Raw genomic sequence first — 62867 nt, forward strand, 5'->3', positions numbered from 1 at the left:
TTATATATATATATATATATTAGTAAACTAAAAGTTGAAAAAAAAAATAATTTCCAAAAAATAGGAAGAAAAAAAATAGAAAACAATTTAAATAATAAAAAATTAAAAGAAATAAATAAGATAAATAAAAATTAGTTCACTTTCTCAACTTAGTTAAAAAAATCAATTCTCCAAAAACCGATATTGTAAGGTGATTTATAAAAAAATAAAAATAAAACAATGTTATAAAATCGGTTTAAAAAAAAAAATAGACAGGTGAGAAATAATTTGGATGTGACCGACTTCTTATGATAAATAATATTTTATATCATTGGTCTAAATTATTTGAATAAATATTTTTTATATTATTTAAGTGAAAAATCTTACCGTATATCATCCAAGATGGATGGACTTGCTGGATATAAACTCTAGAGAACTTCTAAAGTTTTAATTCCCGTTTAGTCAAATTTGCCTTTCCGAAAGAATCTCAATGGTACACCATCCAAGTATAGTGCTTCGATGATAAGACAAATATATTTTTATTCATTTCATTAGTCTTTTAATTGTTTTTTCATTGATTTTGATGTTCATCATTTTTTTTTAAAATTATTGTTATACAAATTACAGTGACTAGTCCTGCATTTTTTTATATAAAATTTCGTGCATTTTTTTTGATAAATAACTGTAATAAATATTGAATTTATTATTTATGACTTCATTTAAATTATCCAAATTCTTTTTCTTTTGGTCCTCATCATCAGGTTATCTTTTATGGAAGATAGTTTTGAAATTTTATAGGATTACTATGCACAATAAATTTCACTTTAAATATTTAATTGTATATCCAAATTTAAACTTGATATTACTAATTAAGAACAAATAACATCAATACCTTTCCATACCGATTGGTCTACACAAATTTAAACTTGATATTACTAATTAAGAATAAGAAACAACAATTGCGCTCCTTACCAATTGATCTACATGTTAAACATAATAATTATTCAAATTCTCTAGCATTAGGGGCATATAGTACATTAGCATTAATTAATTACTTAACCTAGAAATTATTTTTAAAAAATAAAATTTAAAAGTCAATTAAAATTAACAGATTAATAAATAAATAATAATAATATTGACAGCAGTAATAGGGTGTATTATTGATCTGATATGATCAAACCCTTATATCTTTATGCCTTTATCTATCTGTGAGGCAGCATTTCCTTTTGTGGAATTTTCATTTTAACCGTACATATGTTTGTATTCCAGAACCTTCCCCAGATTTACTTGGTCCTCTTCCTCTTCACGGAATTGTGAATTATGTGAAGTCACAAAGTCAAAAGCACAGTTTGACAGTATCATGTCATGGGCAACTGGTGGTGGAGGTTCAAAGGAATAACCTTTTTGTTGCCACCTTTATTTTTATTTAAGCACCTTGGTTTCTCCGTCTTTCTTGGAGACACACACACGCTCTCTCATGACTCTAACCAACTTACCCACCAACTAATAATCTTTTTAATTCCAAAAAACCAAACAATGCCTCTTTTTCTCACTTCACAACTTTTATTTGTGTTTGAGTTCTCCAATGGCAGCTCCTGCACCATTCTCTCTTTCTTCTGATCCCTTCGCTTCCAAATCTGCCACATCAACGGTATTTATTTTCATGTTTTCACAAGTCACATTCTTTATTTATCTCTTACGTGCCCATTTTTTGTTTTTGTATTTGTGAATGAGCTAATTATTATAGTGAAACAGATCTTTGGTCCTGCCGCGCTGAAAAAAGGGAACTTTGAGCAAACCCATTTCGGAATTTTCACGGCTTTAAGGTTGGTGCCTATCTTTCTCTGCTTACCTTGCTTCAATCGTGTTGGATTCGCTTACTGTCTGATCTTACGTTAATTTTCATGTCTGGGGTGTTCGTTCCTAGCTAGTGTAATTATCTGAAAACTTCAAAGTTCCAATCTTTACTTTGTTTCTAAGTTTCGCAGTTAATTTATAAATATTGATGTAACAAAGATAAATGAAAATGGTTATAAACCTTGAATCTCCCCTAATTATTGAGGAAAAGGCGTATTTAAGGGAGGAAACTGAGGGTTCTGAATTCTGATCCCTAGCTGATTTGGGTTGCAGATTTGCAGATTCATAATGCTTAATTGCATATTGATATTGCAATCTTCCCTTGTTTGATAACTCCAAAGTACCTATTCTATAAATAAGTCTGCAGCTGTAATTTTCTTTCTTTGTAATTTGTATGTATGGACCCTGATTTGAATATTTGTCTAGCTAGATTACAGTTTCTGCTGCTAATTCTTAGAATTCAGAACAGTTAATTATTTGAATTATTCTTATTGTGACGAAACCCATTGGAGGCTCCTTTATTTATTTTTTCCCCCTCACGAGGCTTCTATAACTTGCTCTAATGTTTGCAGGAGAAATCAAGGTTTCACTTTAAAGGCTTCAATGGGGCCTCCGGGATTTACAGAGAAACTTAATAACAACAAGCTAAAGACTTTAGCTGATGCTGAAGATGGGTGTGATATATTTAATGACCTGAAAGATAGGTTTTTAAGTTTTAAAAAGAATAAATACCTGTAAGCTTCAGAAAAACCCATGTCATAGATGTTCATTTCTGATGCCTAATTTAGGGAAAAACTTATTTAATGCTGACTTTGTTTTCTGGCAGGAAAAATATTGAACATTTTGAAAATCTTGCAAAGGTTCAAACACCAAAGGTAACTGTTCTCTATCTTTGTCTCTGTTACCTACCCACCCTTTTGGCCAAGCCCTTTGTTGTTTATTAATTTTTCATTTATGGTTTGTTTCTTATTCCCTTCAGTTCATTTCTTCAAGTTGTCTACTGAAGCATTAGCAAATAAGTATTCTTTACTAACAATTCCCAGAACAGTTCATGGTTATTGCTTGTGCAGATTCTAGGGTATGCCCTTCTAATGTTTTGGGATTTCAACCAGGAGAAGCATTCATGATTCGCAATGTTGCTAATTTGGTTCCTACCTTTGAGGTATAAGTCTCACTGCTAGTGATTTGGTTGTTTGTGTTTATGAGATAATTATCATTGTTTAAAGCCTGAAAGAAAGAGATACCTTATTTGCTTCTTCTATTTCCTTTTTCCTGATACAGAGTGGACCCACAGAAACGAATGCGGCTCTTGAATTTGCGGTGAACTCCCTTCTGGTAAGCATTTTTTTACTTAAGAAGTGGAAGACAGGATTTACTTTCTTGATTTGGAAACTTATAATGCTTTAAATATTCATTTATCCATCACTTATTTACTTATTCACAATTTCTTTTGGGTGATTATGTAGTTATTTGAAGTATAAAATGATTTGGTTAAAATCATGACTGATCTTATGATAACTAAACTTCTATGAAAAGTTTGAATTTGAAGATTGGATATTGGAAATGAAGCGGGAGGAATATGAGTTTATTTTATTTTATTTTTTTCATAGCATTTTTGTTAGGTTGATTGCAAAACACTTATTGAGCTTGGGCACTAGTGAGGTCAACTCATAACATATCATTATAAGACATGCTGAAGTAGCTTCTAATACTTAAGACTCCCAAGAAATATCCATGGAATATTTGATTGCATGAGATTCTAATAGCTCTCTATATTATTGGTCCTAAAACTGTAAGATTTGTACTCATTTTTAAGGAGACACAAAATATTTTCATTACAGGTTGAGAACATCTTAGTCATTGGCCACAGCTGCTGTGGTGGTATACGTGCCCTGATGGGTATGCAAGATGATGATGTTGAAAAAAGGTGTTTAATTCTACATGTTGGTTGTCCTTTTGCTTTCTTTGATTAAAATGTGACATACATTTCTAACTTGAAAAAATATATTTTTTCCCTTGTAGTTTTATAAAAAGTTGGGTCATTGCTGGGAAGAATGCAAGAAAAAAAGCCAAGGCTGCTGCTTCTAACCTCAGCTTTGATGAGCAGTGCAAGCATTGTGAGAAGGTGATTTATTTTTGTTCTTAGATTTTAATGTGTGATTTGGCTGTTGAAATTTCAAATAGTTTATACACTGTCCCCAAATAGTGCATAATGGCTTATGATATTTGACACTTGGCAGGGAAAGGGGGTGGGGGTGGGGGTGGGAAGGGTAGGCACTAGTATTTTGACAGAAGTAATCTTGAAGACTTATCTTCAGTTTCTCCTAATGCGATTTTGGTGAATGTTTTTTTATCATTCAGAAAAGTAATAGCAAACTAAAATCTAAGCCTAATTACACCCGTAGCATCAGTTAGAAGAAGAGGATGTTACAGAGGGGGACATATATCCTAAGTAAAGAAAGTGTATTCTGAACCTGCTACAGACTTTGCTAGTCAATCTGCACAAGCAGATTTTGATGAATATATATTTTTTTAATGTTTTCCATTGCTTTTGCATTTTCTTAAACCTTCTCCTCTGTTTTGGATTTTTGTAGCTAAAAATACTTGATTGTTTTGGAAAATTGGGGATTGCCAACTTGGAGGCGTATGTTGACTCCTATATTGGGTTTCAAAGCTTTATAGGAATAAAATCTTAATCGGTCTAGATTACTGCCTTGATGAATCTCATAACTTTGTTGAAACAAACCCTCCCCTATTTTCTGATAGTCCTAAACTCCTTAACCTGAGTTCATCTTGAGAATTCAAACACATCTTATTTTGCCCTTGTGAAAATAGGATCTGCATCCCTTGAAACAAAATGAGTATATCCTTTTGAATTCTGTCTCATGGTTTTCATTGAATTTCTTCATTGCTATCAGTTTCTGCTTCTCATTAATTGATGCAATCCAACTAGTCATGCAAATGTTAATCCATAAAAAGTTTGAATATGTTGAATACTTTCAAGTTCTAATGCTTCAAGTGTTTTCTGTACAGGAATCAATTAACCATTCCTTGTTAAATCTACTTACTTACCCCTGGATAGAAGAAAAGGTGGCAAATGGAGAACTCTCTATTCATGGTGGTTACTACGACTTTACCGATTGTTCATTTGAGAAGTGGACATTGGATTACCGGGGAACCAAATTGGAGGAAAATGGCAAAATTGCTGCCAAAAACAAAATATTTTGGTGTTGAAGTTTGTACTTATATTTTCCTGTGTTCATCGTGTTGTTTTTTTCAAAAATTCGTAGGACTTTAAAAGCATAGGCTGAGTTATGTATTTTTGTAGGATCTATAAGATGTTTAAATCGATCGAGTTGAATAACCCCCTATCATTTCAGGTGTATGTTGTATTATTGCTATGTGAAAAAACGTTAAGGTCATAATGTACTCCGGGCTTTGATGGTTTTTTTTTTTTTTTTCATTCATTTATACACTGCTGATGCAGCAGGTAGGATTTCCCCCCCTCCTTTTTGTTGGAAAGGGAGCTATCTATGTCTTTTTTATGATTTCCACTCAAATGTTGTCCATACTTTTTCACCCCATAATCAACACGACTTTTTCCCAGCAATCCACCATTTCTCATTTGAAGGCAGTGTTTTAAGAATTGGACTGGACCGGCTGGTCCAATTGGAATTCCGTGATCATATTGGTTCGGTTCATGGTAACTTGGTAAGGATTGCAAATACATCAAAATCGGTGTGATCTGGGTTGAATTAGGAATGTCTTTGATTCAATCAGAGTGAGTCTTTATAGTTGAACCGCAATGAGTTTTTGGTTCAACCGTGTGTCTTTTTTATATATAAAAATTATGAATTTTTTCTGAGTTTTTTTTTGTGAACTTATTTTTATTTTTAAGACATTGTATATTTATTTGTGTTTGGAACTTATTTACGAACTTGTATTGACATAAATATTAGTTGTTATTTTGGATATTAGGTAGTTTATAATGATTATCATTTGAAATTTAAAGTAGTGAATGATTAAATTATGTTAATTATATTATTTTTTTGATATATGTTAGGTAAAATCTGTTCGATCAATGAGACTTCAATTTGACCAATGATCCATTAATTCGGTAGCTTGACCGGTTTGATAAGCGGTCCAATACGTAAAACATTATTTGAAGGAATGGTGTGGTTACTAACCGTTCTGAATTACCTGAAAAATTCTTATTTGCGAAATTAGGGTTCTTCCTCTAAAATTTGGATTAAAATTTGGTCATAAGAGCATGTTTTTTCAACATAATCAGAACATCATCATTCATTTGGATTAAAAATTCTTATGCAAAGTAATTAAAGATGAATGTGAAAGTAATTCTTATAGATCATAAGGTAACCGTTCCGAACATCATCATGCAAAGAATTTCTTATACAAATAAGGTAACCAACCTCTCAGAACATCTGAAGTTTCTGCATAATTCATTGCCAAATGAATGTGAAAGCTACAGACAGAAACCAAATAGATAATAAGCCTTGAAGACTTGCCTAGTTTCAGTTTCTTCTTACAAATATCCAAACCTAGTAACAATCACATAACATGAGTACTCTCTCTTCATAACTTTTGGGTACAGACGCTCTTTTTTATTTTAATTTATTTGGGTTGTATGCTTAAGTACAACTTGGGCCTGAAGCTGAACCTACCCCATTGTGTTCATTGCTTATTTGGGAAAGCCTTTTTGGATAGTAGCATATGGTGAATGGATCATCGGCTAGGAGTATATCTTATTCTGTATGACGGAAAAAAGATGTTACATGCAGTCTTGCAATGCTAATATGAAGCTTCTCAATTTAATAATTTATTCTATCTCTTTCTCATTCTTAGCTTTGTGTTTATTCTGACGTGGTGAATTCTATAATTTTGTGCGCACACCTCTTGAACCATAAAAAAATGTCACATCTTAATGATTGAATTTCAGGGTTATAGCTGTTTTATATCCTATTGCATGATTCTTTAATAATTCTGTTATCATTGTAGGCTAATAGAACATGCATCTGTCGACTGCTGCACATCAGCACATGGGCATGTTTGGTATTGGATATAGACATGGATGTCGGACATATTAGTAGTAATACAATCTAATCATCTAAATTTAGTCACTTTTCTGGTTGTAAAATTACATAACAAATTGATTTTCTTGTATTTCCATTTTTGTTATTCTGCTAATTTTATGTGATGGATATGTGATATGTGATGTGTTTCAATGAGATGGTGGATGAAGAATTTGTGCTATTTCGTTGGCATGAAAGAGGATCGTGTTAATAGCAGGAATTTGTCTTCAGGTGCTTCCATTAAGGCTCTTTATCTGATAAAACAGAGTGATGAAAATGCAGTGTTAAGAAAGTTGCCGCTACTGCTTAGTTGATTGCATATATGCTAATTTTCATTTGTCAAAACTACAAACTCTCTTAGAAAAGGTAATCTTGCATGGTATCACTGGTGTTATATGATCTTTCGTATTGGCTTTGTTGAAAATATTAGTAACTGGTAAGTAGTATATATATAAACACTATTTAACAGAGAATAGAAACTTATTTGATTGTGCAACAGAAATAACAGAATGATAAGAGATACGTTGTAACTTTTTCAATTTTATCTGATCTGTATTTATCAGATTTGATAAGAGAGGAGCATAGTTGTTATCTATTTTATTCCAATAAGCTAAGATCAAATATCTTATCTGTATTTATCAGATAGGTAGTTAGAATGAGTTATAAATCTGAGCAGAGATGTAATTCTGAAGCTATCAGTGAAAAGTGAAAACATTTACTTTCTAATGCTATTCTTGACGATTGTTTTAGTGAGACCAAGGCTTAGAATCAATACAAATGTATACTCTCTTGGAATTTAAGATATAACTTGATTCATAAAACTTGTGTAATCTCAAGAAACCTTTATTGAGTTAATGTAATTTACTCTATTATTATTTATTTAATTATGTTAATCAATATCTGGTCATGACAGAATGTTAGATCCTAAAAATATTTATGTGAGTTTTTGCTATATAGTGGCACAAGAAATCATGTAAAGGAGGAAAACAGGTTCCTAATTCAATTGAAAACAGAATTTTCTCCAAGATTAGATTGCTTGATCAATATTTGGTCCATACGTGAACAGGAAAATTTACAAGTTTGAAAGATGGTGTTTTCTGCTTCTAACTTTTTCAACAATGATTGGTCAGACAAGGTTTGCAGAGGCAGGTATCCTACTACAATCAACATCTCCACTGTCACAAGTGCCAAATTTTCCAAACTGGAGTTGCCTCCACTACTTGTAATTCCAAAGTACCCAAGTGAATGTTTGGATTAAAAATTGAACACTTAAACTTAAGGTACAAACCGAGCTTGCGAAAAGCAACTCAAGTCTCGCTTCTATAAAACTGAGTTTCTATGCAAAATTTTAATGTCCAAACATACTTTTGAGAGTAACCAAACATGTCACAAAGCTGATTATAGAGCATTCCAAACGAAAAACCTTACAAAGCCCAAGTTCCTGAAAATCCTAAGTCACAACCAGCAACCATTCCTTAAACTAGTTCTTTGCTATAATACCTTGTACTGTCTAATGCGTTTACTATTTATAATTTGTTGTTGCCATTATAGGATGGCTCTATTGAGATTAATTTGTACTTAGTGTATAATATTAAATTACACAATACTGTCTCAGTTTTAAGGTTGTTCGAGTAAATTTTTTTGCAGTGTATTGATTGTATTCCTACATCAGATTTTCATATCTTCCAGTCCAGTAAAATCTTGAAATTCTGAATACTGTATTTATGAATACAGAAATTCCTTCAATGTAGCCAAATTAATATATGGCAATGGTATACATACGTTTCTTCATCTATTTTCTCTTCAAATAGGAAAATGTGCCCATAACAGCTGCAACCTCTTTCCTTGTTTTTAGGAGTTTAATATGTTGTTGTTTACATTTCAAATATTAGGAGATATGATTCTGTTTTTTAAATAAAATTATCCTGTTATGCCTAGAAACAAGGGATGTATCTGTTATGCTTAGTGCTCTGTATATAGAGCTGTCTCAATAAAATATTTTAAGCTTCTCTGGACATCACTTTTTCCTACTCTCATAAACCCCGAAAACAATAGAAATACTTGTAGGATTCGTTCATTGTCGATGCACCACACAGGAATTATCTAAGCATACATAAGCTTGTATTGCATTTCTCTATATTATTTAAAACTAAAGATCAGTTGAAGTTCCAGATGTAGCACATTGTATTGTATGCATTTTAATCAAGGTTTTGTGATGGCAGACGGTAAACTGCAATGATGTGATTATTAGGAATGATAAGAATCAATTTTACACCTGTTGCACTATAGTTTCATAAAATTTAGTAAACTGTACCAATTATTTTCATGGAAAACATGAAATTTCTTGAAATAATTAACATATTTTTATGACATATATAATTGAAAATAAATAAATATATCTAAGGAATCTAGCTAGCAGTGTATAGTAGAGAATTGAACCTGATGGCTAGGCTGATGTGCATGTGGCTCTATCCGAGTTGAAAATACTATCATGATAAACTTGTACAAAAGCCACAAGTTATCCATAAGGGGACAAACTTACCTCGTCTATAAAAGCCCACATACAACATATCAAGGCCACTACACTACCTCAAAGCATATCTTGCATAGAATATTGATTAATTAAGAAAGCTCTTAGTCATTCATTTGCTAGCTCCAATAATGGGTTCTAGCAGATTGTCATTCATTTTAGCACTTGTGCTTGTAACATTTTCATTCATCATGATCATTGACTCAAGGGTTGCAGAGGCACGTACCCTGCCAAAATCAGCCTTATTGCCTTCCAAAGTTTATATACCTACTGTTCCTCTTCCTACTCTGCCATTACTGCCAAAGGAAGAGTTGCCTGTTTCAGTCCCTCCCGTTACTGTGCCTGACCTACCAATTCCTGAAGTACCTAAAGTACCAATTCCTGAACTCCCTAAAGTACCAGTGCCAATTCCCAACCTAATAGTTAATAACGCCATAATCCCTTGAGTACCTATGATCTATCCAGTCACTACTACTTATTTTGCTCTAGTCACTTGCTAAAATGTATTTTTTATAATTTGCTGTTGCTATTTCAGGGTGGTTCTGTTGGGGTTTAATTTGTACCTGATGTGTCATTCAGTTAAATGTTATGTTCAGTTTATATGTTGTTTCAGTCAGTTGGACTTCAGCATATTATTTATTTTGATCTGTAATGTATCAACTTTTCATCTTCTAGTTCAATAACTTTTTGAATTTCTGAATACTGTGATCATGGAGGCAGAAGTTTCTTTCAATATGACCTAATTAAGCTATGGCATATATTTCTTTTTTTATCTCCATGTCTTTTCTCTTTAGTAGGATTCATTCATCATCTACAGACCATGCAGGAATTATCAAATATCAATTGTCCTCATGGCCTGTAGCTGTCATTGTTCTTTCCAAATTCCAACTAAAAATTAAATGTCTCTATCAATCCTCCAAAGATATACTACACATCAAATTGGTCCTCCATTTATTGGGTATATCAAATTGGTCCTTAACTAATGCCATCACTTTTATCTTTCAAGGGCTAATTAATTTGATATTACTTCAAAAGTAGCATTTACACTTCAAAGTTCCAGCCAAAGAGCAATTCAGGCTCCATATGTAGGATAACACATGCGTTGTAATCAAAGCGTTCTAGCAATTTCAGCCTCCCCAGCATAGGACCATAGGTCGCTTCTCTGAAAAGCAAGATGGTGAATGATTTTAATTCCTGAATTTTAAGAATCTGCCATACATAAGACAAGTTGTTTCTGATGTCAATGTTTTTCCTAGAAAAAGCACAAATTTTTACATATTAACATAACCTTTTTTTTTTTCTGGGCCCAACCAAAACCTTTAAAGGTTACATCTCAGGTTCAAAAAGCATGACTTTTCAGGACAGATGTTTATTTCTTCCAATGAATAGTAAGTATATTGAGAAGATTGCATTTGATCTTAAGATATTTAAACCGTTGGTAATGGAATTTAAACAATAATGCTTATCTCAAATAAGATAAGATTATATTGATGCTGAATAAACTGCTACAGTATAATTCATAGGAATGTTATTTGTATAAAGATTTAAATATATTGTTTGTTTCTTATGAATAGTATTTTTTAAATTTCAATTGTTATTTTTATTTTATTTTTAGTCCTTTTATATATATATATATATATATATATATATATGACATATTTTACCAGAGGAAATATTTATACGAGAATGAAGGATTAAATCTAGACTATATAACTATAAATGATGAATTAAGATTTAAGGTAAAAAAAATACATGACTCTAAATCAAAATAAAATGGATGTTTTAAACACACATAAAAAATAATTAAGAGATAATTTCTTGTTCTCTTTTTCATGACTCTAGATCCAAGAGTTTTTTTTCCTTCAGATGACTAGCATTAGTCACCTAGTTTGTTTTGTTTCCTTTATAGAAGTCGGGTTCATTGTCATGATTTTTTTTTAAGGGAAGTTGATTGTCACGACTTATGTTAGTTTTTATGTATTTATTAAGTGAAGTCATAAAATAAAACACGACTATAATTTATTTTCTTAAAAAAATTATTAAGTGAAGTCGTGAATTTAAATACTTGGAGACTCATAAATTAATTAATATAATATAATAACATTATGAAAATTTTAAGAACAAAAAAGTATTTAGACATTAATAATATCAACTCATAACTCAATAAACAAATTCCACTATTCCTTCTTTTCTTTTCCTTGTTCTATACTCACCGTTGGAATACCAAACACATTGTAAACCCACAAGCAAAAATCTACTTTTCCTCTCTTATTATAAATTATTCTAAAGAAAATAAAGTTGGATGTCCTACCTTTGAATCCCCAAGATTAAACTATCCAACCACTACCAACAAGGTAGTCCAACAACGTATTGAACAGTCTAAGGAAGGTTAGCAACCATAAAGAAAACTCAAAGGGACTTAGCCACAAAGGGTAGCAGTCATTTTGTATAAAAGGCCTGCCACTAGCATCTGGAATTTGCACACAATTAAGCTCAAATCAAAAGTCCCTTTGCATACTATCTATCACTTATCAGTTATCACAAAGCAAATTCATTAAGTCTTTTGCCATGGCCTCCAACAGCTGCTTCATCTTGGCTTTTTTCATTGCTATTTCCTTCTCATGCATGGATTTTGGCCTAGCAGCTCGCCATCTTATGCAAACAAGTACTGCACCAAATTTGCCTTTGCCAAAACCAACATTGCCACCTTTGCCTTCACTTCCAACACTGCCTCAGGGCAATGTTCCACCTTTGCCTACAATCCCATCTCTTCCAACCATTCCAACTGTTCCACAGGTCACTCTTCCACCACTTGCTGCCACTTTACTTCCAAACTTCCCCACAGTCCCAACCACTATTCCTTCCTTCCCCTTCTTCTCCCCACCACCTTCAGCCACCACTCCCTAAATGAAGCTACTCTGCTTATTGGATACATAGGCACTCGTATCCTTGGAGTTTGGTTCTGGCTTTCAGTGATCGTTGGCTGCATTTCGTGTTGTTTTTATGTTATACATGTGATGGTGATATATATTGTACGTTGTCCATTTATTGCCGGGGAATATTTATAGTAATCTTTCATTTTCCTTTGTTCTTCCATCTTGTATTGTATGGATAGGATTATTGTTTTTTCTTCCTCCTCCTTACTTCATGTACTTGGGGATCATCTATTGTTATAGGATATACGCTATATATAATAAATAATCCATGTTCCTTAATTATATAAATTTATACACTTTGCTTTCCTAAGTTGCTAAGCCTCCTATCGAGTTATTTCTATTCAAAGGGTAACATAATTTGACAAAATATAAATGATATGGATACTTAGAACACATTCGGATAAATGCCTTAATTAAAAGTATTAATATAATAAACTTTTATTAAGAGGAAATTTATTCATGTAAAATTTGTTTGAATAATGGTATTCAAGTTATCTTCTATTTAAAGTCTTAAATTGCTTACTTCAAGTTGACTTTCAGGTTTTATTTACTGATCTTTTACTTCATTAATAAAAAGGAATATTGAAAAACTCAAGTGAATGGAGCTAAACTAGCTACTTTCCAATAATAAAATCAAAGGCACCCACTAGAGTGAGAGAGTCAAAGTCAAAAAAAGGATCCATAGTCTCTGAGAACGTGCATGAAACTTTCATTTCAAATGACTCTCAATTGATAAAAGAAAGAAAATAAGCTCTCTCTATTTTTTTTCATTCTTGATTACTACCTTGCATGTGTATAAGACTTAATTATTTCAATTTTGAAATTTTTAAAAGATTGCGTACTAATCCTTAACTTTTTTAGGAATCCTTTATCAATGGTTATGAATGATCGCTTTGAAGTAAATTAGAAGGTCGATGACTGTAAAAGGGTTGAATACTGATCTGCACAAAGTAAAGAATATCTTTTGGCTTTTAATGCTCAAGTTGTTTCTTGACAATCTAAACTATAAAGTTAATTAGTTAGGAGTAAGGAAATGCTTTCTCTCATTTTAAGAGAAGAAAGTATAATAATCAGAATGTATTTTAATGTTGAGAAGCTTGTTTTAAAAAATACAACTTTTGTAGCACTAGTCTATTTTTTAGCACTATTTCTGAACTGAGAAATCACTTTTAAATTTATTTGAAACCTTCTATATTAAACTATAAATCAAATTGAGTTTAAATTCAAGTTTCTTTAAAATAGAAAACTTATTTTTATGCATTATCAAACTTAAATGTAAACAAATGACAAGAAAGAAAGAATGTTACTCACAAACATTTTTATATTAATTCATTCTTTAATTTTGGTCTACATCCAATCCTTATCTTTATCTTTAGTAGAATTTTTACTAGATGACACACACTAACCAACACACACAAATATATATATATATATATATATATATATATATATATATATATATATATATATATTAATACACTGCAACTTTTTAAGCATATTTTTGTTTTACATTAACTAATTAAGTAATACTTTAAGTATGTTTATTAAAATAATTATTATAAAAAATAATATTTTTTAACAATAATATAGATATTTATAATTAGTTTAACATATAAAACATCTTATATGGTATATGGTATCAACATATTCCAATTAACTTCTTAAATAATTAATAACTATATTGTTAAACTTAAGTTGATTTAACTATCTGTATAAATAAATATAAATATAGAGATAAAGAAATATATAAATTGGCAGATAAATAAGTTGGGAGGCTCAAACCATTTTGGATACATGGGGATTCCTCATTCTCAGGCTCTCAAATAGTAGTGGTAAGTAGTAACAATACCAAATGTGAAATATCCGTTCAAAACATTAAAAATAGTAACGAATAAACTTTACATCATTTTAATTCTTCCACTGGGTTGATAGACTACTACTGTCTTTAAGACTATCTCATATGCATGCAGTTTTTATTTTTTCATGCGAGGGAATGTACGTACCGTGTATTTGAAGCTCTGTAAGGAAAAAGGAGCATATTCTGTGTACTAAAGAATATTAATAAAATAATCACCTATTATATGGTGGTCAAATGGACTTTTTGGGTGATTGGTCAAAGCCTGAAATGGTAGTAATACTCGTTGGCCTAATGTGTGAGTGTAACTATGAAACGCCATTGGCTGCAAATGGTGACGTCTGGTAGCTGAGAATCAGATGAACTGAGTTAGATAAACCAACTCTTGGTATTTTAATTTCTGTTTTCCAATCCCAATTCTCCCCAATAATTAACAAAAACAAGTAAAAATATTTTTTTAAAAAAAGGAATAACTATCGTTGTTACCACAAAGTAAGCCTCACATTTGAATATTGGAGGCTATAACTCAACAATAGCCAACTACCTTATTAGTCCAAAATATATAATAAAATGATTTATTCAAATACAGGAGATAGGTGAACTAACAAAAATATGGTATTTGGTTCTCCAAACAAAGTTGAACTGAAACCAACCAATGACTCTCTAGTCTCTAGCTCTATATAAGACGAAGCACTATCCTTCAGCATCTCATCCAATTCTCAAAGCAAATACATACCATTTTCATATTTGGAAATTCTTATTCTTCTTCATTCTTGCAATGGCCTCAAGCAAAGCATTCATCACAGCTTTCTTCCTTCTTGCTCTGACCATGTCAAGCATGAGCATGAGCCTAGCAGCTCGTCATCTTATGCAAACAAGTACTGGACCAAATTTGCCTAAACCAACATTGCCACCTTTGCCTTCACTTCCAACTCTGCCTCAGGCCAATGTTCCCCCATTGCCTACAATACCATCTTTGCCTACCACTTTGCCTCCACTTCCCAGCAGCATCCCAACCATTCCAACAGTTCCACAGCTCAACCTCCCTCTATTGCCCTCAATCCCAACCACTATGCCCTCCATCCCATTTCTTTCCCCGCCACCTTCAGCCTCAAGCCCTTAAAATACCCTTCCCTTCATTTCTTCATTCTATGACTTGGTGGTGTCTCTGCAAAATTGCATGCATGCAACAGATATGGCTTGATTCCTTCCCGCATTTGTGAGAGCATTGTATGGTGTTATATATCATACAATCTTTGTTGTTTGGTGTGATGAAAAACAGTGTATTTTGTTTGTTTTCAGTTTATGAGTTTCTTGCTATTGCTTGTACTTTTTCTTATATTATATAGATTGTGTACTGATTACACAATTATATATACAATTATGATTAATTTGTCTTCTCCTTTTAAGCTCTTCAACATCCTAATTATTTATATTTAATTACATCACTTAAAAGTATTTCACTTGACACCTTGAATTCTCAACGTTTGGCTTATATAACTCATGTAGTCTATTTACCAGGTAACGAGTAGAAGTAAATATAGCAAAACGTGGCATTGTGAACCGCTAACCGCGAGAAATTAAATCTGGTGTTTCATTTCATAAAACTGATTGAGTTGTACATAACAATAGTGATAGTTTCACACTAACTGAAATTCGTTATATAAATATTAGCAAATAATAACTTTTAGCGCTTCTCTTTTTGGTAATTATTATTGCATAAAAAATAAGCCATTATGACGAGTTAGATAAATTTTTTAAACAGTAAAAAAGATTATAAGGCAATAATGACAAATTATTAGCAACTTAAGTCTAATTAAGCTTAACTGCTGTCTATTGCACTTAATAATAAGGTATTAACATGAAGTTCAGATCAAGCAATATACTACGTATAAGTTACAAACTTTACAATAATTTGTCGTTATATTAATTTAAAAAATAATTTTCCGGTGTTGTTCTTAAAACTAATCATTGAGAAAATAAAAACAAAACATACTACTTTATGTCATAACATATCCAAATATATGGTATATATAATAATAAAAAAACAAAAATTTAAATAATGTTCAATAAATGTTGTTTTTCTTCAATCAACATTGATTTTTTACTTCAGAAATATATCTATGTTGATCTTTAATAAGAAAAATAAAAAAATATACAGATCATCAAAGTGAAAATTCAACTCTGATTAAAAAACAGCACTAAAAGTAATTAAAAAATTACTTCTAAATATTATCTATATATAACTTCAATTATGCAATTAACAAATTAAATTGTCCCCTAGGCTGAAAAAAGTTTGAAGGGAAAATTAATACACTGTGACCACAGGAAGCACAATTCATTCATATTTGCATGTCATAGAGCTTTTGCTAGTTTGAATATTTTTTTTATGTTGTACGAAAATAAGAGTCCAAAACACACTGATTATATATAAAAACACACTGATTATATATAATTTAAATTTTGATGAACTGAGTAATAAGCCACAGTACTAAAACCCTCACGCTTCACACTTAAACCAGTTAGACATTTTAGCAAATAATCCTTCTTGGAAATATCGTCTGCGCGCATGCATATTAATTAAACATGAAGAAAAAAGATCGTTAACAGCAAAGATAGAATTGAACAGCATTAAAATGAACTGATGGTACAGTTTTGCATCAATATATGACAAATCAAGTACTCAAAGTCTAAGTCGTCTGAGAGTAATGCAGTACTCCCAACATTTGATGCCATTTAAAACCGACACATGCATGAAACACCGTTCTTTAGGTGAGTTCCTCTTCTTCTAATTAAGGTGCACTAATATAAAAACTCAAGGGAAGGCTCTTGTCTTCATCACCACGAATCCTCTTACTATTCAAATGGCCTCCATCCGTGTGCTGCTCTTATCTTTCTTTTTCATTGCTTTGTCACTTTTTTCCTTTGGCAATGTCGAAGCCAGTAGAAAACTTCTGGCACCAACATTACCCGATTTGGGGAATTCTCTTCCTCGCCTGATATTTCCTCCATTTCCACCAGTAACGGACTGGCCAGAGTATAGGTTGCCTCCCCCATTGATTCGCACGCTTCCACCCTTCTCACCTCCTTCAGCCACAACAACCAATCCTTGAGTTGAATAGTATATATGATCAGCAGATCATACATGTACTGTATATCGATGATGTTGCATAACTTGCATTGCATGTGGTGATGTAGTGCAGTAAAATAAAGGTTCACGTCACGCTCAAGCTTTCCTAATATCTTACGTGTTTATTTATTGACTTCATCGTTGTTTGCTATCCTTTGATTGGGTGAGATATATATGCTTTGTAGTAGCACCTTGTAATGGAGCATCTTATAATTTTTTTCTTGTACTGGTGGATTCATATAGACTATTAGACTACGCCTTTAAGAGGATGTAATATGTAATTTTTTTTTTTAATGTGAGAGGATATAAGTTTGAAGCTTTGTATCAGTATTCTAGAGTAAAAAAATAAAAAAAATATAATAGTGGAAAACAAGATTAAAAAAATTACGAAAATAAATTCCTCCTAATTGTGGTCATCAAAGTCAAATAGATGCATTTCGGTGATTGGCGGTCAAAGACTAAAATGGTAGCTGAGGTGAACTCAGTTAGATGAACCAACTCTTGGGTATTCCCCCTTTTCCAACAACAACTCTTTCTTTCTTTAATGCATACAAAATCTGATGAGTTGGTCATCCTACATTTGAATATTGGGGACTATAACTTCATATAATAGCCAAAACCTTATTAGTCCAACGTAATAAAAATACAGGAGATAGGTGAACTAACAAAAAGATTGGCTACTCTCTATTTGGTTCTCCAAATTAACAAAGTTGAAGTGAAACCATGATATATCCCAACTCTCTAGCCCTATATAAGACCAAGCACTATCCTTCAGCCTCTCATACAATCTCAGAGCACATACACACCATATTCATATTTGGCAATTCCTCTTCTTCATTCTTACCATTTCCATTGAGCTATGGCCTCAAGCAAATTATTCATCACAGCTTTCCTTCTTGCTCTGACCTTCTCAAGCATGAGCATGAGCCTAGCAGCTCGCCATCTTATGCAAACAAGTACTGCACCAAATTTGCCGGGTATTCCAAGTTTGCCTTCACCAACATTGCCACCTTTGCCTTCACTTCCAACACTGCCTCAGGCCAATGTTCCACCTTTGCCTACTATCCCAACACTTCCACAACCTAACCTACCATCTTTGCCAACCACTTTGCCTCCACTTCCCAGCAGCATCCCTACCATTCCAACACTCCCACAGCTCAACATTCCTCCATTGCCCTCAATTCCAACCACTATGCCCTCCATCCCATTCCTCTCCCCACCACCTTCCACTCCTTAAAATACCTTTCATAATTTCATCCTGGGCTACCTACGCCCTCTGACTTGGTATATCTCTGCCAAGTTGCATGCATGCAATAGATCGATATAGTTTGATTTCTTTCGCGTTTGTGAGAGCATTATTGTATGGTGTTATCATAGTAATATTTTTGTTGTTTGTTGTGAAAAACAGTGTATTTTCTTTTCAATTTATGAGTTGTTTCTTGTTACTGTTTGTAATTTTTTATTATTATATTATAGATTGTGACTGATTACACAGATATACAATAACGATGTCTTCCTGTTTTTTTAGCTCTTATATCCCAATTAATAAGCTCGATCTCTAATTATTTATATTCACATCACTGGGAGTATTTCATTTTAGCTATTCGATTTCTCTACGTTTGGCTTATATAGCTCATGTACAGTCCGTACAAGGTGATCGAGTTGTACGTAACAACTATAATAATCCGAATTTCAATAATGTTTTATAGGTATTGTTTAATGCAAATTTTTATTATCAGACTTTAAATAAAAGTAAAACTTCTGATTAAAAAACAACACCAATAAAATATTTAAGAAACTGCATACTAATATATATATAGCATCATACTATATGTTTGGTGCATAGAAATCTTCAACAATGCAACCATCCATAACTTTGCTATAACAAATTGTCACGAGGCTGGAAGGCAAAAATACGTCGTAGCCACAGCTAGGAAGCAGAATTTATTCGTGTTGTCATGAGCTAATAACAGAGTTAATAATTTTCTCCGACACAAACAGTAGACAAACGGATTAGTAGCTAAATAACAGAGTTAATAATTTTCTCCGACACAAACAATTAATAATTTACGCGCTTCAATTCAGGCTATATTTTTTTCTCCTAATTTATTTTTCCTTGTGCTTATTGTATGTTATAATGCATTATTCATGTTTAAATTTATTTTACTACTGTTATTATTTTGTTATTTAATTCAAGACTGTGCATCTTCTTTGTATTTATTTTTCTTCATTTTTTTATTTTATTTTTCCAACACTTACGTCTTACTAGGAATAAAATGTTATGTATATTACCTGTTTTACTTCAGTGTGAAAAGCCATTTGCAGCCGTACGTGATGTATAGACCCTCTTAATCGATGTTAGTGTTGGAGTGTCCAATAGCTGTTATCTCGCAGCCTGTCTCTAGAGATATATACCTCAGTAGTCAGTACAGAAAGGAATATCCTCTCCTTTTGTAAATCTCAGAACAACCTAATTAGCCATCTAATTATGTGCACATTAATCCCCACAACAATACTCTTACCTTTTATTACACGGCAACCTTGTGCATGAAACTTTCATCACTATTAATGTTTACTAGGAAATGGTGGATAATTGTGTGTTGGTTTGGTGCCAAAATTTTAACCAAAAAAACTAGTCAAAATTATAAAAAAAAAAACCCTCCACACCCTTCACACTCAAACCAGCTAGACAATTTTTGCAAATCATCCTTCTTGGAAATATCGTCTGCACTCATACCAATTAAACATGGAGAAAAAGATCGTTAACTGCCAAGATAGAATCAAAGCATTAAAATGAACAGGTTCAATTTTGCACTCCCAACATTTGATGCCATTAAAAACCGATGTGGATGAAGTGTAACGATCCACACATGAAACACCGTTCTTTAGGTGAATTCCAATTCTAAGGTTCACTATATAAGCTCAAGTATGGCAGGTCCATATCTCATCACCACGAATCCTCTTACACTTTTCCTAGTTACTGATTTCGACCATATACTACTAAAATGGCCTCCTTCCGTGTGTTTCTCTTATCATTCTTCTTCATTGCTTTGTCACTTTTGTCCATTAGCAATGTCCAAGCAAGTAGGAAACTTATGGCACCCACAATGCCCAATATGGGCAATTCTCCTCCTCGAGTGATATTTCCTCCATTTCCACCAGTAACGGACTGGCCAGAGTATAGGTTACCTTCACCATTTATTCGCACACTTCCACCCTTCTCACCAAATCCCACAACTACCAATCCTTGACTTGACTTGAGTCTTGAGTAGTACGTAGGATCATTTGCTACAACGTACCAGAGTATATTGATGTTGCATTGCATGTATGTGAAGTAAAATAAAAGTTTCAATCACAGGCTTTCCTATCTTTTTTTGTACTTCTTGTTTTCTATCCTTTGATTGGGTGAAATATGCCATGTAGCTCCTTGTAATGGAGAATCATATATGATATATAAATGTCTCCCTTTAGCCTTTGTGCAACGTGAAAAGGATAATTTTTTCTTGTACTAAATTGATACTTGATATACTATAGCCTTTATAAGAGGATTTAATATGTACTTGTTTTATGCGGGAGGATATAAGTTTGAAGCTCTGTATCAGTATTCTGTGACTATATAGTAAAAATGAAAAATAATTAATGGATAAGATTATTAAAAAAAACTAAAATATATTTTTTATCCCTAATAAATACTCAAATATTATATTTATTTTTTCATAAATTTTTTCTTTGCATTGAGTTCTTAATAAAAGAATAATTTTATTTTTTATCTTTAATATTTTTTTAATCTAATAAATTAATGAATTTTATATTTATTTTTTAATATTTTTTTCATTTATTACTAATCTTTTTCAAAAAAAACTAATAACGAATAAATTTTTTTATCAAATAGAAAAAAATTCTAATTTATAAGAAATGAAAAAGTTCCAATGAACAAAAATAAAATTATTATTTTATCAGCTAACAAAAACAAAGAAAAAATTATTAAAAAATAAACATACAGTTTAAATATTTATTAAAAATTACAAACATATTTTAACCTTAAAAAAATTACTAAAATAAAGTTCTACTATGGTCAAAGTCAAATAGATTTTATGGGTAATTCAATCAAAGCCTCAAATGGTAGTAATACTTGTATGCCTAAAGGGTGACGTCTGGCAGCTGAGGTGAACTCAGTTAGATGAACCAACTCTTGTATTTCCACGTTTTCCAACCCCAATATTCTGCCCAGAAACAATTATAAACAAATATGCACTTTATTGTTGAATAATTGCACCCCCACTTCATATTTGTTACTATAAAGTATGAGCTGGCCATCCTACATTTGAATATTGGAGGCTATAACTTAACAATAGCCAACCACCTTATTAGTCCAAAATATATAATAAAATGATTTATTCAAATACAGGAGCTAACGACCGTTTTATATGAAACTCGTCTTAGAAAGGTAGTTAACGATCGCTTTAGAATGTTATTTTGAAGAAAAAAAATAATTTAAAATAATAAAAGCATTATTATGAAATGATAAAAACAATATTATTATGAAATGACAAAAAGAACATTAAAATAATAAAAATAATTTTGTTAGTTAGCCAAAGTTTTATCTATAAATATATAAATGTACTTTTAAAGTCAGAGCCTAATAATATCATTCATTCTCTATTAAGTTACTTTTCTATTTCATTACCTAAAACAAAGTAAAAAATGTAGAAATCCAAAAGCAATGCCTGATCAATACCCAACAATCAAAAAACAATCTTCCCTCGTCAGCTTCCTAACCAACTGATACATGTTTTCTCGTTGAAAGTAATAACAAGTCAAAAGTAATAAGAGAATTCTATTATTTGTGATATATTTCATGGGTAACTATTGATTATCTGTGATATATTTCAATGGAAAATTCTATTACTTTAATTGGAACCTATGATGTTTATTCAAAGATGGTGCAACACCCTTTCACTAGCTGAAGGAGAAGATAAATTATTAAGCACCAAGAATATAATGAGAAGGGAATACATACTTTATTGAATTGAATGGAAACAGAAAATAGGAGAGAGGTCTCTCCTCCATGGGTTTCACCTTCACAAATTATTTGTCTTTTTATAAAGAGCAAAAGCTCAATCTACAAATGATACAAGGTTGAAAGCTTCTTGCTTACATATATCCTCCTCGTATTTATATACCTCTCAAATCCCCTCTATCTGCCTAACCCTTCTACTAACCAACTACAGTAACTTTCCTAGCTAACTTCCTAATTCCTAACATAATTTGATTTGTAGAAATAGAAAAAAGTGATGCATTTTCTCTCTTTTTATTTTTATGCCTCTGGAATGGTATATTTAAGCCTTTGAATTTGAACATGATAACAATCTTATTTGTTTTCTCCCTGCTTTCATGTCATATATACAGTTTCGCCCATTTATATTAGAAAGAATTCAGCCAAAGCACATAATTCTTTTGTTTGATAACAGTGAGTTTAACCATAGAATGAAAGAAACGTCCCATTCAAGAAGGAATCCTACACTTTTTCCTTCCCCCACATATATTCACTAGTTTGAATACTGGTGCTACACGTGGTTAAAAATAGAATAAATTACATGGATCCCTCCCTGATGTGTTCCTTTATTACACCCAAAACCATTCGGTGATTTTGAGATATGTTGAGTTGTGTTTCCAAAATTGAAAAACATTAAAGGGAAAAGCAGAAAAACAGATAAGAGACAAAAATCTAGAAGAAATAACATAAAAATACAACGGTAACCATAAGATTTGTGAGTATAAAAAGTTAGTTGCACGGCAGACCAACATTATCATAAAATATATATACCGAGGAAAGCATACCAGTTGAAGATAAGTAGGATCAGATGATCTTGGTTTGGGGGTTGGGTTCATGGAATAGAACCATCCTGGGAAACTGTCCAAATCCCACTCTGAAATAAATCAACAGTAACCCGTCATCTTCAATTCTTGTATACCATTTTCAACAAAATATCAACAACAACAGAGATGGCATTAAATAAACTGTATAAAAGAGGAAATAACATAAAAATAGATAATATTTTTCTAAATAAAAATATAAATTATTAAAATATAGAGATACAAGCATGTGAAACTTTGTTGTTTCCCCTAACCAAGTCAAATTACCAATAAGTATTTAGCCAGAGTTGTCTTAATTAATTAAGGATTTCAAATTTAAATCTCTAAGAATTCATTATATTAGTAATTCAGAAGGCAAGTTTTCTTTTTCCACCTATAGTAATCTCATTCAGCTCAACACTGCCACAACCCACCCTGCCATCTTTGCCTACCACTTTGCCTCCACTTCCCAGCAGCATTCCAACCATTCCTTCATTGCCCAACACTCCCTCAATCCCCACATTCACTATTCCAACCACTATGCCCTCCATTCCTTTCCTATCTCCACCACCTTCCACCTCAAGCCCTTAAAATACCTTTCATTCCTCTGACTTGGTGGTATCCCTGCCATGTTGCATGCATGCAATAGATATGGCTTGATTCCTTTCGCGTATGTGAAAGCATAGTATGGTGTTTTCCGTGTATCTTTGTTGTTTGGTTTGAAAAACATTGTATTTTCTTTTCAAATTATGAGTACTTCTAGTTATTGTTTGTACTTTTTATTATATTGTAGTCTGTAGATTGTGCCTATGATTACACTGTTATATACATTTATGATATGTCTTCTCCTTTTAAGCTCTTCCAACATCTCTGATTAATTATATTTACATCACTGATATTATTTCACTTTAACCCTTAGGTTTTCACTTCTCAACGTTTAGCTTACATAGCTCAAGCAGTTTATACCACGTAATGATAAGAGTAAAGGAAGAAGTAGTAAAATATATATAGCGAAACGATGCACTGTGAACTAAATCATGAAATCTGGTGTTTCATCTCATAGAAGTAAGTTGTAACAACAATAGCTATTATACTTCCACACTACTTGAACTTCCCTAAATTAGCTAATAGTAGTAACCTTATGCTTCTCTTGTTTGAAGTTATAATTGCATCAATAACTTTGTCATGTGTTAGATAACTGTTTTAAACTGTAGAAAAAGGTTATCAACCAAAAATAACGTATCCTTAGCAACTTAAGCATAAGTTGCTTTCTATTGAACTTTAGTACTATTAACACAAGGTTCAGATCAAGCAATATACTTTTTTTTTAATTAATATCAAGCAATATATTACATAAGTATAAGTTATAAAACTTCACAATAATTTTTGGTGCTATTCTTTTTGTTTTTAAAACTCTCATCAATGATTCATACTAATTTTTTGTAATAACGGATCCAAATATCCCGAATAATCAGAAAATCTTGAACTATACAGCAAGCTATAACTTTGTTATAACAAATTTTCATGAGGCAGAAGAAATGCTGAAGGCAAAATACTTTGTGGCCACTGGAAACAAATTTCATTCAATTCATATTGTCATGAGCATCAATATATAACATCAGAAACTTAATATTTTTTTTTCTTAAATAAACAGTAGACAAACGAACAAGTAGCTAAATCTAAGTTGGGTGTTGCTATTTGTTCCTACTCCAATTGTTCTTGGCCCCTACCTAGAAGGAAAAAGTCTATTCTGCCTCCCATTTGAATTTCCTCACCCCACTCCCTCTGCTCTCTTCCTCTTCCTTCTTCCGCCTCCCCCCTACTCCCAACATCTTCTCTCTTCCTCTAAGTTGGATGTTTTTAAGAATTTTTTAATCTTTTCTCTTTTTCAATCTATCATTTTTACCTTTATTTTTAAAGAAATTATCAATAAAAAAAAATCTTGTATCATAATATAAAATATTTATTATAAATATAAATATATTTTATATATTTAAAACTTATGAAGAATAAATTAAATTATTAATAATACTTTTAAAATGAAAAAAAATCACTTTTAATTTCTTAATGGAGTATAACATCTAAGAATACATAAGGAGAAAGGTTTACTGTCTATAAATCTAACAGTTAATGCATAAGAATTAAGAAGCACATGGCAGGTACATCAACCACATATTTCTCTTGAATTGAAATGCATTTTCCTGCTCTAAATCGAGGCACTATATCTTTAGCTAGTCTATTTTAATAGTAAACTCAATGCCTCCTACCCAACAGCTCTGGGACCAAGTGATGACCGATTGAGCGGTGAACTGTAGTCTGTAGACACGACCTGTGAAGAAAGAAGGTGAAAGGTAAATAAACTCCAAAGGGCAAGTAAATTTAGTTGGGGAATTTAAATAATAATATTTCGTTAAGCTTTCAAAATCCTCCTTTAACTACTTTTATGAGTTCTCTTAAATTGAAGAGTGTTGGGAGAAAAAGTATATTTATAAGTTGGGAGAAAAAGCATCTATAAAAGAGAACATTTGAAGAACATTTAAAACCGACGTGGATGAGGTGCAACGATCCACACATAAAACACCGTTCTTTAGGCGAATTCCCCACTATAAAAGCTCAAATAGGGCAGGTCCTTGTCTCATCACCACGAATCCTCTTACACTTTTTTCCTACTTACTGATTCCAACCATATACTACTAAAATGGCTTCCTTCCGTGTGCATCTCTTATCATTCTTCTTCATTGCTTTGTCACTTTTATCCATTAGCAATGTCCAAGCCAGTAGAAAACTTCTGGCACCCACAATGCCCAATATGGGAAATTATCCTCCTCGCGTGATATATCCTCCATTCCCCCCAGTAACAGACTGGCCAGAGTATAGGTTGCCATCACCCTTAATTCGCACACTTCCACCCTTCTCACCACCTCCCAACCCTACCAATCCTTGAGTAGTAGCATTATTTGCTACACTCCACAGTAGATTAATGTAGCGTAATCAATGTTGCTATATATGTGCAGTCAAATAAAGGTTCATCACGAACAAGCTTTCAATTCCCATCATGTTTATTTACTTTGTTTGCTATGCTTTGATTGAGTGGATATGCCATGCAATGGAGCATCATATATATGTTTCACTTTTGTCTTTGAGCAAATATGCATGTATGTTGCATTGAAGCATAATGTATTTTTCCTCTAAATTACTAGCAATTGTGAGTATTTTAGCTTTCCAAAAACAGAAAAAGACTATATTCGGTAGTTTGTGCTTGCTATTATAAAATTTTGGCCAATGGCAACCAAGGGAAATGAATACGAATCTATCAATAATCCATATTCTTGGTTAATCTGAACAATTTCAAGGGCATTGTACAATTAGTACTTTGCAATTTGCATCAATACCAAAACACCAACATGGTTAATTAACATACGTACGCCTCTAAAATATTGAAGATTTAGCCTGCATAATCCTCAATCGAATTGTGGTGGTTTCATCAATATTAAGTCATACATAGAAAGAAACTGACCTAACAGATCAATCAACAAAATTGAATCCATCCAATTTTTGTCTTGAATACATGAGAAATTAAATTCAAAATATATATCTTAGCTGGCTTCATATTTGGGGTCCGCAGTGACCAGGTGATAAGCTATAACCAAAGCAAAAATGAAGATGCCAAGAAAGTTGGCAATGGCTCCCAAGGTTTCATCATCAATCATATCTCTTACAAGAAAAAATAAAACCAAATAATGTATCAAATGAATTGAGTTCCGTCATATGATACGAACAGATGCAAAAATAAATAAATAAGAAATTGACCTTATTATGAGTCGCCGAACGAAGTTGTGTGTTGGATCGGGAAGACGCAGGAAGCATTAAGCCTAGCCTCAACTCTTAAAAAATAAAGGGTGCTTTGACCTGGACTTAAGGCGACATTCTAAACCCGTTTCCGTTCCAAGTTTTAACCCGCAAAATATAAAAGGTATTGTGTGGCTGCTGGGATTCGAGCCCAGGTCTCCACGGCCACAACGTGGAATTCTTACCACTAAACTACAGCCACCTTTTGTTTAAAAGGTAAAACTTATATATTATGATAATTAAAAAAGAGTAGGGGAAATGGGGCCTGTGATCCTTTTCCAGGAAAGGGAAATATAATTTTCTGTCAATGGTATAACTATAAAATCACGGTTTAACTGTCACTATAGACCATATTCAAATTTTATAATTAACCATATCACCATATGAAAAGGGTGGTTTCTGAAGGATAGTTTTATCTACAAGAATGAAAGAGTTGTTTATAATAATTCATAGTATTCAGGTTCAAGGTTCATGTTCACACATCTCTTGGAAAAACCGCTCAATCATTAATCCAAAATAGAGAGAAGTTTCAAAACTTGAGTAGATACCAATACCATATCATTTTGGAAGAGGATTCTCTGCAATAAGAGATAAAGGGATATTTTAATTTTATTTTTTAATCTTTAAAAAATTAATGTATAATGATAAAAAAAAAATAGTCCTTGGACCATGACTGCAAGATTAAATGTGTGAAATGTAACTCAGGGATCCAGATCCATTTTTATTCTCCATGGCAAAGATATCTTACTAGACCAATATTGATTCGTTTTCTATCCTGCAAAGTTTCACCAATGAAGGAAGCAACAGATGTCCTGAAAAAGATGGACATGATTGACTTGATTCTCTTATTAAATAATGAAACATTGCTCCAAACTAAGATTCTTTTATTAATTATAATCTCATTACACACTTGATCACATAACGCAATGATTGAAAAGAGGCAAAGAAGAACTAAAGATAACAAGCCTTTTATTTATAGCACTATCAGATCATAAGCAATAGCACCATGTAAATAGGAGCACAAAGCATAACAGAAACAAACCAAACACCGGAAACGAAACACACAAGATAGAAGCGAACCAAGTAGTCGTAACAAACAGTGCAGAGCACATCACAGAAACACCAAGCTAATAAAAAGCTTCAATGTTCAATTAATTAACCCCACGCCTTGGCCTGTCTTTGTTTTTATCGCCAAAAGCTTCCTCTTTGGGGAAGAATATTCAGAATCTACCAACAACCTAATGGCTGGCCCAGTTTTCTTCAATGCAACAATAACAAACCCATATCGCTTAAGGGAAACAACCTTATAATTAGATTGTTCTTTGAAAGCAGAGTTTGACGATTTAGTCCCCAACGGGAGAGCCACAATGCCATCATTTTTCAGAATGCGATCAATAAACTCAGCATCAATGGCACCAGAGGTGAACACAAAATCATAAGACTCATCAGCGAACAAGCTCTTACTCTCCCAATCAGAATTCATGACAGCATCAATCTTTTCTCTGAAGATATCGGGAACGGGAGAGTTCACAATGAGTGCCTTATCGTTCTCTCTGAGGAGACCCTCTTCAGCGAAATCATGGAGAATCGAATTCAATAGTCCCACGTCGAGAGACCCAGTGTCGAGATTGGGAACAAAACTGGACGAGAAATAGAATCCTTCGAGAACAGTTCCCAAGAAAGGCAAGGCTGCGAGAACCATGGCCACGATCAACGAGCGAGACACAATGCGCAAAACAAGCGCATCGGGAATCCTGATAACGAGGAAAGTTTCAGTTTCGGGGTTGAGAGCAATTGTTCTTCCATCGTGCAAATGCTTCTTCTTCTTCTTCTTCATCGTGCTAAATTCCATCGATAAGATGAGATCCTTTTGAGAAACACCGAGATCGAGGATTAATGGTAATTGAGTAAAGTTGGAAGAGAGAAAAGAAAACAAACAAAGCCAGCGATCTAGGGAGGGGAGAATTTCAGCGACTGCAAAACCTGGCTGCGGTATGGTTTCCACCCACAAGAGCGACACGGTTGCTTCGTATTCTGCACCACATGAGCATCAACTGTCTCACCCTTTCAACCTCCATTGTAAGGTTTTTTTGGCAAACCCCGATCGGTGGTGGCGTTCACGTTTCACCCAGTTGTTGTCATCTGAAAATGAAAAGCGCCACCAGAACAAGGAAGAGAAGATAATGAGACAGTGATGTATGAAGATGAAGAAAGTGTGTGTGACTCTGAGAATGAATCGCTGAGCAGAAAGCGGAAGAAAGAAAAGTTAGTACTTTTTTATACAGGGTAGACAGAAACGGGAAACGGGAAACGGAGGAGGGGGGTGTGAGTGTGAGGAGGTGCAGATGAGTTGTGCATTTTTACAAGTCAGTTACTATGTTTAGCACTTCGATAGTATTGATGCCGTGTTACATTAAAACTTCCAACACTGTCGTCGTCAACGTGCTTTGAGTTAAATTTAGGATTCTTTTTCTTGAGCTAACAGCGTTGTTTTTTTTGTTTTGTTTTAAGTTTCGGTTTTAAGATTTTAACCTCTTCTTTCTTGTTTATTTATTTTAAGAATTCATTAATTAACTATAGAACTTTGGCAAGGTACAAGTGGTTTAGCGGTAAATATAATTATTTAGAGGCTGGATACTTTTAGTTATCTTTGATGATGCTCGTAATATCATTCGACATTTTGGGGATTAATATCTGCAAGTCTGGCGAAAGAAACGGATACTTTTAGCTATAGATTGATCGAAACCTCTCGAAATCATGAGACAGGTGTGTGGCATCGCTGCTTTGTTGTGGGCCGTGTCATTCATTTTGAAGATAGAATGTCTCTGTCCTTCTAATGTGTTTCCCCGATAGAATGTAAATAATCATACCCCGTAACAAAAGAGACAAGGGAGGCACAAATTAAAAAATTGTTCAATTGTTTTTTTATAATAAAAAAGTGTTTATTTGATGAAAATATTAGTTTAGAACGAGAACAGTGTATTTTATAGTTTCTATATTTTTACTCAAAAGTGATCAACATCTCCACACTTTTATATCAATGAATTTAATTTTAAATTTAAAAAAAAAACATGTTGATTTAGTCTTTTATCCTGAAAAATTTATCATATTTTTTAAAAAGTTAGATAAGATTAATATCACATTTTTTTAATTAAAAAATTGTTAGTACAAGTAATTTGATACTTAAATCTCTTAAATAAGATTTAAGTTCAATTTCCAACTTCAACATAGAATCACAATCATAGACATCATTTTACTTCAAAATGGGATAGGAATTAGTTAGGTGACAAAAGAAACTCCGAATATCTCTTAGTTGAAAAAAAACATTTCATCTTTTAAAAACTAGATCAAACTTGTTGTTTCCACCACAAATTGGTTTGCTTTAAGGGATAATTATGATTTTTGATCTGTGGACTTTTTTGGATTTTTAATTTTAGTCTTTAAACAAAAAATTAGCTAGTTGTAATTGTTAAAGTTATCATCCGTTAACATTTTTGGTCCCTTCCATTAAGTGTTGTCATTAACAGATGATGTGACGATAGCTGTGAGTGTCATGTGGTACTTATTTGTGGCAATTTATTTTGTTACGATTTTGGCTGTCAGAAAATGCTTACTGAGTTGCTTTGAAAGGTATTAAACATTTTTCTACGGTTTAAAACCTCTAGAAATTGCTACTCATGCATACATCATCAACAAATTTTGTATAAAGACGATTCTCCCACAAAGTTTCATCTTTTTTTTTAATAACACAAATTCATATAGACTTAATTCACTCAATCACCTATGAGTAAAGATTGCGTCTGAGAAGAATTTACCACACATTTATAGCTTTATCATCATATATATTTTTCAAAATTTGAGGTGAACATACCATCAATTCATCATCACACTAACTTAATGGTAAACACCATCATCTATACTTTTCCAAATTACACCATCATCTATACTTTTCCAAATTACAACATCAGGCTTTCCATCCAAATGGAAAGTCATAATAGAGTTATTGTTTGGGCATGAAAAATGGTTCTCAATCTTGTAAGGAAAAACTTAAGTTTAATCCCGACATACACTTTTAAATCTGGATTGATGATTAATCTTATAATTAGTCAAAAAGATTCTAATTAAGGTGGTATAAAAAAATGATCAACTAATGTGATGAAACTGAAGAAACAATTTGAGCTAATTGATATTAAAAAAAAAAACTCTGTAAAGTTAAAGGAATAATTTGAAACCAAAAATAAAAACAATTGTATTTTAACCTAATAGTATTTAAATTAAAAATAATAATATACTCCGAGAAGAAGGGAATATATAAGAAGAGCGGCGGAGCTAAAGAAGAGAGTGGGCATAGTAGACGAGAAAGGAGAAGAAGAGAATCATAAGAAAGCAAGAAAGAAAATGGGAGTGGAGAAGCAGTTGTTGAGGCCTGGCACCGGTCCCAAGCCAATTCCCGGTCAGAACGTCACCGTTCACTGCACTGGTTTCGGTCAGTCATTCTCTTTTTCCCTTTTTCTTTCTAAACCCTAAATCTCTCTCTGAGCGTTCATGAGATCTACCTGTTGTTTGATGTGCTTACTATACTATTGGTCGATTTTGTGAGCAGGGAAGAACGGTGACCTTTCTCAGAAATTCTGGAGGTTACCTACCAATACCATTTCTCTTCCTTTCCTTCCATTCATTCATTATTAATTAACTCTCCTTATCTTACGCTTACAGCACCAAGGATCCTGGCCAGGACCCTTTCACTTTCAAAATCGGCCAAGGTTCTGTTATCAAAGGTATCTATCTATCTATCTATCTATACCAATCCACTAATAATACTTTTGATTTTGTAAACTCACATTTTTAGACACCTATTAAATATCTTTTTTCCACTTTGATTTATTTTCCAACTATCTGTGTCTGTCTGTAGGATGGGATGAAGGTGTGCTTGGCATGCAAATTGGTGAAGTTGCTCGTCTCCGGGTACTATTATCAATTCTTTGCTCTTACTTCTTCTTGTTCCCACTTGAAAAATATTACATACAATATGTGAATTGTTGACATTATCTCCTATAAATCTTACTTTTCTCTCATTACGAAACTTTTACTACTCTTTGATTTTTATGTTACTTATTCCCACTTTAATTATTGTGATTGTCATACGATCAATCGTGTTTTTCCCTTGGTACAAAAACTTGTCGCTATGCTATATAAGAAGATGGCTAAAATATCCAAGAGTCTTAGAATCTTTGTTATGACTCAGATTGTCACTTGTTGGAATATCCCTGATGACTATTTTCTCCGCAACATATATATGCTGCTTTCATCTGCATAATTCAATTTTTTTTCCTAACATTACTTCCAACTGAGTGTTCTTTTTAAGTGGAGGGTTATTAAATTGAATAGACCCTGTCGTTCACATGTTGATAATCTTGCAGTGCTCTCCGGATTATGCTTATGGTGCTGGTGGCTTTCCTTCTTGGGGGATACAGCCCAACTCTGTCTTGGAATTTGAAATCGAAGTCTTGAGTGCACAATGAAAACCTTGGTAGTCTGTCTCTGTCCTAAGAATAAAATCATCATCCATTTCCATGGACTTGTATTATGGTATCCCCACTTTGTGACTCGTGAGTGATATCTACAGTGGTTGAGTTGTTCAACTGAAATACTAAATAACTTTTGGAATGATCTCAAACTCTCTAAATATTATATTTGGTAGCCTTTACTTTCTTCCTCATTTCTTTGCAAATTAATATCATCTTAGCAATACATCACCTTAGTTTCTTCTTCCTAGTGAAGGGCTGTAGATGTTTTTGTTTTATCATAAAGAATCTAGTCCTTGACCATTCACCCCAAGTCTATAATGTGACCTCACATTTCTTATATATTGATACCAGACTTTGCTACTGCTAATAATAATAGCGTTATTGCTACAATGCTACCACGATTTACTTCTGTTGATAGAGATGTTGCTACGAGCCAACCTTTGTGCTAGTTGCAACTTGCAAGGTAATAGCGCACTATTTCCTTGCTGCTTGTGTCATTTTCTATGTCATCTCTGAGCCCACGGACGACAGCCTCGAACCTGGGTCTGTGCTTTTCTCTTCGGAGGATACTTCTTACTTGAGTTATTCCCCTCGTCTGCTTCAAACAAAGCTTCAATTTCTCAGCCCATGTTTTAGGATGGACTAGCAATGTTTCTCAACTTGAAAATATGTAGCTTGTAATGGACCATCCCAAATGAATCGGACTGACTCGAATTGTAAGCTCTGCATATGGTAAACGCTTGTGTTAATCCTAAGGACCAAACCTTGAATGAATTCATTAACAATATTTGTTTTACTTTAACATTGATTTTAAAGGCAATTGTTATTTGAACCTCGTTTTTACTAGTATTTTTTTTGCTGTATTCCTTTTCACTAGTATACCCTAACATTACTTTTTCCCTTCCTTTTATTTTTTCTAATATACCCTCATTTTTTTTCTTCCTCCTATATAGTTAGTTCTCTTTACCCATTTTTCTTCTAGAAATAATACATCCCCCTCTCTGCCTATTATTGCCCTACAGCCACTTAGGCTCTAGGGGAACGTTACACAAATTCAACTTCACTTGGATACTGACAGTATGTTTAGGTTGACGGTGGGCAATTCATTCAATGTCTAAAATTGATTTTGAATATATTTTTTTATGTTTAGTTTTACGTTAGAGAATAATTTAGAATTGATTCTAGATTGAAGCAAATTTTGAGTAGTTTATGTGTTGGATTTAAAATATTATATTGATGTTATAATAAAATTGCATTATTTCAAAATCAATTTTATTCAAAAAAATTTTATCAATGTTCATTTAAACACACTCATTAAGTTTTGAAACGCAATTCTAGCCAAAATGGCATCAATTTCTCACCATCACAATTTCACAAATTAAAATTATTAATTTATTGCATTAATCCCTTTTTATCCGAATTGAATTTCTTAATTATGTTGTTGGTTTCACTGAACTAAGGAAAACTTGAACCTACAATCTTCTGTTGTCCACACCAAAGCGACAATCACCGTGACACAAACACATGAAGAAAACGCTACCATGCACCACCGCCCATGAGGTTCATCGCCTCTCCACCTAAAATTCCTAGACCCTTCGGACAAGGATATTTTTGCAGCTCTCTAGAATGATCGAAGACTTAAACAACGTCTCCTAATACAAATAAAGGTAGTGTCTTGAGAAAGGGGTGTTTATGTTGAAAAACCAAAGGTTTCTCTAGAATGCCCGAAGATTCTAAACAACGTCTCCTAATTCAAATTAAGGTAATGTCTAGAGAAGGGGGTGTTTATGCTAGGAAAAAATAACAAGTAAAGGTTGTATTGGAGAAAGAATAAGACTCTAAGCAACGTCTCCTAATCCAAATAGAGGTAGCGTTTAGTGAAGGGAGTGTTTATCTTGAAGAAAAACAGGAAAAGGTTATGTTAGAGCAAGAAAAAGACAAGGGCAATTTAGGGAAAATAATTAAAGAAGAAAAGTGAACTATACTAGTAAATAAGAAGGTGCAAATAATAACTTCCTTTTCAAAATGTAATTATTTCATATAATGTCCTTAAATGGGCCTATATTAAAGTAACAATAATTCCAAGCAGTTTTGCCCACTAGAAAATGGGCAGTTGCTTCGTGCACCCTACAAATTGCTTCCTACACGTATAAATTACATTTTGAACTGATGACATCTTTTACATTTTGAAAGACTAATCCTAAATGTAAAATTACATTATGGATTAGCTTTTCCAGAATGTAAAAAAGGTCATGAAAGAACTGCCTAGTGAATCTGGCTATTAGGCTGTGCCAATGTCAGTCCCATGCAATGTTGTTAATGGCGGATGGCGGTTCATGGCGGAAAGTCAAAAATCCGCCATAAAAATATGGCGGATGGCGTAGCGGAAAATGGCGGATGTCATGGCGGACACAAAAAAAAAAAAAAAACATATATATAAACTCATTGAAATTGAAAAAAAACAAAGGATTGCATTCAAATAAACTAAAAAAGTTTCATGAGTTCATACAATAATCAAGTACCAACACCAAATAAACTCATTAAAGAGTTCAAAATAAGAAAATGATAAAAACATAATGCAAAGTGCAAAGTGAAGGTTGAGGCTCTAATCATCTTCTCCAATCCCAACATAATCATCTTCGTTGTTATCATATGGTAATGGAGCATCTCCCTCTCCCTCTTCCCCATCAGACGCCTCAAAATTGACCATGATTTCTTCTTCTTCAGATTCAACATCAATATTCTCCTCAACATCTAGATCCTCATCATTTTCTTGGACTGCTTTTTGCTTCCTTGATGAAGATCCAACAACCATTGCCTATTTTTTAGAAGTTTGGGCAGCAGCAACACTTGTTTTTTGCTTTTTCCGCCTAGTATACATCCTACACTCTCCAACCCCCGAAGCCTGATACACAGTTGCCCAATTTAGAGCATCATCATCTTCAAATACCAAATCATTTCCAGCATCATTATCATCATCTTGATCCATCTCTCCCACGAGCCATTCATTGCATACATCAATATCATTAAGAGAAATTGGATCAATTTCATCTCTTGCATTATATCTTTGCTTCAATTGTTGGTTGTATTTGACAAACACCAAATCATGCAACCTCTTGTGCTCAAGCCTATTTCTTTTTTTGGAATGAATCTACAACATAACAAATAAATGTTGATTTCAATCTCAAATATACTCCAAATATAACTTGATCATCAAAATTAAATAAAATTAAAAAGTATAGTTAGAGTTTTATCACAATTACTTGCTCAAACACACTCTAATTTCTTTCACATCTTGAAGCACTGCAAGTCAAACTCAAAATCTTAATAGTCAGCTTCTGCAAATTTGGAGTTTGTGACCCAAACATTCGCCACCAATATGCTGCAATACCAATTACCAACCAAGAGCATAACTTAGAATTCTGAATTCTAACACTAATACATAAAAAAAATAGTATGATAAAAGTTTCTTACTAGGAGAATGAGTTTTCCTTTGAGCCATTGCAAAGTCGGAACCAAAGTGGTCAGCACCAATCTTGTAAAGATGCAACTCGGTTAGAATTTTCTGTTGCACATCAAATTGTGGAATCAACTTCTTAATGCACTCAAACAAACCATTGGTGACCTCAAAATCAAACTCTAAGTCAGTGTTGTCATAAAAGAACTCTGGATTTAAGAAGTGGGCAGCTGCATGCAATGGCCTATGAAGCTGACAATTCCATCTTTTATCAATGATTTCAAACACATCTTTGTACTTGCTTTCATTGTTGTTGAAAGACTTCATAATTGTTTCTTTTGCCTTGTCCATTGCTTCATAAATATAGCCCATGGCTGGTTTCCTTTCACCATCCACAAGACGAAGCACTTTCACAAGTGGAGCCATGACTTTAAGAGTGTAAACCACACTATTCCAAAAAGAAGGCATGAGCACTACCTTTGCAGCTTCTTTTCCCTTAGGCTCCTTAGATAGCTTGTTCAAGGTCCATTCATCAGAAGTAAACATTTTTCTAATATTGGCTTTCTCTTTGTGAAGCCTTTCCAAGGTTAGATAAGAAGTGGCAAATCTAGTAATAGCATGTCTCACCAATTCCCTCTTGTTTGTAAAATTTCTCAACAAACTTAAGGTACTAGAATGGGCATAGATCTTCTAATGGTCTTCCTTATCAAGGGAAGCTTCCCAATATCTTCAAGCATCAAATCAATACAATGAGCTGCACAAGGAGTCCAATAAATATGTTTCCTTTTCTCCTCCAACAACTTACCCGCTAAAACATAGTTGCTCCCATTATCGGTTACAACTTGAACAACATTCTCTTCTCCAACTTCCTCCACAATGGCATCAAGCAACTCAAAAAGCTTTTCACCTGTCTTCACAAAATCAGAGCCATCAACAGACTTCAAAAACATGGTACCAGCTTGAGAGTTAATCAAAAAATTAATGATGCATCTTTGTTTCCGATCAGTCCATGCATCGGACATAATAGTACAACCATACTTGACCCATTGCTCCCTATGGCCTTTCATCAAATTTTCAGTATATTCAACTTCCTTCTTCAAGAGTGGAACTCTGATGTCATGATAGCTAGGAATGGGCAAATGTGGCCCATATTGACCAATGGCTGCAACCATGTTCTCAAAGCTTTTCAATTTAATGAGGTTGAATGACAAACCTGCTTGGTACCAAAAGCGAGCAATATGTTGATGCACCTTCAATACTTCATTCTTATCCATTGACTCTCTTATGTTCATTTGCCTCAGCATCTCCATTTTTCTCCGATTGATTGCATTTTCTGGATTCTTACAGAATTTGTCCATTGGTCCTTTTTTAGTCCCACATTTTGTCTTTGCACTTGCAGCAGCATTACAAGAGTCCGCAAACTCATCTTCTTCACTTCCATCACATCCAATCGGTTCACCAAATTCAAAATCTCTTATATTTGCCATATTACCACTGCCAGAAGTACTGTAAGTGGTCCCACTTTTTTTTGTAGCCATATATTCCTTCAACTCTTCGATTACATTTGGGGGAGTTTTCTTGCAAGCTGCAACGTTGCCCGACTTCCCAATCAGGTGTTGTTTGGCTCGGGTTATTCCTCCCTTAGTGATTTTTCCACAAAAATTACAAACAATGGTGTTTGTATCTCCTTCCACTAGTGAATGGCAATATTTCCAGCCTGGGTCTGCCTTATTTTTCCTCGTTGCACTTGCAGTAGCAGCAGCGGATGATGGTTCAGCCATTTAAAAGAGGTCTGAACAGAAAAAAAAAATTGTGGTGTCAAATACGAAAAAAAAAGGGACTGTTAACAGTAAAAAGGGGTGTCAAATAGCAAAAGGAAAAAAAAAGCTGTAGACAGTAAAACGGGGGGTGTCAAATAGCAAAAGGAAAAAAAAGTTGTAGACAGAAAAATGGGGGGTGTCAACAGCAAAAAGCCCAAAAAAAAAAAAAAGAAACAGATCAGCTGACCCGCGTCTTCTTCCTTCCTCTTCTTCGTCGTCTTCTTTCGCGAGACAGAGAAATGGGGGGTGTCGCGCGTTGCCGGGGCTCGTCGTCGGAGGTCGTCGGCGCCGTTCGTGCGTTGCGGGCCTCGTCGCGGCGGCGGCTGGGTGCGGCGGGGAGGGGGTGGTGTCGCGGCGGCGGCTGGGAGCGGCGGGGTTCGGGAGGGACGCAGGCAGGTTCGGGAGGGAATGGAAGCTGTTGGAGGGACGGTTAGGTGTTCTGAACGCAAGCTGTGGAAGGTTTTTAATTTAATGACTAACCGGGTAGGGTTGGGTCGGGTCGGCCCAACTCCTACCGCGGACAAAAGCCGAAGATTTCCGCCATTTCCGCCATCCCGCCATGGCGCCGCCATCCCAAACCCGCCACGCCACCGCTATTCGGTGGCGTTTTTTCGCAAACCCGCCATGGAAAACCGCCATGGCCGCCATTTAACAACACTGGTCCCATGATATTGCAGTAGTGGCATTTGTTTCTTACACACTAATTATTGAATCCAGCAACTCCCATTGTATTCTAGAAAATCCATTCCGAAATGCAATAGGAGGTGCAAAATTCGACTAAGGAAGTGCAGAATTCAAATGCCTGTAGTAGCAGCAATAACAGGCCCATGAATCAAATACCCCAAGTATGCAATTGCTTCTTAATAAGCATACTGACTCTCCTGTGGAGCTCGAGGAAAAAGAGGCCAATGTTACTTGGGTAGAAAAACTCTTGAATCTGCATGTTGAACTTTAATTCTTGTGCTTAGACTCAAAACATCATATAAATTCGAGTTGTATAATACTAAAGCAAGAAATAAATAAAAAATCCATCAGGATTTTTTTAATTTTTTTTTTACAAATAAACAATGTAAAAACAGTGAAGAGAATTTTAGGTGTAAGTATCATCACCTAAACCAATTTTAAGTGTAAGAATGCCTTGTGATGCGCTATTTTTGTGGTAGTGGCAGAAAGAAGGTTAAACAAGCAGACACTTGGTCCTTGACCAATTATGACACTAATCTTTAAGAGTGATATCGGGTAAAGTTCTCAAAATGGTGACTCCAATATTGAAACCTTGACATTATATATAAAGTTTACTAGAAATCACAATTTACTTTCAACGTGGTTAACTATTTGATAAAACTTGCATACATATACACATTCAGAAATACAAGAAAAATTCAAAATACAACAGTTAAAAAAATGAGATAAAAGTTTACATGTTTTGAATGAAGAAGTGAGTTATTTCTAGTTTTGGAACCACAGATTAGACTATTAACTACTATAATATTCGAATGAGGGAAAATATTTCAAATTGTCAACGCTGCATTCCCATCACTAGACCTTCCAAATTTTAACGGTGAAAAGATGTTATATCTATCAATGCACTGATGATTAAACTATCATGAATGCTTTTCAACAGTCTAATTTTACATTGTAAATCATTTCCAATATTCCAACCACTAATACTGCTAAAGTTGCGTTCAAGCAGTGCATTCCACAATTCCAGAACAAATATCTTGTAACCGCGTTTTAGTTTTTTCAGTTAATAATTTGACATTTTGCTTACAAAATCTATTTACTCGGGCAACTACTATTAGTGCCTCTTACAAAGCTCACTGAAATAACATTTGCAGGGGAAAATGTTGCGGAGCCTAAAGGTTAAATTTTTTTTTCCTTTGCCTTTAAAAAGAGATAAAATCACAAAGCAATCAATTTCATGTATATTTTCTTTAATGATAAAGTTTAAATGAATCCCTTAATTCTAGCTAGCATCCAGTCTCTGAAATCCAACCGCACTTTGGTGTAGCTGTAACCGAAAGGGAGGACCTCATGATAGATTTTTGGTATTTGGTGCTTGTGCCTTCCACTCCAAGCAAAATGGTATAGCACCATGCATATAATTTACAATATTATACATGAATTATTGGATGGTAATGCCCCCTTTTTTTTAATAAATTTCGAGTATTTTCTTCTCCTTCTTTTGGCTTTTCATCAAATGCACGGGTGTAATATATTAGATTGGATGATTGTAGTTAGTGGGCTAAAAATGCATGTTGCACTTGATGGATCTACCATTTGCATAACTCTCTTGTTTTTATGGTCATGCTATTGTATCATTCATTCCATGTACCTCGTGCCAATGTGCTCACTTTTGTGGGGGCAATTGGGCCCTCGGGTTTGGTTTCATTTCAATGACTAGCTAACAACAAATTACGATGTTAATGAGTGTATTACATTATTCATGAGTGAATGACACATGTTTATGTCTCGGCTCTACTGAACTGTGACTTTCGTTTCGACAATATGCTATTGTCATCAATCATCATAATTGTTTTAATTATAACCATTCAACCATATGACAAGTATGCTAATGCTTTCAATAATCGCCAGTTAATTAGGGTCACCTGCCATCAATTCATTTCTTAAGCAACTTTCACATTTTGCTTATTAGATTGGGAAGGACCGAGGACTTTGGTCGAAGTTATATGTCACCAAAAGAAAATTATGGTTAAATTTTCAATCATTACTTATCAACTAGTAAGATCGTATATTTTAGAAATTTCACTTCGTTGGAAAGGATAATTTAAAGTTTTAAGGAACAATTTAAAAAGTAATATATAAGACGAATAATTGATAAAAAGCAAACATTATTTAAAAAAAAACTTAAATATGTTTTATATCTTACAAATATAGTGATTTTTGTTTTTACCATATAATTTTTTATTCCAATTTATAAACAACTTGATATTGGGATTAGAAATAAAAGTGATAAATAAATTTTTATCCACAAAATCCTTAACAAACTAGCGTAAGGACTAATATGACTAATGCTATAATCTTATTGATTGTTCTTACTACTATAATAGTCCTTAACAAAAGTAACGCTAACGACTAAGATAACTAACAAATTTTGGTTTCAAAGATTTATTTTATATATTTTTAATTTTAGGGACTATTATGACTACTTTACAATCTTAGGGATTAAAATAGTAGTTTACTCGGAAAGGAAACTAATAATGTCGAGGTTGTTGGTTTAAGTATTATATTGCTCTGTTTGTTTTCTTTTAATCCTCATTCATGTACCTACTGGTACTGCGTACGGGGTACATGCACCTTCCTTAAGTGTAGAACTGTGACAAAACAAATCTGAAATTTTAGGCGAAATTTATATTTAATATAATTTATGAAATCTTGTGTTATGTTTTTATCAATTACGATATTATCAAACTCTTATAATTAAGTATTTCTAACATTTCACTATTCTTTGAGATAGTTAATATCAAATAACATTAGAATAATTTTAATTTACAAAAATTACGTTTAGCAGTAACAATAACGAAAGAAAAAAAATATCACATTTATAATTAGTTGGAATGATACCATTTTTGTGTATCTGCAATATATTTCTGCTGTTAGGTCTAGTTCAATTTAAATTAAGCATGATTGATGGTATTGCTTCAGCCATGAACGTTGTTTCAATGTTATTATTCAATTATCGTGTACTCACGTATTGCATTGTTCATAATGGCAGGCCCTCCTGTTTGAAATTGATAATGGTGCTAAATGCTACTACACCCTATGCATCCAAACCATAGTTGCTGGTATTGCTTGCTCTTGTCACTATTTGTGCACCTCTAGAAATGAAAATCTTCAGCAACTTAAAATTTGGATTCAAACAGAATGCCTAATATTCCTACATATATACAGAGGAGCAAATTTTCAACCATTGTGTTGTTTTTTTTCAGGGTAAATTGAAATATTGGATTAGATTAACCCACCCTTTTGCCAAATACTAAAGTCCTTGTCTTCTTGTTGGCTAGCAAAACATGCAATTATGAAGCATTTGACATTGAGATTGGCCATCATGCGGTGCAATGACAACTTCTGGAATCTCATGACTAATATGAAGGCCTACAAATCATTTATGGTCACTGTTGATCAGAAATGGTTCTAGGCACCGACCTTTTAAACTGGATGCTCTAATAATTATGAGTTGGTTGGAAAATTAGTGATTATATTAGCGCTGTCTTTCTCATGCCAAATAAAAAGTGCTTCCAAATGAGCACAAAGAAGAAGACTAGCACTGAAAGATAATAATTAACAGATTAATTATTTTTCCTCTATCCTGGTTTGGTATATGTTCTAAGCAATTTGTCAATTGCCATGATAGTCCTTTGTGATTGGCGGTAAACTGTAGCTGATGATGATGAAAGCATCAATGAAAATTCTTCACGTTGATCTAATCTTATTGAAAGATTTACTTGTTGCCAATTTGGACTCGTGGAACCCTTTTGTCTTGTCACATTACAACTCTATCACTATTTTTATGCAGGATAACATGATTTATGTTGGAATATCTAATCATGTTTCGTTTTTCTTTCTAGTTCACTGCTTCTGGACAAGTTCTTTTCTATAAACTGTATCTATAAACATTTTGTTATTATTTTCTCTTTTTAGTGCTTGAATTGAATCTTTTCGTTAAACCTAAGAAATGCGAAAAAAAATAGAGATAATAAATTAAAATAAAATAATAAGCGTAATGAAAAATATAAAAAAATATAATAAAAATCTCCTTACTGGTTCAAATTGATATTCCCATGCATTATGTATCCCCTATTAAGCATCTATAAGTGAAAACCAAAATGGTCTTCAACTTTATGTATTTTCATTTTATTGTAATGTTTCACCTTCTTTTCTATCTTTCTCAATTAGCGTATATATCTTAATGTCATGTGAAACCAGACTGAACTGAAACAATATTGGCATTAGCTATTTTTCTGGCTGCCAACTGTTAATTCTCTTATGAAATCATGCATCATATGATTATTGTTAGATAGTCCTGTTTACTTTAATTTGTCTAATATCAGTTGATTATTGTTTAGTATAATCTTTCTGTTAATCTTCGATCTGTCAGTAATAATTTAGTGCATCAGAAACAAAAGGAAACTTTGTGTACAAATGGAAATCCAAGTGTCTGTTTTGTCCAGCGTAACTTAACTATAGATTTTTAAATATGCACACATAACACATTTTTTTATCTGAAAAAACAGCATAAAAAAGGAGGATTCAGTCGTGATTGGAGTACCAGTAGAATTCACACTTGGAAAAATATGACTAGCTTTGTTTACAATTTAGCTAGAAGCAACTGCTATAAGATATGAAGAGGGAAGAAGAATCAATTTCAAAGAAATAGAGAATTCTCATATTTCAGGTATCAGGATATTGAGTTTCTCCACCTTCTAGTAGTCTTTCTGTTTTGTTCAAGTGAATCTGGAATCTTAGGAGAATCATCCTGATTTTCCACTAAATGTGTTGTCCTTCCAAGTTTGCTGAGTTTCTTCCACCCACTGCTCCACGCAGAAGTATGCTTCTGCTTTAGCATCTTATCAAATTGTTTCTGCAAACTAGCCAGATCATTTTGAAGCTCCATGTACTTGGCTTTCACACTCTCAAGCTCAAACTTTAGTGTGTTGATGTCTTTTTTAGCAGCTGTCCATCCTTCTTGGAATGATTGTGGTGTCCCTTCAAGAAGTGTTTTCCGGTTTGTAACCATTGCATGACTCTCAGATTCAACATCTTTCACAGAACTGCTGGCTAGTGCATTGCTTATCTTTACCTGTTCAGCGAATAGAACTTGCACAACAACCCTTAATGGAAGCCTTTCATTTTGGGCAGCATGAAGGCAAGCATCAATGGAGAGTTTTTGACAATCCATTACACGGCATAGTCGCTTCCTTTCATGCTCAGAAAGTGTAGGGTGTGCCTGTTAATTTGTTGCACATGTAAGAAATTCAGAAGCTAAGCTACTACACATTCCTACTCATCCTTCTACAATGAGCGATTGATCAAGAACTCATCAAGATATTTTCTCAGAAGTTCTTATTTGTTTGTTTTTTATCATCCTTGCCAAACCAATAGATATAAAACCAACCTTATGTGTTTGTGTGTGTACAAAAAGAAGAATCATTTTACCATGGAGTTGTTTGATTTTATATCTGGTGATAACTCTGTGATATGGTAAATCAAATGTATTGCCACTGAAAGAAAGATCCACCAATCAATTTTTCCCTTTATTGTGATGAGAACAAGCAGCATGCTAAATTTCCAAGGTGGCATGAAATCCAATTTTTTATTTCAAATTTCACCATGCCTGTTTTACCAAAATTCCTAGTATAATCAATAATGAGATGCAACTCTAGGTAATTCAAAATCTTTAGAAAACAAATTATAACATTAAAAATATAAAACTAACCTTCTGTGTATAAATAAAACATAAAAAATTATTTTGCTAGGGAATTGATTGGTCTTATGTTTAATGATCTTCTATCTGTGATATATTTTTTTCTTAACCACATATATCTTAACTTCTACCGCAAACAATCTTGTTCGAGTCGGGTAAGGCCACTCTTATATCTGTGACATAGGCACACATATCCTAAATCTGGTTAGTTCATGGGAGAATCAGGAAACAGTATTCTCTAGATCAAATATATCGCCAATAACAAACAGAGCCACTAATCAACTTTTCCCTTCTTTGTGATGAGAACAAGAAGCCTGCTATGGTAGCATGAATGAAATCCATTTTTTAATTTCAAATTTGACCACAATGTTTTATCAAAATTTCAAGTAATAATGAGGTGCAACACTAGGTAATTCAAAATTATTAAAAAAGAGGAGGTTAAATAACAGTTTTTGTTTTAATTTTCCCAAGAAATTACCTTAAGATAGGAATCAATTGCTCTGTAAAGTCCATCATCACAGGTCCTAGCTGACTCAGGCAAAGCCTCTGCAAGTACCTGAAACTTGGTAAGGGAAAGGTTCCTATCTCTGGACACCTCTGTAAGATAACTGTCAACAAGCCTTGCCACTCTTGCCTTGGCATTTAGGATGCATCCCATTCCCATTCCCATTCCCATATGCTGTTTATCAGAAAAGGAATTTCTGCTTGGACTTGAACTTTCAGTCTGTTCCTGAACAATAAAATGCTCTAACAGCCTCTGAACAAGATCCACATCATACATAGTCTCTCCTTTATTATAAGAAGGAATCAAAAGATCAGCCAGTGTAGCCTGCTCAAACTGCATTCCCACCCTTTTCTCTAACTCAGTGACCAGTGCAGGTGCAACCTTTAACATGATTGCCATTCTCAGCAGCCTAAGAAGGAAGCTGCATGAGACACTGTCCTTCTGAGGTGGAATAATGCTGACAAGGCTCTCTATGATCATCCTTTGCTCTTTAGCTTGAAGACTTGAAGTGTTGTCATCTTTTGTTCTAGTCACAACCATATGAAGTCCACTTTTCCAGCTACCGCCGCCACTACTACTACTGTTACTCAAGCTGCAGTTGCTTGCTTCATCACCAGGGGTTGCTGTGTCACTAATCAATCCCGGTAGCCACTTAGTTGCATAATGCATTATTGAAGCACCAACCAATTCAAATCTCATGCCCTTTACCTTGATGGCAGTGATGACTCTAACAAAGTGATCAATCCTAAGGATTGAGGCATCTTCAAACCACCAATCTGGAGGAACCTGCTGGTTCCTACTTGGGCTTGAGTCCTTCATATCATTCCATTTTGGGCTAGAAATTTTTGCAGTTCTTCCAGTGTAGGACCACCTTATCCCTTTGGGATTGGCGCAAGCTTTCCAAGCGATGGACTCGCTGCATCTGCGAACAATTTGAAGGTTTTCCGCCCAAGGTGACAGCTTCTCGCAGCTTTTCAACACTACTATGGAGTCTCTCCATGAAGACAAAACAACATAGCTAAGGAATGCTTCTGCCTTGAATATAAGATTCCCTTCCTCAAGGTCCTCAGTCATTTCAAGGTACTCTGCCGCACATCTTAGACCTGAGATGTTGCCTGCTGTTAAATCAACAGCAATTCCATAGCAGAACTTGGCCGCAAGCTCAAAAGCCTCTTCCCCACCAGGGATATCATCCATAACTATCTTATTCAAATCTGGGTCGTGGGATTCGTATATGACTCTACTCAGCTTTCCACTTCGAGATACCAAGGGATACTTTCACACCAAAAGGGGGAAGAAGAAAAGTAAACAACAAAACTCAACAGCACAAATGAATAGTTTCTGATCTCTTAATATATAAAAAGCAATGGAAATCACGAAATTTCGAACCTTGGGCAAGAAAAATAGATAGCTACCTTGTGCAAGTGAAAGTTAGCTTCTCCAATTTGAACAAGAAAGTCACTTGGAATATCAGTAGCAACATACCTGCATGAAAATTAGAGACTAGAATTTTAAGCAGCTCACATGCTCTATAACTATAAATAAAGCTAGTTTTTCAAGACATAAAGTGGATAAATAATTTACTAGTACAAACAATATTAGCAGAACTTCCAATCTTATTTTCTACCTGTGTACTAAAATTTGGATTCATAGTCAATTAGTGGTTGTGACAGCTTCAAAGGGTACTACTAATTATGAATTTAACTAACATACCAAGAGTGGCCTCTTTGCACAAATCCTTCTGTCTTGACACCATCGTTAGTTGAAGTGAGAAGTCCACCCCCATATTTGTGTGTTGCAGCCGACTCACTCTCAGATTCCCACATACTGAAAACCAGATTCACAGAATGCAGTACTCTAGAATTTTTCTTGGGACAGTGCCTTTAACTAACAAGAAAAAAAAAAAAAAAAAAAAAAAGAGGGGGCAGAGAAAAAAGAATAGCAGAGTGACTAGGCAAGCACAGAATTCAGTGAAAGGAGTAGGGAGCCACATGGGATGGTTGGAAACTTGGAATTATTAGTCATGTTAAAATTGTCGGTTTCTTCTCTCAAAAAAATTTCAAGGACCTCTTACAGGCTGTGCTGAAATGGGCATTAATCAGTTTTATTGTGATTTGTGAATGATCATCAAAGTTTCTGTTTGTTCCAGCTTTGGATTTTTGGTACTCTTCTGAGTCAATGCTCAAAGACAGCCAGTTTCAGTTTCTTTATGCCTCACCAGTGTGACCACTGACCATACATATCCATCTTTTTCAGCTCAGTATCTTTATTATTTTAAGATACTGAATTTGATACATCCATACACACATAATTCCTTTGACGATGAAAATTGCTCTTCAGTAACAGAATTTGGGGGTTTACGATATAGCCAATTGATTACCAACATGGACAATTGATTACTGATGATCCCACCATTTGGCTTTTCTACGTTTAATCAGAGTCAAAGTAAAAAAAAAAAAAAAGAAAAAAAAAGAGAGAGAGAAAGCCTTACTTAGCATAAACAAATCTTTTCTTTTTTTCCCTATAAGGGATTAAGCAGTTGTCTTTAAGGGACCATTCTGTAAGTCGGAAATAAATAGAAAGAAAGTGAAATGAGATAAAATTTTAAATTAAGGTAAAGCGTAAAAATGTGAATTCCACATTATTTTACTGTTATTTTTTTTTTCTCTCTCTGTCCAAACAAATGGAACCTAAACGAGAATAGATTTTGAAAAAATAAAAGTGAAAGGAAAAACAAGTGGCGGTGAATGGAAGGCAAAATGACTAGTATTATTTGTGGCATATGTTTTGTCCTAGTGATACCAACATGTACAATTGGTGTTTTCACGACCCTTCAACTTTGTAATAACTGTCTATTTGGTATATTTGGGAATTGCAAATGAATGTAGAAGTTACAGCTTTTGTAAATTAACGTTTTTTGTTGCAACATTCTTCTATCCTCTGTATCCTGTCTTAAAGCAGTTGTTACGTACACTTGTACGTGTATGAGAAGAAGCAAAAGTTGCCGTTACTGGGAAACAGTTATGTTAGGTGAAATTTTTTACGATTTTTTTCATCTCTCTATTTCATCTCATTATATCTTAGTAACATTTTAACTTCAGCAAATGTCTAGGGAGATATTTATATATATACTAATCTTATTTTATTATATAAATGAAAACCACTTTATTATGTTTTTTTCAAGAAATCAAATTAATATATAAATATAAAAACAGCATTAATTTGATTTGAAATTGAAGAAAATAGTATAATTATAACAATAATAAAATAAGTTTTTATTTGAATTTGAAGATAATGACATATTAATAATAACAGTAATAAATAATATAATTTAACTCAATTTTTTAAAAATAATTGTTACAATTTAAAACAAAAATATATTTTAATGAAAATTAGGAAAATATTAAAACATCAATCACACTCATATATTATTGTGTGTTAATATCACTGCATAACAATGGAAAAGAGAGAATAAAAAAGTGAACCAATTGAGAGAAGGAAAAGAATCCAAAGTAAATATTCAAATTTATATTAGGAGTATTTATCGTTTCTATCTTTCTTTTTTTGTTTCTTTCTTAATTGTAATTTTTTTAATAAAAATATATTATGGGAGCAGATTTTCTCAACGCTGAATGTAACAAACCTTAAGTTTGTGTCATGTCAACAGAAAAAGCACACACAAAAACGTATTTTTTTTCATATCACTAGATTCGAATATTGTCTTTCCGAAAAAGAAGCATATGAAATCATTAGAGACTGCATTGTTTATGCTTTGTTATATGAAAGCAAACTTTTGGTTGTGTTTCATACTAAATTTTGTGTTTCAACATGGACAGATACGCATAGTAGTGTCATGTTTGTCTCTTTAGGACGTACTTTACCCAATTGTCGCCACAGAATAGTATCCCCCAAAATGCATGGTTTCACTTTTGGATAATATTATTCATAGAGTATAGCAAAAATTTAAAATAAAAGAAAGAAATGGAGAAAGAGAGATAAAATGAATGATATGGTTAAAGAAATTTGAAAACTTTGAATAAAAAGAACATTATTTTGTATTTTCCTATGCAGAAATTAGATCCACTATAATTATTAGAGGGTACTTATAACTTATAAGTTATAACATGCCTGGTATTTTAAGTTTTTCACTTTTTTGCAGAATGTTTTTAATTAGTTTCATGCACAGGATTCTCTATCATATATGCTTGGTTAAGTAATATGCACCGATAAAATTCTTATTGAATTTAATCGATTAAAAATGAATAGAAATGGAAGATAGTATTTTATTGAAAGGACATGGATGATGGATGGATGTAAAACTTGTTTCAAAATTGTTAACTTTTGAACTCAAGAGTCAAGGCTATAGATGAGTATTCTCATAATAATTTTAATTAATTATTATGTACTGATTTCATTTCTATTTTTGTTTAACATTTTTGGTCACAAAACTGAAGGACAATTGAAAATAAATGAGGCAAAAAACAAATGCGACCAATTCAGATATAGATGTCATTCTTGAAGTCACATCTGATTTTGTTGGGGCAACCCATGCATATTGAAAACTTCCCCCACATAAGTAGATATGCTTTGCCATTATATGTACAAGCTGAATCATGGATGCTGTAGATTCGTGATAATTTTCTTTTCGGTTGGTGTTCCTGATTTATAAGCCTAGCTAGCCAGTGAAAATACTTGAAAGAGAAAGTGTTTGTGGATTGCATGGTGGGTGTTGTGCCGCGTAGGCTCAAACTCTTTCGCCCACATGCTTTTGACCAAGCTTCGTACGTGTGAATTTTAACCCTAACTGGCAGCTGCAAATTGGATGTGCTTCTCACACCTGTTTGTCCTAGATGTTTTATTCATATTTTATACTTTTTTATTTGTACACAAATACAATTATATAAATGCAAATGTTATTATAATTAATATTAAACGTTGCGGGGAGGATCTGTTTAGGAAAAAATCTTGAATTCGATCATGTCCTGTGTAAAAATATTTCAAACTAACGTCAGTTATGAAATTACCAAGGAGATTAGACATTGATTCACTTAGCTAAAAGATACTTGTGCCAAGAACAGAAAAAATAAAAATAAAAAAAATCTCGCATCATGTTCATAATATTTAGCCAATCTGAATTTTTATTTTTTTATCAAGAGCAATCTGAGTATTTATGAATTGCTAGTACCGTATTGCAGCAATCATTCAATTACCAGTGTAATGCACGAATTGTTTCGGTTCACCCATTATTGTTTCGTGTTATATATGATTTTTTAAAGTAATAATTGGAAAAGCTAATAATTTTATCACATCATAATTATGATTGGATGATCACTAATATATTTTAATTAAATTAATATTTTTTCATATAATCGCTTTTCAATTTGAGATAGAAGTACATAATATGCGTATTAAATGTAGATCCATATACACCATAGACCAAAATAAACAAACAAATGTTTATTTTATCCATACCCCAATGAACAACAACAATCTTAACGCAAATCAACCTACTTCTATAAAATCTCCAATTTCCTCTGCCGAACTTTCTCCAAGATCGAAGAAATTGGCTTCTGAACCAGAGGAGCGGGTTTTACTTCAAGGAAATGATTAGTTAGGGTGGTTGATTAATTACTGTATGATTTATTCTCTTGTAACTAATTACTCGTATTAATTGTATGCACTCGAGTACATGAACCAAGCTTTCACAGTCCCTACTTACTCAAGTGTAAGCATCATTCTTGGAGCCACGTCAATACATCCCAAATAGCACAATAATAACCTGTATGGTCGTGACGAGAGGCCATTTGACTTTTTTGCCCAAGCTGTTCCAATCAGTACATTTTCTTGTACTTAGAGTAGAAACCATTTTGATGCGGTCAGGGACAACGAGGAGAAAGATCAAGGAAAAAAAAAACCCACGTTGATAAAGGATTGAACAAAACTTAGATGCAGTTGTGATTAAAAGCTCGTATTAAAAGTCAACATTGATTATCAAAATAAATTCCTATTTTGATTAGAAAACAAAATCAAAAGTAACTCTATAAATACCTCTAAGTTCTGTCCTAAATGATTACCAATTCAATTAGTAAAATATTTAATATTATGAGTGGCAGTAGAGACGACATGAATGTGAAGACCAGTTGTGAATTGGAATCTAAAAACTGTTACACTATCAGAACTAGCTAGAAGTAGGTAGTGGTTCATGGTGACTGTTTCAATCAACAGAAAGAATAAACAGTAGAATTTATTGACCTATTGAACAGGAAAGCTCATTTGGAGTTCTCTTCCTTTACTGGAAACACAAGGAAGGTGTCTGCATGACAATCGATAAGGGATTAGTAGCCAACATAATTTAGTACAACTACTACTATACTTACTAAAGCTAGATGAAGGTAGATCTAAGCTTAGATTAATATTTAATGGGCAGTTTGGGAATTACAAAAACATTCAATGTTGGAGTTGGGGTCCTCATAATTCTGTTTCCGATTCATTCATTAGCCTCCTTTTCCCAACACAAAAATTCATGTCCAAGGAAATATCAATGTTACGATTTGGTAGAGACAAAAAGATATCTTTGTGGATATCTTTGTGACAGGAATGAGGAAGAAGTGCAGCGGGAATTGCCACTCTCCAAGGAATTTCAAAATTTGAATGTTAATCCAAAGGTTTGGTAGAGACAAAAAGATATCTTTTTAAATTTATAACTTTTATAAATGTAATAGATCTCAAACTAATTAATATTAGCTAGAGTTCCATCTTAGCAACACTTGATGACCTTTAAAATGCAAATTAAATTGCTTACGAAGGCAAACTCCGATATCAATTAAAATAAAAATATCACAAGCATATAAATATAATTATATATAAGATATTACACCTAAATCTGATATTTCTAATGATTTTAAAAGCTTAAAACTAACAACCACTCCCAACAAATCTTAAACTTGCAAAATTATAAGAATTAAAATTCATTTTTTTTCAAATATAAAAACCAAATTCAGAATTGAAATAAATTATAAACACAAAAATGTATTTAAATCCTTTAAATTTCACATCACAACAAAAAAATTAATAAAAGACCAGAACCTTAATTTGAGAATCCTGTGTGTCCCTACAGAATTGCTATTGGCATTAGGTTACGTGCACGCCACATGGCATTGTTGGATATTCATTGTTGACTATCCACAAAATATTCATCATAATATAGCAGTTCAATAATTCACCAAAAAAATATATAGCAGTTCAAACTTCCATGTTTCAAAAGCTCAATTTCAATTACAGAGAGAATTCATCAAGCATTATTGTTTACCTCGATAAAAGATACCCTAATCAAAAACTCTGAGGATTCCTTCATAGTCTGAACCCTCTTGAATATTGTCTCCATCACCTTGGGTATAATTCCACCGGCATTTTCCTTTTCTCAACATGCTTCATAGTCTGAGGATTCCTTCATAGTCTGGAACTTCCTATGACAAAAATGCTTGAGGGAACAATCTGGGGAGAATCGTATTTTGGCTCGCACTATCAGATAATACACGCCATAGCAAGGGGCATGAATTACTGCCAGGCACAAATACCTGCATTGTATGTAGTTTAATCAGTAAAAGGCAATTCAAATAAGGCAAGACTTGAGCAATTTTATATTGTGTGTCACCCACCATATAGGAGCCCACTTGTTATTAAGCTCCAGAAAGGGATATGGCCACCTGTTTGGGAACAACAACATATGCTTACAACTAATGTTGTAGAACAAAGCTTAGGATGGCAGCCCCTGCACAAGTCTGTTAAGGAATTTGTAAGAATGGGACTATAACACCCCAAACCCAAAATACAATGTCTGTTAGGATGGCAGCCCCTGCACAAGTCTGTTAAATGCAGTAATCAATTCAACCTGAATATTGTCAACAAATTAGAAAAAGAAATAAAACAATAAGAAAAGGAAATAAAAAACTTTTCAGACTAGGTTCTGTGAATGGTTTTGAACTGCAAAACGAACAGAGCATAGATTCAAACAGAAAACACACCTGAGGTTCACCGGGAACCACAGAGATAGAAAAGGAGGGAACTTAAGGAGGGAACTTAAGAGGGGTGTATAAACACACCTTAAGTGTACACCAAATTATCCAAGGGGGGTGTAGAAAACCACTAGCAGCCAATAACAGGTGCCTGCAAAAGAAAGGAGGGAACTTAAGAGTACAGTTTGGTATTTATAGACAGTGCTGTTATTAGGACAGCTGTCATGGGGAACTAACTACCTTAGTGAACTAACTAACTAGCTTAAGTCTACCCGAGACTGCAGTTGAATAACTGCAGCTCTCTTACAGTACTCTAATACACATGAATCCGTGGAAAAACAGCCTAAAAGAGTGTCTCATATTCCCCCAAGTTCCAACAAAGCAAATATGTTTAGGTGCTGCGGGCTTCAAGTGGTACATGGAGAGGCTGCCAACAACGAAACCTTCGAGTTTGGACAGTTGAAACTTGGCACTTAGAGGTGTTTGTGGCACACAAACATAGACATGGACACAGACACATAGACATGGCTAATGTACATAATACAAGACATTGGGACATAGCACCATGTGTGTTTGGGTGTCTGTGTATTAAAGTTAAATAAAAATAACATACACAAATATCTAAATCCAGAATCAGGATTTATATATTTAACTTAAAATAACTTGCCAAGCATTACATTTCCCTTGGATAATGAGCCCTACAAAAAAATACTAAGGCATCATTTTATAGTGTAAGCATCATTTTACATTTCCTCTACAGAAGTTTATTTAGCATTTTATATCTTTAAAATGCATACTTCAACCAAATGTCCAAATGTACCCAGTCAGCAACCAAGTTCCTTTTATCTGTACAACTAAAATACTAAATGCTATAATCTTGACTTTAGACACAAATCTAGACATTGTTCTCATGATGGGAAGCAGATTAACAGGGGTAATGCTCAAATCCATGAAACACAATCCCTTTGTTTAATAATAGATGTCTGGTAAGGATAGTATATTAAAAAAAAAACATAAAGACATAGGGCCAATCTGGATAAACTTATTGAAAAGTATTTATAGGAGAAAAGAGGAGGTAAAATAAACCAAAAAGCTGAGGTGGATAAACCAATTTTAACTTATACGAGAAATTTTATTCTTCTTATCTCTTAATTTTCTTCTCCTATAAGTGCTTTTTGAGAAATTTATCCAAACTAGCCCATAGAAATCTCTAAATGACATGCCAAGAAAATTTTGATGATTGATATCCTCAAATCTCAATCCAATGTATCATCAGCCTATCTTTACCTGCGAAAAGTTAACGCCATAAGTTATTCGAACCACTTCGGAAGGAAATGCAGCAACAAAAGAATCATTTCTCCAAGCATACACTGGTTCATTCACATGTGGTGCCATTTTCTCAACACTTTTGCCATCAAGATCAGTGGCCACCGTCAAACCAACTTCTTCCACATTCGAATTCGGAACCCGCCTTTGTACAGAGTGGTGCAGAGGGGCGAGACCTGAGCGAATTCAACAGAGGCGGGAACGAAATTGGAACGAAAATCGAAGTACCTGCCTCGGGAAGCGCGTTCGGGACACAGTCTCACCGTCGAAACCTTTCCCGAATGCAACGCCTTGCCTTGCCGCTCCACGCAATCCGCTAGGGTTTGCTGCAGCCTCCCAGTCTGCATAAATGCGTCAAAAGAGCTTAAGAACGTGTTTTTGGAAAACTCCTTGTACATATAAAAAGCGTGAATCCAAATGCACTATAAGAGTAAATGATAGTCTGAAAATAGAGTATGTGCATGGTTGAATTATTTTTGGGAACTAAACAGTCGATAGTGCATAGAGCAGCCGCAGGTGGCAAAAATCTTGCATCTTGTACCATATATCTGATGCACCTAAAAGCAGTGTTATCATATAATAAGGTAATTTTTGTTTGGATAACATATTGAAAATTGATTTTGGACTAAAATGTTGTTTGGAAACTTAGTATCAAAATTGATTTTCGACGTGTAATTTTCAAAATAAGTTTTTTTTTCTTTTTCTATATATGTATTTTGTTTTATAATTTATTATATCATAATTGTCTTAAAAATACATTTCAGTGTATAAAGGTATTTAAGATTTATTAAATCTAATATTTTATTAGATTCACACTTTTATTTAGTTTTTATTCATTGTTTATCACAATGAATCTTTGTTAACACAATAATCAAATTCTAACTTATATCCTTCAAAGTATTTCATAATCCTTAAACACACTAATCATTTTCAAAGTTGTCATACAAGCATATATTAATTTCTCAAACCTCAATCCAACAATGATATTTCAAGAATAACACTTAAGATACAAGGAATTCATACTCAAATTAGTTCAATTCTTAACTTATCAATGCTTAGTAAAAGTAAATTATCCTAACATAACATTAAAACTCACTTAAAAATAAAAGATGAAATTATGGATTTAAGATTATAAGAGATCAAATTACAATTTAATTAAATAAAATATGCATTTTACTAATTTTATGATGAAAACCAAAAAATGAAGATACCATTGCCCCCCCCCATAAGGACATTTCTGTGATTTCCTCTTCCATTCAATTCAATATAACCAAATCCTAAGCTCTTTAGTCACTGATAGCTTAATTATGTAATTATTTACTTATTAGTAGTATCTTAAAAAAACTCCCAATTTTATTTCATTTTCACAAATAACGGAAACTCTTCAAGAAAATATTGTCACAAATCAAGCTTGAACTAGAAAATCACCATGCACAAATTTGCACATTAGGTGCAGTAGCTATCGAGATAAAGAAAAGCAGAAGCTATTGCTCGAGAAGAAAAGAGGAAAAGCTTATGAACAAGAAAGCAAAAAAATTGAGCAAGATGATCAAAACAAGCTTCTGTCTTATTCATTGAGCAAAAGGAACTTATATACAGATTGAGAATAGATTCAGAAACTAACACAAAAGCGGTTACAAAGTTTGTTACAAATCTGTTAGAGTTCAAAATGAATTTGGCGGGAAATGACAGCTTGATTAAGAGCCCCCCTCAAGCTGGGAATAGATGTTCATCATTCCCAGCTTGGAAATCATGAATTTGAATGAAGTTGGTTGCAAGGCTTTGGTAAATGCATCGGCTAGCTGCATAGAGGACCGGACTGGTAACAATTTCAGAAGACCACTCAAACATTTATCCCTAACAACGTGACAATCCAATTCAATGTGCTTAGTTCTCTCCTGGAATACTTGGTTGGAAGCAATTTGGATTGCTGAATTATTATCACAAAAGAGGTTTGCTGGTTGATTAAATAAAATGTGAAACTCCAGGAGGAGATAAGTGAGCCATTGGATCTCACAAGTAGTTGCTGCTACACCAGATCTTTGATGCCTTATGCTCATCTCTTAGATCGACTTGTTAAGGTATAATATAGTAATAATTTTATATCAGATGTTTTCCAAATAGGTATTGATCTAATAATGATTTAAATTATTGTTCCATTATGATTAACAAATAATGATTAAATGTTACTTTATTCAAACATCTATGCTCACCTGAGGTTCATTTGCCTATGGTCACGTGTCCCGACGAATGTCAATGAAAATTTTGAATAATTATTAACTAAAAATTAATTTAAATTGAATGATTATTTTTTGAGATTGAGTATTTTCTAAAAAAAACAAGAGACTAGTATTCAAATTCAAATAGTCTTAAAGAGTTTTACCTACACCAACAATCGTAGGTATAAGACTTTTGAGGTTATACCTACACCAATCAATTATAGGCACATATTTTGTGAAGTTTTATCTACATCACGTAGTTGTAGGTATAAGTTTTTTAAAATTTTGCCTACACTATGCTTCTGTAGGTAGTAATTCTTTTGAGTTTTACCTACACTAATCAATCATAGGCACAAGTTTTTTGGAGTTTTACCTAGACAACATAGTTGTAGGTAGAAGTATTTTTTTAGTTTTAATGAATTTGCCTACACCAAATAATGATTGGTACAAGTGGTTGAGTTTTACCTACATTAGTCGGTTGTAGGTAAAAGTATTTTTGAGATTTACCTGCACTAATTTATGTCTGTAGCAAAAAAGCGTTTGTAGACATAGGTTATTTTTCTTGTAGTGAAAGAGAAAAGTTGAAAATTTAATTCAATGTCAATGTGGTGCCTATATATTGATGATGAGGATTTAGGTAGATTAACGTAAGAATTGATAATTATATTGGTTATTACTAACCAGTGCCCTAATGAAATTAAAAGATAAAACTGCAATATTATGCATTTAAGTCATTTGCATTTTTTACTTAAAAAAAGTTCATTTGCATTTTACCTAAATCTCCATTCAATTTCCTAAATTCCAAACAATGAAATTACAAAACTGTGGACGATGATTCTAGTCTCTAACTCAATAGTTACCTCATTTGATTGGATCATCATTTGCCACTCCATGTAACCAAATATACTAACATAATTTCGAAAAAACATTCGTGGAAAACAAAACTCATTCCAGAATTACTTTTCCAGAATTGTGGTACATAATTCCCAAGTGAGGTGCATATCTGGTTATGTTTTCGTGGTGTTGGGTGGTTGCGGCAGTGGTGTTGGGTTTTTTGCGGCATTGGGTGGTGGTGGGGCTTACTTGGGAGAGACGAGGGTATTTGTGTCTGTTCAAGTCTTTTAGAGGACGCAGGAAGCAAAAAAGAAGGTGCAGGAAGTAATTATCTACATGCACATGCAAAAGAAGAAAAAAAATAAAAGAGGTTCACGAAGGGCATTGCTACCTACACCAGCGACTTTGCTGGTACCTTAAGTGGGCAAATAGGGTCTGTTTTAAAAACAATTGTTTTAAAAACAATTTCCCAAATAGGGTCTGTTTTAAAACAAATTGCAAGGGGGTCTGTTATTTACGTGGGTGTCACCATTGTTATTGGCGGGACAATGCTGACTAGGAGAGAAGAAGGCATACCATCATTGGTGCTGGCGGAACAGGGAAGGAGGAGAGAGACCCGCCATTGGCACTGGCGGGACATGCCAACTTGGACAGTCTCGCCATTGGATCCTGCGGCACTCCTCCAAAGTGTGCTAACTTTTAGCACCTTCCAAATGAAACTTTTTATCACTTTCTTAAGACCAAGAGCATATATATATTTATTAACGTAGCTTATTTCTTTTTTTTATTTTATCAAACGTAGCTAATTATTTCTATTAAATTGTATTACATTAGTTTTTTTATTGTAATTTAAGATTCAGATATAAAAATAAATAATATAAATACTTTTTATTAAAATTGTCGTGTCCTAACTTTTTTTTACTATGCATTTTCTTTATAATATAAATACAGTATAAAAATTATACTATCAATAGATTAAAATTATTTTAAATATGATTTTTAAAATAATTATTATATAATATAAACATAACCAATTTCCAATTTTTGTCAACTTGAAGAAATAACCTTGAAATTCCATATAATGATTTTATCTTCAGGTTTTTATTTTTATCTTATCGAACTTGAAGTCTTGGAGAGAGTACCTTTTTACATTGGAAATTTTGAATGAAACGATGGCCTTTTTATTTTTTAAAATTTTTTAACATTATCTTGAAGTACTTTTTGTACAATGGATCCACTTTTTCACAAGATTTGGTTGCTTGTATCAGTATTATTAGAGTAAGATTAACACGGGTATCATCCCATTTACATCGATTATTATATATATATATATATATATATATATATATATATATATATATATATAAAGAAGAAGTTAGTAACACGAGGAGATCCCATTTCTTGTAGAAGAAACACTGCGTATCTGTAAGAAAATGAGAAAGAAAAATATTGAGAACCAGTGAAAGTAAAGTAAAAGTGGCCTAAGCACCAATTACTGGACTAATTTGCATGCACTTTAGTAGTGATCCTTCAAAAATACCGTTACTTAAAATACAAAATTAAAATAAGAACCTGCTGGTAAAAATAATATGAAAATCTTGATATTATATAAGATTGTCTGTCTTTACATGTTTATGTTTTGATAAAAAAATAATTAAAAATGAAAAAAAATAGTTAAAAGTTATTACGTTTGTTTATTACTTGATGAGTTAATTAATAAATGTAAAATGATATAAAATTTGTATTTATAGAAATTAAATACTTTTATGATTAAAAGAATCAGTGTAATAATTTAAATAAATAATTTAATATTAAAAAGGATTAAATAAGAAATTTTATAAAAAAATACTAAGGATATAACCAAAAAAATTATAAGTTTAAACGTTGTTTTAAGTAGTGTTTGAAAAAGGTAAAATATTTAACTAGATAAATATAGCCAAAAAAATTTAATGAGACAAACTCATTTATTTAATAATCTTGTTTTAATTAAATAAACTTGTAAAGCCGTCAAATAAATTATATATTCATTAATATAACTATCTAAATCTAAATACACTTTTTTTCTTTTAATGGTTACTTTTTTTATAACATATTCAAATAAATTAATGGAAATTTGTTTATAATATTTCTTTTGTAAGAATTTCTTAATCAATGTGCTATAGACATCTATTATTATTCTATTAAACTAAATAGATAATTATTTATATTAAATTTAAACTAAATAGTCACTAAAAATCAGTACTTTTAAAAACGTAAATAATTTTATTGTATAAATAATATATTATTAATTTAAATTTCTTATGTTAATGTAAATTGATTTGCTTCAAGATGTTGAGATTTGGAAATCATTTTTACTTTTTTACGGTATTTTGGAGGGAAACTTATTAGATGCCTTATATTGGGAAAGTGGATGAGGAGAAAGATAATTAAATAGGAGATTTGCATTGTAAAAATTTAAATGAGTATACTAATAATAATTTAAGTCTTACAATTTAATTAATTAAACTGAATTAAAGAATGCAAAAAGATTTTAAACTCCAATTATATATGCTCTAAAAAGAAAAGGAAAATAGAATTAAAAAAGTTACAAAACAATTTTTTTATTACATAGGTGATTACGTAACAAAAATCTTGGTATAAATTGATTCATATTTAAAAAAGAGAAGTTCCGATAAGATTAATTCTTTACTTCATAAATGCGTGGTTCAAAAATCGCATTCATAAATGCGTGGTTCAAAAATCACATTCATTCATTTACCTTTATTTTGTAACCCAGGTTACCGAAGAGGAGTAGCACTGCAAGAGAAAAAGCCCGCCCAACTAGTAGAAACCTATATCTCAGCTTTGAGTGATTAATTAGTTTATTGTAGATGAGAGTCGCAGGATCCAATGGCGGGATTGCCCACGTTGGCATGTTCCGCCAGTACCAATGGCGGGTCTCTCTCCTCTCTCCCTGTCCCGCCAACACCAATGGCGGTATGTCTTCATCTCTCCTAGTCAGTCTTGTCCTGCTAGTAACAATGGCGACATCCACGTAAATAACAGACCTCCCTTACAATTTATTTTAATACAGACCCTATTTGAAAAATTGTTTTTAAAACAAGCCCCCTACAGTAAATTTATCACCTTAAGTGAAGGAGAATCATATTAGGATCCATAAGTTCAGAATGACCATCAAAATATAGTATGGGGTCATTTTATTTTATTTTATTCAGTTCATCATCTACTCATTCAATTAATATAGGTGTGAAACTTGGGATTGCTACAGCTAAACATTATGTTTAGCAAGTATAACAAACACAAATATGTATCTTCAAGCCACAAGCTCCATGTGCAGATTCTGATCTGAAATGTGTTTTGCAATGAGCATCACAAGAATTATCATTTGGGTCACAAGTATCACCAGGCAAGCTTACTACCGTACAATCAGGTTGTACCAATGCCATTTGCACTTGATTTCCTACACCAAAAGATACTCCCTTTATACAATGGTAGGTATAAATAATATAAAAATATAGGTACGTGATTATCAATGGATTTTTTATGTAAATTTAAAAATAAAAAATATTACAACTAATATACATTTCTATTTATGTCAAACAGAGCATAAGGGAGAGGGAGAAAGGATACAACTTTTATGTGGTTCCAATTGAAAAAACGCTTGGAAGTCAAATCAAAGCGTTCAATAATAACTTTTGTGTGTATTAAATATTTACAAATGCAACCAATTAAAATTTAAAATTAATATTAAAATAATTATTTTAAAACATCTTAAAGTTTTGATCAATTATACATATAAACATTATGTTCGTACGAAATTACTTTCTTAAAAAAATAATATGCAGTACGAAAAAAGGGGTAAGCACATGAAATTCTAAGAATTAATACTGTGTTTATGAAAAATACAACACTTAGGTATGGTATTTTATTCAGCGACAATTTTTATTGAGTGATGATAAAAAAAAAATATTTAATGAAGTCCTCTTGAGTTAAACCTCAGAAATTAACCATAGAAACGGGAGGCATATGTATAACCAAACAGAATTGAGAATCTTTCATATTCCATCTCTTCATCCTTAGATTTCGTCACTCGCGGAATGTAAAATATCTATGGAAGGGTATTTATGGGTAACATAAATGCGTTATTACTGGAGACAGAATGAATAAAACTAACATGATTCTACAAAATGCCACATGTTGATGCCAAGCAAGCAGAATTTCTTCCGAAGCTAGCCAAGATAAATTCACAGTCCGTAATGCCCCTTCCCCTTTCCTTTTGGTAACCAAAACACACACCGCATAACAAAGAATACTACAAGAAAACGAGGAGAGAGAGAAAAGTGAATGGTTGTCTTTTTTACAACTAATATACATTTCTACTTTAGTTGTTCAGTACTTCTCTATTTCTTGTGCTTCCACGCACTTTCTCTATCTGTAAGCTCTCTTTTTCTCTCATTGTATCTTGTTTCCTTAAAATAGTTATTGTAATCTTCTATTCAGAATTCAAGTTTCAAGAATCAAACCCTAGTTTAGTTTCTTTTAACGATTAACCCTCTTTATCTTTTTTTCACTGTTGGCGTTTTCAAATTTGAAGTCAAACGCGTTCAATCGTCGTCTTTGTCATTAATTCCCATATTGTTTCCACGGCAGCTTTTTCTAACAGTAAGCTTCGCGATCTATGAATTCTTTTTGTTTCATACCTAGATCTTCTTGTTTATTCAAGAACGGTTACCTATTATCTTTTACACAAGGTCGATGGAACTATGAAAGATGGGGTGGATTTGATTCCAATATCAAGCCACAATGCAAAGCCTCCAGGTGTTGAATTGTGGGCAGTTCTTGATGTCCCTGTACATTAGGTTGGCGCTTCTTGGAAAAATTTAAGCCATTCACTATCAGGTCTCTTTTGTGCTTCAATCAACTTCATGGAGTCTTCTACCACTTATTCTACTCCTGAATTGGCATTTCAATCAGCTTTGGGCAGTTTAAGATATGGTACACTGCCATGTGAAATCGATAAAGTGTGGGTGCCTCTACCAGATGAAATTCTATAATCATTTGCAAAATTTTGGTATACAAGATTGGCCCTGTCCCTGAAATCGGAAAGTGTGGTTGCCTCTATGAGATGAAATTCTATATTCATCATCTGCAAAATTTCGATATGCAAGAATGATCCTGTCCCTGGAATCGAAAAAATGTGATTACCTCTATGAGATGAAATTCTATATTCATCATCTGCAAAATTTCGATATGCAAGAATGATCCTGTCCCTAAAATCGAAAAAATGTGATTGTCTCTATGAGATGAAATTCTATATTCATCATCTGCAAAATTTTAGTATAAAAGAATGACCCTGACCCTGAAATTGAAAAAGTGTGGTTGCCTCTATGAGATGAAATTTGATATTCATCATCTGCAAAATTTTCGGTATAAAAGAATGACCCTGTACCTGAAATCGGAAAAGTGCGGTTGCTTGCCTCTATGAGATGAAATTCTATATTCATCATTTGCGAAATTTCCGTATACAAGAATGGCCATATCCCTGAAATTGGAAAAGTGTGGTTGCATCATTGAGATGAAATTCTATATTCATCATCTACAAAATTTTGGTATACAAGAATGACCCTGACCCTGAA

The 62867-nt window shown here is 33.1% G+C and overlaps 11 protein-coding genes, 2 long non-coding RNA genes and 1 other non-coding gene across 15 annotated transcripts; 7 read left to right on the forward strand and 7 right to left on the reverse strand.

The window, feature by feature from the left end:
* Nucleotides 1-1215: 1215 nt before the first annotated feature.
* Nucleotides 1216-5294, forward strand: LOC114374204 (beta carbonic anhydrase 5, chloroplastic-like). Its single transcript, XM_028331818.1, has 9 exons — nt 1216-1630; nt 1735-1805; nt 2409-2570; nt 2663-2711; nt 2885-2998; nt 3118-3171; nt 3678-3763; nt 3859-3961; nt 4870-5294. The coding sequence occupies exons 1-9, from the start codon at nt 1565-1567 to the stop codon at nt 5068-5070; spliced, it is 906 nt and encodes a 301-aa protein (XP_028187619.1). The 5' UTR covers nt 1216-1564; the 3' UTR covers nt 5071-5294.
* Nucleotides 5295-9511: 4217 nt separating this feature from the next.
* On the forward strand, nt 9512-10189 carry LOC114372872 (protein PELPK1-like). The gene has a single exon (XM_028330425.1). It carries the CDS (start codon nt 9588-9590, stop codon nt 9900-9902), a length of 315 nt encoding a protein of 104 aa, XP_028186226.1. The 5' UTR covers nt 9512-9587; the 3' UTR covers nt 9903-10189.
* Nucleotides 10190-11920: 1731 nt separating this feature from the next.
* LOC114375394 (protein PELPK2-like) lies at nt 11921-12680 on the forward strand. Its single transcript, XM_028333167.1, has one exon. It carries the CDS (start codon nt 12025-12027, stop codon nt 12361-12363), a length of 339 nt encoding a protein of 112 aa, XP_028188968.1. The 5' UTR covers nt 11921-12024; the 3' UTR covers nt 12364-12680.
* Nucleotides 12681-14938: 2258 nt separating this feature from the next.
* Nucleotides 14939-15649, forward strand: LOC114375393 (protein PELPK2-like). The gene has a single exon (XM_028333166.1). It carries the CDS (start codon nt 15026-15028, stop codon nt 15368-15370), a length of 345 nt encoding a protein of 114 aa, XP_028188967.1. The 5' UTR covers nt 14939-15025; the 3' UTR covers nt 15371-15649.
* A 2494-nt stretch (nt 15650-18143) lies between these two features.
* On the forward strand, nt 18144-18875 carry LOC114375392 (protein PELPK1-like). The gene has a single exon (XM_028333165.1). The coding sequence runs from the start codon at nt 18237-18239 to the stop codon at nt 18612-18614; it is 378 nt and encodes a 125-aa protein (XP_028188966.1). The 5' UTR covers nt 18144-18236; the 3' UTR covers nt 18615-18875.
* A 7196-nt stretch (nt 18876-26071) lies between these two features.
* LOC114375395 (dolichyl-diphosphooligosaccharide--protein glycosyltransferase subunit 4A) lies at nt 26072-27259 on the reverse strand. Its single transcript, XM_028333168.1, has 2 exons — nt 27044-27259; nt 26072-26947 (listed from the first exon to the last, which is right to left on the reverse strand). Exon 2 carries the CDS (start codon nt 26941-26943, stop codon nt 26830-26832), a length of 114 nt encoding a protein of 37 aa, XP_028188969.1. The 5' UTR covers nt 26944-26947; nt 27044-27259; the 3' UTR covers nt 26072-26829.
* Nucleotides 27213-27284, reverse strand: TRNAH-GUG. Its single transcript has one exon. It is a non-coding gene; the product is annotated as a tRNA-His (tRNA).
* Nucleotides 27285-27945: 661 nt separating this feature from the next.
* LOC114375391 lies at nt 27946-29481 on the reverse strand. Its single transcript, XM_028333164.1, has 2 exons — nt 29066-29481; nt 27946-28949 (listed from the first exon to the last, which is right to left on the reverse strand). The coding sequence occupies exon 2, from the start codon at nt 28932-28934 to the stop codon at nt 28230-28232; it is 705 nt and encodes a 234-aa protein (XP_028188965.1). The 5' UTR covers nt 28935-28949; nt 29066-29481; the 3' UTR covers nt 27946-28229.
* Nucleotides 29482-31383: 1902 nt separating this feature from the next.
* Nucleotides 31384-32801, forward strand: LOC114376946 (peptidyl-prolyl cis-trans isomerase FKBP12-like). Its single transcript, XM_028335287.1, has 5 exons — nt 31384-31568; nt 31686-31719; nt 31799-31860; nt 31995-32047; nt 32503-32801. The coding sequence occupies exons 1-5, from the start codon at nt 31481-31483 to the stop codon at nt 32602-32604; spliced, it is 339 nt and encodes a 112-aa protein (XP_028191088.1). The 5' UTR covers nt 31384-31480; the 3' UTR covers nt 32605-32801.
* A 3087-nt stretch (nt 32802-35888) lies between these two features.
* LOC114373326 lies at nt 35889-36613 on the reverse strand. The gene is made up of 2 exons (XM_028330812.1): nt 36085-36613; nt 35889-35992 (listed from the first exon to the last, which is right to left on the reverse strand). Exons 1-2 carry the CDS (start codon nt 36611-36613, stop codon nt 35889-35891), a joined length of 633 nt encoding a protein of 210 aa, XP_028186613.1.
* Nucleotides 36614-36729: 116 nt separating this feature from the next.
* LOC114373327 lies at nt 36730-37848 on the reverse strand. Its single transcript, XM_028330813.1, has one exon. The coding sequence runs from the start codon at nt 37846-37848 to the stop codon at nt 36730-36732; it is 1119 nt and encodes a 372-aa protein (XP_028186614.1).
* Nucleotides 37849-43045: 5197 nt separating this feature from the next.
* LOC114372926 (root phototropism protein 3-like) lies at nt 43046-47202 on the reverse strand. Its single transcript, XM_028330490.1, has 5 exons — nt 46905-47202; nt 46551-46664; nt 46253-46322; nt 44811-46112; nt 43046-43855 (listed from the first exon to the last, which is right to left on the reverse strand). Exons 2-5 carry the CDS (start codon nt 46661-46663, stop codon nt 43307-43309), a joined length of 2034 nt encoding a protein of 677 aa, XP_028186291.1. The 5' UTR covers nt 46664; nt 46905-47202; the 3' UTR covers nt 43046-43306.
* Nucleotides 47203-50197: 2995 nt separating this feature from the next.
* On the reverse strand, nt 50198-54730 carry LOC114373981. Of its 2 annotated transcripts, XR_003658503.1 has the most exons (5): nt 54140-54730; nt 52940-53003; nt 52496-52702; nt 52147-52414; nt 50198-51150 (listed from the first exon to the last, which is right to left on the reverse strand). It is a non-coding gene; the product is annotated as an uncharacterized LOC114373981 (long non-coding RNA). The 2 variants fall into 2 exon arrangements; XR_003658502.1 differs by lacking the exon at nt 50198-51150 and having other exon boundaries at nt 51925-52414.
* A 6571-nt stretch (nt 54731-61301) lies between these two features.
* On the forward strand, nt 61302-62245 carry LOC114374281. Its single transcript, XR_003658537.1, has 3 exons — nt 61302-61665; nt 61826-61893; nt 61983-62245. It is a non-coding gene; the product is annotated as an uncharacterized LOC114374281 (long non-coding RNA).
* Nucleotides 62246-62867: the final 622 nt, after the last annotated feature.

This window comes from Glycine soja, chromosome 11, assembly GCF_004193775.1.
Source record: "Glycine soja cultivar W05 chromosome 11, ASM419377v2, whole genome shotgun sequence".
NCBI lineage: Eukaryota > Viridiplantae > Streptophyta > Magnoliopsida > Fabales > Fabaceae > Glycine > Glycine soja.

What these genes read in the sequence shown, in the direction of transcription:
- LOC114375393 (XM_028333166.1), top strand. Translation starts at nt 15,026, where the DNA reads ATGGCCTCAAGCAAAGCATTCATCACAGCTTTCTTCCTTCTTGCTCTG.
- LOC114375394 (XM_028333167.1), top strand. Translation starts at nt 12,025, where the DNA reads ATGGCCTCCAACAGCTGCTTCATCTTGGCTTTTTTCATTGCTATTTCC.
- LOC114373327 (XM_028330813.1), bottom strand. Translation starts at nt 37,848, where the DNA reads ATGGCTGAACCATCATCCGCTGCTGCTACTGCAAGTGCAACGAGGAAA.
- LOC114373326 (XM_028330812.1), bottom strand. Translation starts at nt 36,613, where the DNA reads ATGTTTACTTCTGATGAATGGACCTTGAACAAGCTATCTAAGGAGCCT. An exon ending in AAGGAAAACTCATTCTCCTA is followed by an intron (nt 35,993 to 36,084) that starts GTAAGAAACTTT and finishes TTGGTATTGCAG; the next exon opens with CATATTGGTGGCGAATGTTT.
- LOC114374204 (XM_028331818.1), top strand. Translation starts at nt 1,565, where the DNA reads ATGGCAGCTCCTGCACCATTCTCTCTTTCTTCTGATCCCTTCGCTTCC. An exon ending in TTTAAAAAGAATAAATACCT is followed by an intron (nt 2,571 to 2,662) that starts GTAAGCTTCAGA and finishes GTTTTCTGGCAG; the next exon opens with GAAAAATATTGAACATTTTG. An exon ending in CAAAGGTTCAAACACCAAAG is followed by an intron (nt 2,712 to 2,884) that starts GTAACTGTTCTC and finishes TTCCCAGAACAG; the next exon opens with TTCATGGTTATTGCTTGTGC.
- LOC114376946 (XM_028335287.1), top strand. Translation starts at nt 31,481, where the DNA reads ATGGGAGTGGAGAAGCAGTTGTTGAGGCCTGGCACCGGTCCCAAGCCA. An exon ending in CCAAGGTTCTGTTATCAAAG is followed by an intron (nt 31,861 to 31,994) that starts GTATCTATCTAT and finishes GTCTGTCTGTAG; the next exon opens with GATGGGATGAAGGTGTGCTT. An exon ending in GTGAAGTTGCTCGTCTCCGG is followed by an intron (nt 32,048 to 32,502) that starts GTACTATTATCA and finishes ATAATCTTGCAG; the next exon opens with TGCTCTCCGGATTATGCTTA.
- LOC114375392 (XM_028333165.1), top strand. Translation starts at nt 18,237, where the DNA reads ATGGCCTCAAGCAAATTATTCATCACAGCTTTCCTTCTTGCTCTGACC.
- LOC114372926 (XM_028330490.1), bottom strand. Translation starts at nt 46,663, where the DNA reads ATGTGGGAATCTGAGAGTGAGTCGGCTGCAACACACAAATATGGGGGT. An exon ending in GTGCAAAGAGGCCACTCTTG is followed by an intron (nt 46,323 to 46,550) that starts GTATGTTAGTTA and finishes ATTTTCATGCAG; the next exon opens with GTATGTTGCTACTGATATTC. An exon ending in CTAACTTTCACTTGCACAAG is followed by an intron (nt 46,113 to 46,252) that starts GTAGCTATCTAT and finishes TTGGTGTGAAAG; the next exon opens with TATCCCTTGGTATCTCGAAG.
- LOC114372872 (XM_028330425.1), top strand. Translation starts at nt 9,588, where the DNA reads ATGGGTTCTAGCAGATTGTCATTCATTTTAGCACTTGTGCTTGTAACA.
- LOC114375391 (XM_028333164.1), bottom strand. Translation starts at nt 28,934, where the DNA reads ATGGAATTTAGCACGATGAAGAAGAAGAAGAAGAAGCATTTGCACGAT.
- LOC114375395 (XM_028333168.1), bottom strand. Translation starts at nt 26,943, where the DNA reads ATGATTGATGATGAAACCTTGGGAGCCATTGCCAACTTTCTTGGCATC.